General features: G+C 38.7%; 2 protein-coding genes across 10 annotated transcripts in view; one reads left to right on the top strand and one right to left on the bottom strand.

Annotated features, from left to right (window-relative positions):
- Gucy1b1 (guanylate cyclase 1 soluble subunit beta 1) overlaps nt 1-21,516 on the top strand; it is a 42,984-nt gene extending 21,468 nt beyond the window's left edge. Inside the window, exons 5-14 of the mRNA XM_021158183.1 lie at nt 6,753-6,950; nt 7,841-8,071; nt 9,300-9,416; nt 10,282-10,415; nt 13,616-13,813; nt 15,390-15,627; nt 18,104-18,244; nt 18,628-18,782; nt 19,086-19,212; nt 20,263-21,516. Of these exons, the coding sequence (XP_021013842.1) occupies nt 6,753-6,950; nt 7,841-8,071; nt 9,300-9,416; nt 10,282-10,415; nt 13,616-13,813; nt 15,390-15,627; nt 18,104-18,244; nt 18,628-18,782; nt 19,086-19,212; nt 20,263-20,289 (1,566 nt within the window). The 3' untranslated portion in view covers nt 20,290-21,516. The remainder of the gene's footprint in view (nt 1-6,752; nt 6,951-7,840; nt 8,072-9,299; nt 9,417-10,281; nt 10,416-13,615; nt 13,814-15,389; nt 15,628-18,103; nt 18,245-18,627; nt 18,783-19,085; nt 19,213-20,262) is intronic.
- A 10,833-nt stretch (nt 21,517-32,349) lies between these two features.
- Nucleotides 32,350-71,515, bottom strand: Asic5 (acid sensing ion channel subunit family member 5). Of its 9 annotated transcripts, XM_029475639.1 has the most exons (14): nt 71,428-71,515; nt 62,640-62,734; nt 61,097-61,546; nt 59,953-60,076; nt 56,246-56,446; nt 53,348-53,654; nt 48,451-48,688; nt 46,498-46,623; nt 44,515-44,664; nt 43,500-43,647; nt 41,689-41,745; nt 39,249-39,417; nt 34,098-34,189; nt 32,350-32,650 (listed from the first exon to the last, which is right to left on the bottom strand). In XM_029475639.1, exons 5-14 carry the CDS (start codon nt 56,283-56,285, stop codon nt 32,490-32,492), a joined length of 1,488 nt encoding a protein of 495 aa, XP_029331499.1. In that variant the 5' UTR covers nt 56,286-56,446; nt 59,953-60,076; nt 61,097-61,546; nt 62,640-62,734; nt 71,428-71,515; the 3' UTR covers nt 32,350-32,489. The 9 variants fall into 9 exon arrangements, with proteins under 9 accessions (XP_029331499.1, XP_029331498.1, XP_029331501.1 ...); XM_029475638.1 differs by having other exon boundaries at nt 59,707-61,546; XM_029475641.1 differs by having other exon boundaries at nt 56,246-56,355; nt 59,953-61,546.
- Nucleotides 71,516-72,089: the final 574 nt, after the last annotated feature.

The following is a 72,089-nucleotide window of genomic DNA, read 5'->3' as shown; positions in this document are numbered from 1 at the left end:
CAGTGCTTGCCTTCTCATTTGAGAGCTTTTTCGTCCATCACCAAACTCATGGCCTTATACAACTTCTCTTGTGTTTCTAGATTCAATGTTTAAAATTTTGCATTATGGTGACTTTAACAATGAGGTTTCCCAATGAACACAGTGATAAAGTATAGAAATACTTCTAGAGGAAGCTTTGTCCATTTGTCTGTAGGAATTGAATAGCCTGCACGTGGCTTTTCTTCAGTTGGTGCCGCTATCAGTTTGGGGGCTGTGAATAAAAGTCATCTTTTGAGTTTATTCTGAAGTGAATTAGTAATTGAAAACACAAACAATAAGATGAAGAATTAAGAAAACTTTTACTCTGATTGTTAGATTTTATATGGATTTAACTGAGACTGTGGTTGAAAAGACAAAGCTATATTTTAGCAAGATTTTTCCACTCTTTTGTACTTCTATGTTCTTAAATTAGGCATACACAAATTTCTCTCTGAATGTCTGTGAGCAGAATGAAGCAGTCCTGCTGCATATGTATGCTTGGCTGGCCCCCTGAGAACATCACTGGTAACGATTGCCAGCCAGTGTTGTTTGAACTTCAATCCGTTCTGCATTGTGAATACATTTTCCAGAGGTCATTGAGACAGTATCTTCTGTCCCTCCTGTGCCTGGCTGGCCTCCATCAGGAGATGCACGTCTCCTTCCTTTGAATAAGGGTTGGCTTTGGCAATCATTTGACCAGCAGATTAGGCAAAGGTGACATAATGACACATCCTAGGCCATAGAATCAATAGTCTTCATTTTGTTTCTTGGGTATCTGGGGGCAGTGGGTGGGGATCCATTATGGATCCAGAAACCTAACATGAGAAGTTCAGGCCACACAGACTGTGTAGAGATAGTCAGAACAAAATCCTGCCTGATTTCCTTGCATGTAATTGGCTTACAAAAACCTGGCTACATTGCTGGCCATTTCAAGGGTTCATCATAAAAGAACCAGTCACCCTGTCTATGTTCTGGTGACACCAGTAAGGCATTTCCACACTCAGACAGCAGGGGACTTGTCAAAGATAACAATAAATTATCATTAATTAGCATTTCAATCAATAGGTGTTGCTGTCTGTGGTTTGCTATACCACAAGGGCAACAGCAACAGGCTTTGATTATTTTTCCTTGTAGGTTTTTTTTTTTTCCTGTTAGTATGTATGTGCACTTATGTAATGAATCAAGAACTTTGAGTAAATCCTTGGTGAGATGATGCACAGCTTTGGTAGTGGGACTCAAATAAGGCCAAAACAAGATTATCGCTTCATTCATTCCCTGTGATGCTGCATTGCTAGTTTATCTGTACTTTATGGCCCAAGGTTGCCAGGTTCACTTAAAAAACACAGAGAAAAATGCTATTTTAGAGACTAGTTAAGATGTGTATTCAGGAGCTTATTTTAATATCCATAAGGATGGCATATAAAAATTTAAATATACTTTCATTCTTGGCTAGAAGGCTTGGTTTGTGGCACTTTCAGCCCACTCCCTCCATATATTCCGAATCCTCCCCCAACACAGCATACAGCCTGCAGGAGGACTGTCTCCAGCTCTGCTTAGCTCTGATTTGGACTTATAAAACACAGCCCACCGGCAGCATCCTGGCATTCACAGCAGATCCAATTTCAAATTCTCAAATGTTTGTACAAGGGGCTATTTTGGGAAATACTAGGATTTTCCTGAACAGCTATAAAGCCCTAATACTTCCCTAAATTATTTATATTTTGTAGAAAAAATGCACTTGACACTTTATTTTAACTTTTGAAACTCAAAAAGAAACATCTAAACTCAATTTCTACAACCTTCAACTAAAATATGACTTAATTTTATTTTAAACAGAAAAACAGAACAAAACTTCAGAAGGAAGAGAAATACATTAAAAGTGAAAGATTCTTCTTTGAATAATTGGTTGCACTAAATATAGATCCGTTGTTAAATTTGGTATTATCTGGAAGGATTCTGTTTTTAACATGCATTGTAAAGGACAGAAATATGTGAAATATATGTAAGTGCATTTTATTTATTTTTATTGTTATTGAAGATATGGCTTTTGAGAAGATGAGGTAAGAAGTACATACTGTTTTGGGGGAGGTTGTTTGCTTTTTGTTTTGTTTTGTTTTGTTTTTTGAGAAAGAGTTTTTAGTGTAGCCATGACTGTGCTGGAACACCAGGTAGGCTTTGAACTCCAGAGATTCTCCTGCATCTGCAAGTGCTGGGATTAAATGTGTGTACCACTTCCACAGGGCTAATACTACAATTTTAAAAGTGATTTCTATTTAAATAATTTTTTTAATTTATTTTTCATTATTTGTATTTGATATTTTCAGTTTAAATAATTTTAAAGGCTCTGATAAGTTTTCTTTGCAAATAAAATATTCCAGTTTACTTTTTGACTTTTTTTGTTGTTTTTGTTTTTGTTTTTTGAGACAAGGTTTCTCTGTATAGCCCTGGCTGTCCTGGAACTCACTCTGTATAGACTAGGCTGGCCTTAAACTCAGAAATCTGCCTGACTCTGCCTCCTAAATGCTGGGATTAAAAGAGTGTGCCGCCACTGCCCAGCTAAAAAGAGTTGCCTTTTAAAAGAAAAACAAAAAAACAAACAAACAAACCAAAAACCAAATCAATCATTTATTTATTTTTAAAATCTTTATGCGTAAGTGTGAATTCCTACATGTCTGTGCACTGTATTGATATCTAGTGTCCCGGAAGGCTTGGCTTCTATTTCCTAAAGGGGAGTTACAGGCAGTTGTAAGTTGTGAGTTACAGCAGCTGAGGGTCCTATGCAAGATAAGCAAGTGCTCTTAAGTGGCTCTGAGTCACCTCTGAAGCCAACTTCATGCTTTTCTTTTACAAACACTAAACCTTTTCATTTTTTTTGAAGGAGCAGCTCCTAAGAGGAAAGGCAGAAGCAAAGAACAAACCTGCTTCCATTTTAGGCTTAAAAGCCATCTTACATTAAAGACAAACTAGGCTCATTCCTATTTATGATTAAACTTTTGTTTCTCAAGGATTGGGCTATGCCCCACCTGTAACCTTAACTACAAATGGTCCTGTACCTCCTGTTCCAGGAATGGCAGTCATGTCTTTGTTTCAAAGAGTTCTTTATAACCATCTTGCGACCCTCATTGTTTCAAAAGGTTATATGACCACCTGAGACAACCTTGTTATGCCTACCTTGCAACCATACCTTTGTTCCAAGAGGCCATTAGGACTCCATTGTTTTTCCTGTTCTTATAACTTCAACTATTTTGCCCTCCCCCCTTCCCCAATTTGGAAACCATCTACTTCTGAACTATTACACCCAGTGCTGACCTCTTCCCATTAGGGAAAGTAACCCGTGTATGCAAATAAAAATATTTTAATTAATTGCTTGCTTCAATTAGTTTGACCATGATTATATGGGTCAGATCTTTCTCTGTGTGTCCCACCAGCTTTGAGTTAAATTCGCCATTTGTTTCAGCATCCTTCTTCTCCAACTTCCAATGACCTGTTTCTCATTAACTTCACCAAGGGGATTTTCAGGGGCTGCAATTCACGTTAAACATGGTGGATGCAGACCCTGCCTCTCAGAGATGTGAGAGGAGAAAGTGCTGGGGGAGAGGATGGAAGGACGGAGAAGGCTTTGCAAGAACATCTTTCATTTTCAGGGCTGAATCTCAGTGGATTGTCTCCACAGACAACTTCCTTTCAACCACAAGGATCAGGATTAAGGATTATGGAGACTGGAAACAAAAAACAAAAAACAGTTTGCTTTCCAGGCAGAGTCTTTATCTCTACATTTCTGTGGCCAATTTACAAGGTTTTGATTAGCTGTACTGCGAGCAAAGAGAGGAGGTCTTGGATTTCTGCATAGTTTGTCTCTGTAATTATATATGAACTTATTTTTGGCATGCCTGGTATATTTTTTTAAAATGTGCGTTATTTTCTAAGTAGTCCAAAAATCTTAAAATATACGCGCACCTTAAACATATTTCCCCAAAGAACAACAGCCTCCTACATCTGTAGAGCACACTCCTTCTCGAGCTGCAGCAAGGCCCACAGCCCAAGTGTAACAGGAATCATTTTCCTTCTTCTACAAAGCACAAACACCAGGAGACTGCTAAAGTGGCCTGGCAGCTGCAGAATTCCCGCATAGAAAATATGCCTTTATTCTCTTTGTGAGAGAGGGAACACGCAATGATATCAGCACCGTTAGAAATGGAATTAAAACTTCAGACTAGATTTTTGGTTATCGGAACAAAAACACCACCATTTTAGATGATGCTAAGGAGGAGAAGCCCAAGCGTATTCGCGGTTGCTCCATGGCTTCCTGGAAGTTGTTCACGCTGAAGCATCTGTGTTTACATTTTCCCACGGCTTTTTGGCTCTTATGCGCATGTGCGAACTCCTTGTAACTGGCCCTGCAGCTGCTCTCTTCCTGTACTTACCTCCATGGGTATATTTAGAAATAAAACAATTCTAGTTTTGTGATGAAAGGTTTATTGCCCAGACTGTATCAATATAGCTATGTTAGTGAACAGTCAAATGTGTTTAGTTAGTGCTATCAAATGTGAATAGCTTTTCTCTTGGCCATGTTAAGGGTCCCTGTTTGTGATTTCCAGAGGATATTGTAACTATAGTAGTTTAAATGTGAAGACTGCGCATTTATTAGCAATACAAGTGTGGTGAAAATAATTTAAATTTAATCACAATCCCATTTCTTAGAAGAGACAGGTCGTGGTAAGCGCTTGAAACTTGATAGAGTAGAACTGAGTGAGGAAAGCGGTAACTGAAGAAATCCCGAGAGTGAGTTTTGTGTGGGATACTATCTAAAGAAAATCAATATTACATTAAGTGGTAAATCTCTCATGCTCCAACAAAGCACTCAGCTTGTGCATTTAATTAGTAGCAAATTCAATACAACAGCAAATCCCTGGAGACTCAGTTACCACAAAAAGGCTTGAACACCATACCATGCCCAGCCTTTGTAGTGACCCTCTTGCCTGCAGGACTGCATCGTAGCAAGGCTGTACTTCCAATACTCAGACCTTAATCGTGCCCACACCCGTGCACAAATTCAGATGGCTGGCCTTGCGGGAAGGGTGCTACCTTTCACCTGTCCTGGGTGACCAAGTCCAGTGTCAGAACTGCCTTACCATCAAGGTGGCCACTGGTAGAAATGGTACCTTTGTCACTGCCAAGGTATTGTCTTGACTGCTTGTAGGAATGTACAGAGGGCACATAATGAACCAAAATGAAAATTGATAGCAAGCACATGTCTATTGACTAGGGAATATTTAAATATTTTGTTTAGAAAAATGAAAAAGTATTAAACCACCTATTTAAGATAGCTTTCTTTCATACAAGGAATATAACGCAGTACTTGGACTGTATATTTAAGTATTTTGTTTAGAAAAATGAAAAAGTATTAAACCACCTATTTAAGATAGCTTTCTTTCATACAAGGAATATAACGCAGTACTTGGACTGTAATATGGAAGAAATGGGTTTTTAATGCAGCCACAAACTCAGCTCTGACTTTGTGGAAAATGGAGATATGTAAAACTCTTAGCAATACATTTTCTTCTCAAGAGGTTTTTCTCTTTCAAGATTGTTACATCAAAAGTTCGGCAGGGGTCTTAAGGTCCTGCAGCGGAGCTTTCGGGTCTTCTCTTCACGGGGAAGAATTTCCACAAAAACAATTTGTTAAAGAAAGAATCCATTGTATGGTTCAACTCAATAGAAAGAAAGGAATATGAAGTTCTGGGACAGGTAGGTTTCAGGAATGGCATGGAGCAAGCTAGACTGCCTCTTAAGTTTCACGCTACAGCAGCGGCCCCTAGAGGAAGTCAGAAGAAGCCTTGTTTTAAAACAAAAAAACAAAACAAAACAAACGCTAGCTTGACTTGATTTTTATAGAGATATTAGAGGGAGGGAAGAAAACAGAAGTCATTATAGACTGAAACACCCAGACTGACACTGGATTTATCCAGCTCATTGAAACAGTGTAAGCCTTCACGACTCTCTGTGCCTGGATCTATTTCCTGAATCTCTTCATTTCTGCACGGGACACATTATCAACTAAATGCTGGATTGAATTAAAAGTGTAACTTTCTTATTTCTTAGGTCAATATGAATATAAATCACTTTTGAATTTTAGGAGCTAATAGGTGCTGAAGAACTTAGCATGTTCTAAGTGACAAGCTTACAAAAATTAGGAAGTTTAATTTTCTAAGCCTTTAGCCTGAGATGGTGATTTTGCTGCTCTGCCTGGGCTCTGCTATTGACTGGGGACCACGGATGGACCGGGAATTTATACACGTCTACTTTAGTCACTTATCAAAGTAATATGCTTATATTTCACCATCCTTGACATTTTGATATTTTCTTTTATTGACTTCAGATGGGTATTATAGTGCGAGCAGAAAAATATGTGGTTGATTTACACAATGTTCTCTCCTGAATACTACAGTGTGCATCAACAACAATCCTAGATGCCTGATTTTAACCTTAAGTATGCTCTTGAGACTTGCCGTTAACAATCACATAGATTCGTCTCAACTATTCTGCTCTCTTTTCATTCTCTCTGTGGTACTTACCTCAGAGCCATCTTAGGGGTGCCATGAAGGATCCCCCCTAGGTAGATGTTTACACTAGTGATCTGCCCAGCAAACCCAGATGTGAACCTTCTTTCTGCTGTTTGCATGGCTATGACCTCATAGACATTCCTAGTCACTATGCTTCCGTTTTCACTACAGAACCTCGATGCCCTGCATGACCACCTCGCCACCATTTACCCAGGGATGCGCGCACCTTCCTTCAGGTGCACAGATGCGGAGAAAGGCAAAGGGCTCATCCTGCACTACTACTCGGAAAGAGAGGGGCTTCAGGACATCGTGATCGGGATTATCAAGACTGTTGCTCAACAGATACACGGCACTGAGATAGACATGAAGGTAATGTTCACCCGCTAAGATGTTCCGAACATTGGAACATTTGAAATGATACCTCACTGATTGCTGCTTGTGGGCTACATTAGCGGTACTTGTGAGCCAAAATGGCATAAACCCCAGAAGTCTTCTCTATTTGGCCTTCAAATGCATTAACACTGGGCGATTTCCCCCTTGCAACAGATTCTCTTTCTATTTATATGTTACTTAAGGCAAGAAGAAATTCAATTCCTCTCCGTGAATACAGGCCAGCTGGAAATAGGGTGGGCCATGTGACATGCGAGTTATCAGATTGTGGAGAGTGAAATGTAAAGAACATTAAATTAGTCGATTTTACAGATCACTTATTCCATGTGAATTCTTTTCTCTTTCCTAAAATGTACCAGGAACATTTTATCATGACAACCAAAAGTCTTTGATTCTGTTCTTTCTTGATTTTGCTTTTTAATCAAGTTGTGCTGGTGAACTTAGCCAAGCCAGCTCTGGTCTTTTCCTGGTGCTATTGATAACACCCTTTGTTATTTCTGAGTGGCAGTTTTAAGGTATCAATACAAAGAGCATGTAATGAAAAAAAAAACTGCTATTTTTCTGTCTCTGACCTCTGTAGTTTCTCCTAGCCAGGTACTTTGTTTTTGCTTATCATGTTTAGCCTCAACCATAGATTCGTTGTACAAACATCCCTGTTCAGGAGGCCTACCCCAGGAGGCCAACACGGTATATTCTTCCTAGTCCACTCAAAAGGCCATGTGTGCTAATGAGAAATTTATACCAGATTATAAATAGTAATTATGTATTAATAATTATGGGAAATGTTCATAAGCAGTCCCTTACATTCAGATATAATAACAAAGCTAAAATACCAGCAGTTAACCACATTTCCTCCCATTGACATCTAGGTTATTCAGCAAAGAAATGAAGAATGTGATCATACCCAGTTTTTAATTGAAGAAAAAGAATCAAAAGAAGAGGATTTTTATGAAGATCTGGATAGGTTTGAAGAGAATGGTACCCAGGAATCACGTATCAGCCCTTACACCTTCTGCAAAGCATTTCCTTTTCACATCATATTCGACCGGAACCTAGTGGTCACTCAGTGTGGAAATGCCATCTACAGAGTGCTCCCCCAGGTAAAATGCACAGCTCTACCACCTTGTGATCTGACACACACACATACACACACACACACACACACACACACACACACACACACACATACACACACCCTGTTACAGATTCCATTTGTTATCAGGACCGATCCCACGCACTTATAACCTAAATGTGTTTGAAAATATTGAAAAATTCCTTAGGGCTTTTATCTGTATCTACTTTAATCACTTACAGGGAGAGGAGGGAGTTGTATGAGAATAGTAGACTTGCTTTGTGAGAAAATCGGGAAATTGCTAAGAGCAGTCAGCTTTCACTCCGGTTTTTGTTTATTAAATAAATATTCACTGCCTAGCTACCTTCCAAAAATAGCTTTCAAAACCAGCTGTTGACAAGGGGAAGAAGGAAGTTTACAAACAAGCAAGATGAAAAACATAGACATTACCATGGGAAGAGTGGCAGGGCTAAGAAGGACCCCAGGCTCTGCAGCCACAGTTGGTTTGCACTCCCAGGAGTCACGTGAAAACTCCCTGTGCACTCACGTTCTCTCCTGTCCCATGTTAGGATTGGTCCCTGGCATGTATGCATCTGGGGCTACCATTTGCTTTAACGCAGGACCAGAATGCCGGGGTCTTGTGGAAAGCTGTAGATGTGGAAGCAGCAGAGTGTTTTGTGCTCCTGTGGGCTCTCCCACTTGGTGTGTGACCTTGCCTGTTTCCCTTGGTCCTGACATGGCAGGAGGTCCCTTCAGTCAGTCACTTGCTTCATCATCAGTGGGCACTTTGTGTTAGCACTTCTATTAATATTGACTCTCCTTGAATGTGTTATAAGGAAGTATTTACCGCTGTTTTGACTTACTGGCATTAGATACCATGGGCTTCTTCAGTTTAGAAGATAAATCTCCCTTTTTCTCTTTATTATTTTATTTTCATGAGCTTTATATTTATGTCTACATAGTAGTCGCCTAAATCCTTTCTTGTTCCTGCAAGTATTTGGCATTTGCTTAAATACTCTGTTGCAAATAGCAAAATTTGAGGCCACAGTCAGGGAAAATCTCCCACACAATACTTATGATTATTTTTCACACACACACACACACACACACACACACACACACACACACANANATATATATATATATATATATATATATATATATATACCTGGTCTAGCTTAATTTCAAGACCAATAGCTAATCATAAAGTCAACCTCGAGTAGTTGCATGTTCTCTGCTCTTTTTCTGTATCTTAGCTCCAGCCTGGGAACTGCAGCCTTCTGTCTGTCTTCTCTCTGGTCCGCCCTCACATCGACATCAGTTTCCATGGGATTCTTTCACACATCAATACAGTCTTTGTACTGAGAAGCAAGGTAAGCAAGAACCCCTTGATTAAATGTAAGCAAGGCGTTTTGTCCATTAGCAACAACAGAGAGGGGACATCGATTCTGAGCATAGTCTCTGAGATAAAAGAAAGTAAAATACGACTTTCAAGAGAGCAGTGTTTGACTGGGGACACGGACCTCTGTCAGCTGATGAGAATGAGTGAACAAAAAGTTTGAGCAAGTGTCCGGCTGGGAACATGTCAGTCTCACTTAATAAAACTAATGTTGTAACGTCAAGTACCCTTGAAGTTCCAATGCTTCTTTCCCCTAACAAGAAGTCTTTGATAATGTCACCAGTGGTTTACTGTTCTGTAAACTGTTTATAATTCAGGCTAACATTTTTTTTCTCTCGGGAAATAAAAAGTATTGAAAACTCATAAACTCATGTTGTTGGTAATTTAGATGGTTTCCATATCCCCTTGATTGTGCTCTTGGGAAATTATAGCAAACAATTTCCCGAGCATCCACACATTACATATTCTTCAATAACTTTTCAAAGATACATCTACATGTGTTTTATATGCTTGAGACTGACTGCTGCTTTTTGAGGTCTTGTGAATACAGGGCTAGCTTTGCTTAGTTTTGTACCATTCAGTAATGCATGTTGTGGCCAGAGTGGAAAAACACAGAAGCTTCTATGAATGCAGGCACAGCAGCTTAGCTGCTGCCTTCCTGAGTGCACAGAAGGGTATCAGGCACTGCTTCTTACAATGCCCTGGACCTGGAGCACTGTCCCCTCTCCTGTTCTAAGGGATGCGCTTCCCTCTCTTAGGGCTGGTGAGAAATGAAGTTGTTCCGATCCCTCCAGCTGCTTTGTCAGGCAGAAGCTGACGTTTTGTCTTTCCTGTTTAAGGAAGGGTTGCTGGATGTGGAGAAACTTGAGTGTGAGGATGAACTGACTGGAGCAGAGATTAGCTGCTTACGGCTCAAAGGCCAAATGATCTACTTACCGGAAGCAGATAGCATCCTCTTCCTCTGTTCACCAAGGTAACAACTTTTAAGTTAAATGTAATGCGTATAAGTTAAAATCAAATCCAGTGAGGCTTCTGTAAACATCGTTGATCAATATGTGCTGGTTGTACATATAAACTGAGATTGGCATGATATTTCAACTCATGCATGGGGAGTGATTGGACCAAATACACCCTCTCTTAATCCAACAGTATTTTGGTCCACGATGCTTATTTTTGCTGAAGTATAAACTGCATTCTCAAAGCCTCATTATGCAATTCTTTATAACAGGAGTGTTTGTATTGGACATTTCTAAAAAACCCTGCTTTCTTTATGTGCTATCTTAATCTGTCTCTGAAGTTCTTCTGGCATTAGATCACAGGATGAGTAATGTGCTAATTCTATATTTTGTACTTTCAAAATGAGCATCTTGTAAGACAGCAATTCTGGAAATTATATAATATGTGGGCATAAATAAAGGACTTTTCTGGAGTTAGTAACAATTATAAAAGGACTAACAATTTTTTTTATCCAAGTCACTTTAAGTTAAAAACATTTAACTATTTTTAATTGGGTTGGACTCTTCAAACTGGTTTGTTCAATTGAAATCTATGTTAAATGTTATTAGTAAGAAACATCAGAAGAGGCAAAGCAGGGGTTGATGCTTTGCTAGTTTCAGCAGTTTAGTGAAAGGTACAGGGCATATAGAGTATGCATCTATGGAGCAATAGGAAAGGATAAATGAGGTGCTTATTATTAGATTATACTTTGTATATGATACTATAATGCAGTAGTTATAATTTACTTTCTGAGAATCATTTATCATGCTGACAACAGAGATGAAACTGTGATATGTAAAGTTTCTTTAAAGTTACTACCATCCAAGGACCCAGTGGCATGTCACCTGCCATCGGCGCTTCTCTGCATTTTTATGATTGGATATCAGTCGAGTGACAGCTTCACTTTAGGGAGTGTTTCTATCCAAGGACAGTTAGGTTTCTTTGGAGAGAGAATCGCAAGCCATAGAGTATATGTTTTAATTTTCATATTCAAAAGTTGGTCCAATAAGTGATATGTTTACCAAATACCATGGAATCTATTTAAATGGAAGAAATTTTGTTTATAGAATAATTCCAAGGTGATTAATGTAAGCTTAGAGAAAGTAATAAGGATTTATTTTTTTGAGAGAGGATGTCATGAAGCCCAGGCTGGCTTCAAACTAGATGTGTAGATTTGCATTATAACGGATGCTGTATTCCCTGACCACTATAACAAGTGTGTACCACCACACCCGGTTATATAGTCTTGAAGAGTGTATATGAGGCTTTCTTACATGCTAGACAAACATTAGCTATGGCATACCAACAACACTGTATTTCACAGCCCTTCTTGAGGTGCTACATTCTCCCAGTTCTTACATTCTTTCTGCCATCTTTCAGGATGTTTTTGAGCCTTCATGGGGATGGTATACATATTCCCTGTAGGTCTGAATATCAACTCTCACTCCTTAGCATCTTGAGCAGCTCTGTGTCTTTCAAGTGACCACCTTCACCGAGGTCTCTGGTGAAAGTTGTGAGTGACATTTGTCTATAGGTATAAACATAAATATTTTGTTTAGAATTCAGCTTGGTTCCATGGCAATTTAATTAAACAATAGCATTAAGTTCTCCTTTAGGGCCTAAGACATCCTTTGCCATGACCAGGTTTAAAGAGCTACTTGTGTAGAGTGAGCTTCAAATCCAAGCAGAGAGCAGTTGGTTACTCCCTTTACAGTTGTGCAACTCCTTCAGAAAGGGGCACATCTTGCCTTGTGGATTGATGCTGTAGATTCTAAAGTTCACAGCTGGGTATGACTTCCCCCCACCCCCAACTGCCCTTAGAACATCTTGTAGAACTAAGAAAGCTACACAGCAGGAAGAAAGCTTCTAGCTCATTCCAGCTTGATTTCTTTACACCATATAACCAAGGGGTGTGGTATCTTTAGCAGCATGGTTTTAGCACCTAGTTGTAGTATGCAATTAGGAAGAGTAACAAGAGTCTGTGTTGTCTTAAGAGCCTCTCTGGCCTCCCTGACCAAAAGGGTACATTTCACCTAGTACTTCAATATAGAGGTTATTTCATTCTATCTTTGCTCATGGTTTGTTGGGTCCCATTTGGATCATTTGGCAAGTGAGCTGCCATCTTTCCAGGTGGGTTTATTTTTCTAAGAGGTTTATAAAATATATATTCACATTAACAAAATGGTTGGCTATTTTTTTCAATAGCACCCTGGGTTATTCTGTGTTTGCATATGGGACTCTTTGCTTTGCTTTAATATTTCTTTTGAGAACACATCCATAGGCTCTTCTTAATCCAAAGTTCCTAACAAAAGGAACTTTATCCCATCTTTATCATTTTAGAAAAGGATGCTATGTTGAATAAGTAGAAATAATAATTTTACATGTTAAGAATTAATTCAAACCAGTAAAATTTTTTAAAATGTTTAGCTAATTAGTAAATTTTTAACTGAACTTTTTACTTACCAGAATTGTAATGAATCAATCAAGGTTATTATAATAAAGCTATAGAAAGGGTAAGGTTTAGGTTACAAAGATTCATAGATTTCAGGGAGTTCAGATAACACATTTTAAAAATGAAAAAAGTCAACCAAAGAAAGTAAGACTAGAGAGAGAAATGAAAGCCCAAAGAAAGAACAGCATAAAGGCTCTAGGCAAGGAGGGTGGCTAGACCTCGGCATGCTGAGGAGGGAGGCTAAACCTCGGGAAACCAATCATTGCCTTCAGTAGCACTGCAATGATAAGATTCTTAAAGTCATAAGCAAAACGAAGTGGTTTCTCAATAGAAACATCATCACTCCTGACACAAGCATGGAGATAAATTTTTCTTCTGGTTTTTATGATAAAGAAGAACATGGTAAGTTTGTTAAATGCACTAGCCTTGTATTAATATCTAAGGCAATTTCTTGGGGGCAGCTTTCTGCATATTCCTTCAGTGAAGGTAGATGCCTTTCAAAAGTACAACTCAACATGTATTTCAAGTTTGCTGATTGCTAGTGGGGTTTTAGATACACTGAAAGCAAAGCCATGTTAGGTCAACTTCTCCTTGGGTTTCCTCAACCTGATCTTCTGGATAGTGAAGTTGGAGAAAGAGAAAGCGAGAGGCCGCTTGCTGTGGCTGGGGCTGACCCCACCACATGGACAGGTGGTGCTGATTTTAACTCAAGCTCTGTGTGACAGTGTGATGAACCTGGACGACCTAACAAGAAGAGGCCTGTATCTGAGTGACATCCCTCTCCATGATGCTACCCGAGACCTGGTTCTTTTGGGAGAACAGTTCCGGGAGGAGTACAAACTGACACAAGAGCTGGAAATCCTCACCGACAGGCTGCAGCTCACACTGCGAGCCTTGGAGGATGAGAAGAAAAAGACAGACACGTAAGAATGGGAGGACATAAGCTGGGCGGTGGTGGCGCACGCCTTTGATCCCAGCACTTGGGAGGCAGAGGCAGAGGCAGAGGCAGAAGCAGGCGGATTTCTGAGTTCTCACTGGAAGAATCTGGAACCTCTCATGTGTATGAACACTATTTGGTCCAGTCTCCTCATAATTATTATTGCTTTAGGCTGTGATGAGATCAAACACCACAGTAGGGATATACGTCAAAGGAATCCGCTTGTGTTATGCTGGCTGAGATGCTAAAGGGAAGGATGAGATCTGTGTTGGTCCAAGGTGTTCCCAAGTGGGCTAACTCCTTCCCACTGGGTCTCACCCCTTAAAGGTTCCACAAATCTGCAGTGGAATCCTTATCTTTTACGTTCCATACTAAACATGCTGCTGATTCATGTTACTACTAAGCAGTTAGCTTGAGGCCCATTTCTCTCACTAGACTACCATCTAGCCTTTAGAGTTGACACTACTGTCACTAGAGCTTGACTTCTGAACTAGACAATAAGGATCCATCACAGGACCCTTTGTTTTGGTTTGCTCAAGGTAAGAATGGACTTTTAGAAACTATTTGCACTATTTATGGACATTGTGCTTCTTTCCCTTCCATGACTGATTTTTAGATTTACGGATGGGATTTGATTTTATTGTAGAGTCTTTGTTTTGAGACAATTTCATTATAAACTGACTAGTTTTATTTAAAACTAAGCTGTTGTACGGCTCACATTGAATATTAAGATCTAACTTCGATGTTTCGTGAAATGCTTTCTGTTTACAAGCTAAACTTAATCACTGACAAAATTCCACTGCACTCGAGAGGAAATAGACGGCTCAGGTCTGCTTTTTCATATTTGAACTTTGCCCTTTGGCTAAAAGGATGAAAAGGATAAGAAGGCCTCCTTTCTTCTTGTTTCTTTGGGCTGTGAGCCCAGAGGTTTTTGCTTTCCTTCTAAATCTACCCGCTCCCCTCCTACTGTGTGCTGGCCACAGTCTCCTCACTGTGATTTCCAATGCTGTGGCAGCAGCATTGCCTAGAGAAATAAAAGGTCTGCTCATCTGGACTGCTTTCATCACTTTTATCAGTTTCTTCCAGGAAGGAGTGAAGTAGAAATAAGACTAGAAAGCAAATACATTTTGTCAGCTGTGGGCTTTGCAATATTTGAGATAAATTTTATTCCTGTCATGTGAGCACGTTTCTCTTATTACACTATTGGTGTAACATTTTAGACGCTCATACTGACAACACTAAGCCTGTCCCTGTCATAAGAAGAGGGTAAGAAGCCAGGACTACAAATGAACATGGTGAAGTCCTTGTGTTTTTTCCCACCTGTTCATTTGTTTGGCTGATTTTGAGTTGGTTTGAAATGGTTCAGGATTGGGAAATATCTGTGACCACAGCAGGCAAATGTTTAGTATGGTTTTTTGTTTTGCATGTGGCTAACAACTGATGCTGGTTTTAAAGGATGTCTTACTAAAACCCAGCACAATGGCATTGATGCAGTAAAGAGGCCCAGCCAGAGAGATAAAGCCTCACCAGCTTCTTACAGTACTGTCCACTAATCCCCACAGATTGCTGTATTCTGTCCTTCCTCCATCTGTTGCCAATGAGCTGAGACACAAGCGCCCAGTGCCTGCCAAAAGATACGACAATGTGACCATCCTCTTCAGCGGCATTGTGGGCTTCAACGCTTTCTGTAGCAAGCATGCATCTGGAGAAGGGGCCATGAAGATTGTCAATCTCCTCAACGATCTCTACACCCGATTTGACACACTGACTGATTCACGAAAAAACCCATTTGTTTACAAGGCAAGTCTTCATGGGAGCCTGTTGTAGTGAGTGCAGTACAGGTGTGGGCTCCCGAGACTCCCCTGAAGAAGCCCATGGTCACTGTATTGGACTGTAGCTGACTTGCTAGTATGTTAAGAGTCACTGCAGACCACTGGCTTAAATAATTTCCTCATTGTAAAGAAGTGTATTGTGCCGGGCATGGTGGTGCACGCCTTTAATCCTAGCACTAGGGAGGCAGAGGCAGGCGGATTTCTGAGTTTTAGGCCAGTCTGGTCTACAAAGTGAGTTCCAGGACAGCCAGGGCTATACAGAGAAACCCTGTCTCAAACAAACAAACAAACAAAAAAAACCAGTGTATTGTTTGATAATTTCATACATGTAGTTAATGCACTTGATCATATTCATACCACACAAGTCTTCTCTTACCTCCCTGCCATCTCAATCTTCCTGAGAAGTGCCCCTCCCACTTTCATGTCTTTTGTTCCTGGTTTTTTGTTGTTGTTTTTTTTTTGTTTTGTTTTGTTTTGTTTTGTTTTGTTTTGTTTTATTTTGTGATCCATTCAGTTGAACCAGGGCTGCTGCACAGACATGGGTATGGAGCTGTCTACTGAGGTATAGACAACACACCAGTAGCCACACCACTGGAAACCATGACTCCCATTTCCTCAGAAACAATACCACATCTATAATTTAATGTTGACTTGCCCAAGCCTTGGGCAGGCCCTGGGAAGGCACCCGAAACTACAATATGATCCTGAGTATAATAGCCACATCATTCCCAGAAGGCAAAATGTCAGGGAATTCTCCTGCATCATCAGCGTTTCTGTTTTCTTCTGTGCCCTCTTTGCAGATGTGCACTGAGATTTGGAGGAGATGAGACAGATGTTTCATCTAGTGCTGGGCATGCCATAATCTTTCCCAACCCCTTGGTCAGGCATGAGTCTCTGCATTGCTCACTGCAGAAGGGCACTCTCCTGAGCAAGGCTGAGGGCAGCACTTGTCTATGGTATAAACTTCAACCTGGAGTAGTTACCACTTAGGAAACTTTCTTTTCATTGCAGCCATGATGAGGTTTCATGGAGCAATCTCTGGCTGACACAAAGTATCCCGCAGTTTCTTTGCACTTAGGTTAACGAGTCTGTGCAGATTGTTTATTACATTTAGTATAAACACAGCATTCATTTTTGTACTCAGCCAAAGACCTTTTTTCCTAAAATACATAAATGTTTTGCACTGTGAAGAATCCATGGAGCTTGAGAAGGGTCCTGGGCCTCAGGTTTACTTTTAGATACCATCAACTTGAAGATAAACATTTACAAGACATCTCTGCCCTTTGTTTTAAGTAGAAACAAATATAATATTGGAAAAATGAAGTCAGTGGAATATTGCTTTATATAGGCAAGAATGTTACTGAGTGTCTCTAGGCTCCTGGGGTACTCTAACTTCATAAGAACTATTTACCGTGTGGTTCTTTTCTGAGCCACAGTGCTACACTTGGTGAGCACTCAGAACAGGACATGGTTTAACCAACTTTGCTTATTTTGAAAAAAAGAAGGTGGGTGGTGTCTGAGGAACGATACCCAAGCCTCTTTCATGTTCACAGAGATGCATACCTATATAATATGAATACACGAAATAAACCATTACATTTAAAAGTTAAAAGTATAATTAAATGAACAATTAAAATCTGGGTAGAAGCCAGGAGTAGATCAATGAACTTCAGTCAACAGCCCCTATGTTATTGGACTGCTGCCGCTTCAGGGAGAAGAGAAGTAATAGAAGGTTTTCCTGAGGCCTATGCAAGCGGGAGAACCCTAGTCTGCAAAAGCCAGGATGGCCATGCACTTCTGTAGCCTTGGTGATGGGAGAGATGGAGGCAGATGGATCCTGAGGAGTTGCTGGCCAGCCAGTCCAGCTGAACTCAGTTCTAGATTCTAAAAGAGACTCTACCTCAAAAATAAGGTCTCTCATTGTCTCTCTCTGTGTGTCTCTCTCTGTCTCTGTCTCTCTATCTCTGTCTCTCTGTCTCTCTGACTCTCTCACACACATACACACAAAGAAAAATGGCAAAAATTAAGGGAGAGAGAGCGAGAGCAGGAGAGAGAGCGAGAGCGCGAGAGAGAGACAGAGACAGAGAGAGAGAGAGAGAGAGAGAGAGTCTCTATCAACCTGTAGCCTATATTACTTAGGAAAGCAATCTACTACCCACACGCATGGAATCACTTGAACATGCATGAGTAAGGGCATTTTTACATGTATCTTCATGCACACATAAATATTCTACTGAGTTATAAGAGGATTTCAGATGAAGTGATCAAGACCCAAGTTAACAGAAAAAATGTAAATTACAAATAATTAGAAGGTTCCAACCTGCTAGAGCTCACGCTGCTAGAGAGGACGATGATGATGGTGGTGGTGGTGATGTTGATGATGATGATGGTAAACCATCACTTTATGTCAACCACTGAACATGTAAATGTGTGTGTCACCTTAGGTGGAAACAGTTGGTGACAAGTATATGACAGTGAGTGGCTTGCCAGAACCTTGTATCCACCATGCACGGTCCATTTGCCACCTGGCTTTAGACATGATGGAAATTGCTGGTCAAGTTCAAGTAGATGGTGAATCTGTTCAGGTGAGTAAATAAATGGAAGATTGGAGTGCTAAGAGCTCAGTTGATAACTAGTTCATATCCCTTATGAGGGGAGGATTAACATGCACAAAGAGGGGCATTTTGAACACAAAGAGCTGATTGATTGCATTTCATTCTCCCATAGACATGGGAAAGGAACTAGCTCATCTCTTCTGTGGACAGCATGTCCTGTGGATGAGGAAAGCTCCCGATGTTTCTGTTTTTATTGTTCCATCATGGAAGTTACCCACGCCTTCTCATTGCCATTTTCAACTTCAGGAATATTGCTCTTTACAGAGAGATATTGAATGAAGGCGTTTGAGGGAGTCTCTAAAATACATATGTTAACCATCAAGGCTATCGAAGCAAAACTTTGCTTTCTGCAGATAACAATCGGGATCCATACCGGGGAGGTGGTGACAGGTGTGATTGGACAGCGGATGCCTCGGTATTGTCTCTTTGGGAATACTGTCAACCTCACAAGCAGGACAGAAACCACAGGAGAAAAGGGAAAGATAAATGTTTCCGAATATACATACAGGTGAGGAGGGAAATGTCTCACTATTTGCCTGGTACCTGGCGAGTGAACTGTGTGCTTTTGCTACCTTTAAATTATTGCTACCTCCATGTCTCCCCTCTGCTACCACAATTATTTTTCATTGGAGAAGACTGTACCACTCTTTCCACCAGAAACCATCCTACCTCACCCTGAAGGTTTCCAATAAAGCACCATTACTAAAATCCTAACTACTTCAAACTACAACTGCAGTATTGGAATCAGGCTGTCTTATTGTCTATAAAACCTTTATCAAGTTCCCCCTCTGTTTCATCTCATGACTTTCAGGTGTCTCATGTCTCCAGAAAACTCGGATCCACAGTTCCATTTGGAACATAGAGGCCCAGTGTCTATGAAGGGCAAGAAGGAACCAATGCAAGTCTGGTTCCTATCCAGGAAAAATACAGGCACAGAGGTATGGCTCATTAGAGCAGTGCTTTTTCATTTTTATTTTCTTTTTCCTGAGAGAGATGATAAAGTGGAGAGTTCAAGCAGAAACACTGGAAATGCACTTGGAATGGAAAGAGTTCTTGCTTGCAGAAAGGAACTCAGTAAAATGGGACGTCACTGTCACACTGATGAGCCAGATAGAACAAGATCTGCTTTAGAAAGTGCTGTAAGGTCTCCAGCCTGGGTCTTGTGATGAAGTAGAAAGCAAAGCCTCAGGCAGAGGACAGCTGGGGTGTTCTTCCTCATAGTCTAGCTCAAATGCAGTCCAAGTGCTGGGTCCCGATGCTGCACCCTATGAGATCTCAGCAAGTCTGTATGATGGCCATATTGCCTGGCAGTTTTATCAATCAGGAAGTCAATTATCCATCTAAGGACTGCAGAAATTCCAGTGGCATGTTTGAGAGACTCTTGATGACCTGGTCTCTTCTGAGTTCCTTCTGAAGAGACGCCTGATTTTGATTTTTCAGAATCTAAATAACTCTTTAGGGAAGATGTAGGTTCCTGAGTGCTGAGATTCCACTTTAGGGATAACCTATGGCAGGGCTGTACTGTGCAAGCCATGTCTGGCCTCTTCACAAGATGTCAAATTAGAAGCCCAAGTTCTGTTTGTTCCCTCTTTGATGCATGCACTCCTCAGAGGGTGTGAGATAGCTTGAACACATATCTTTTCCTGTGTGTATATATTCCCTAAAACTGTTTTCCTAGAATATAAGCAATATTAGAGGGAATCGAATGACCACTTTTAAATAGTTAAACTTTTCCAGTTGTTTTCACTCTGCTAAATAACTTGTTTGTGAAGCATGTTCATGGGTGCCCTTCAGAAGGGCCAAACTGTCTGGTGTCATTTTCTTAGTCATAAGACCCTAAGAATAATTTCCTCTCAACCTGGGGTGAAGATGTTTTATAGAAACTGTAGATATCAATGCATATTCTATTGTCAGAGACAGGGAAATTGTTTGCCAGACATTGTAGATTCATTAAGACTGATGGTTAATATTTTTTCCACCCATTTAAGGAAACAAACGAGGAGGATGAAAACTGAGTGTCAGGTTGTGGAACAAAGAGAACATCGGCTGGGTTCGGGTGACAGTCTACTGTGTGTCAAGCCAGGAGCACGTATTCCCTGTGGATAGCAATTTCTACTTCGTGTTTTAGTGGCCCAAGGCTTTCTCCTAGTTACACAGATCTCACACTATGGCTTATTTGATGATAGCTCTGCTTTCGATTACTTTTAAGGTCTCAGTATATTTTCCAAAGTTTGGGTTTTTGATGTGGATGATTTGAGCTGTTTCTTAAATTCTGCTATAAGCATTGCCTAGACTGACGTTCTAAAAGTGGTAAGCACCCGCTATGTTAAGTTTGTTAAATCTGATAGAACGATACTTAATAGTATCTGGCCACGTGTGTATATATCATGGCTCAGTAGATTTGTTTTATGCTCCATGTATATGTGTGTGTATATGTATATTTTAATGACTATATCATAAAACAAAGTCTATATCATGTTGGTGCATGACATTCTAGAAATCATTTTGTAAACGAGTGAATCTAAGGTTTAGGGGAAAAAGGCAATTTATTTCTAGACTTCTGAAGTAAGAATTAGTATGCTATATTAGGAAAAAGAGTGACTATTTTGAAGTATGTCAATTCCCTTCTGGGACTCTATTATTGCAAAAATTGGTTGCTCATTCAAATTTTATGCCAATTACATTTTATCTAACATCTACGTTGCCCTAATTTGTACTGAAGTCCTTGTATATTGGGTTTGGTTGGCTACTGGTAGATGTGATGGGGGCTGCATTGTCTCACACTGAAGGGTTACATTTGCTTTAGCAAGTGTTTGGGGTTAAACTATGTCCAGGAACAAGGCTGGGAATACATAGCTAGGACACTGCTATTGGAGCCCCCCTTGGCCTCACTCCAGGCTTGAGCTTCTTTATTAGCTTAGAAGGATGTCAACTTATCCAGGATATCATATTCAGAATATTCATAAAAATCATTTTAATTCTAGCATAGAATGGACTGAATTCCTGTTGGTATATTTGGCCTATCATCCTTTAAATGTCTCTGATAATTTATTGATATCTATCTTTATAAAATATAAAAAAAGGACTTTGTGTAAAGATGTTTGTCTTTAAATTTAGTATTTCATATCAGCACATCAATGTATGTATAAATGTTACATGTTAATTGTGTAAAAGATTCTACAATAAATTATTTTTACCACTTGTCTACAGTGCGCATTAATTTAATAAAATGGTATTGACACTACTTGCGATTTTTCTTAATCTTTTATTTAAAGGCATTTTATAACCTTGCTCATGAGCTATCAACTGATTCTGGTTTTTCTACATTTATAATTTGTTTTCAGAGCTGGGTGAGGAAACTAAGGCAAGGCATATGCTTGTCAAAGGCTGCAACAGTGAGCTATATCCACTCCCCACCTGCACTATCAATTTTTAATAGCTCCTCTTATTAATATTCTGGTTTTGTTTTTGTTCCTTTGAGACAAGGTATCACTCTTAAGCTAGCCTGTCCTTGATCTTAGGCAACACTCCTCCTGCGCTACTATTGAGATGATAGGCAAGTGCCACTTCAATACTAAGAAAGAAACAGCAAAAGATGAAACAGATGAGAACCATGTATGTGAAGATGAAATGACCTCAACCAGAAGAGCTCACTCTCTGTGTATACTATACACTATATACTATACACTGCACACTATGTACTATAGACTACATACTATAAACTATGTACAATTCACTATGTACTATACACTATGAACTATACACTATATACTAATTATATAATCACTGCACATAGATAAACATGTTTAATATTTTTAACTGTGAAGAATGTTTAATATAAAGAAATGATAATAAGAGAGTCATGAGGTTGGTTAAAGAAAATTACAACTACATTGACATCATCCTAGGCACCCTATATATGTAGCAAGGTTTCTTTCTGGCTTACACTGTTGTAGGAGTTTGGGACACGCTTTTGGGTCTGACGACTCCTGTCTTCTAGACACTTGTGGATAAGTGCCATGCTCTTCATCTTGGTGCTGCTGCAGATAGCAGGTTGCAGTGGAAGGAACTTAGGTCACAGAAGTAGCACCCTGGACTGAGAGATCCAGCGTCGCCTCCATCCTACTGGCTTCTTCACTGTCAGAAGTTGAGTGCCATCATGCCTTCTGTGATGTGTTGTCTTGTCACAGGTGCAAACGCAGTAACTACCATGGGCTGAAACTCCTGTAGTCACCGTCTGAAGACAAAGCTCCTCTCCCCTCCTCTTCCTGGGCAGCTGTTACTGTAAGAGCCCTCTAACATGGAGTGTGCTAATAAGCAAAACTTCTCTGCGTTTAAAGCATTTACTTGCAAAATTGTACAACTTGACTGTTCCGAAATGTCAAAAAGGTATAAATCACCCAATCTGAAACCTTGCCAAATCTTCCTTTAAATGACCTGCTTCCCATATTCTCCCTCTCTGTTCCACATTCAAATTTCTTTCCTATGCAAACTCACTTCATTTCTAGTCTTTGTCTATACCCCTTAGAGAACAGTGTCACCTTAGCCAAAGTCATCGGCTAGCTGCCTCCTGTCCAAGGTTGTGCCTCCTCTGTCCAGAAGCACACTATCTATTTGCAGATCTCTTTGGTGCACTGTAAGTCTCATACAGCCAATACACTTCCTCTTTTCCTACATGTTGCCTGCACTCACCATGAAATAAACAGTTGATAAACCATGCTGAGAGAAGGAACAGAGGAAGCAGTCTGTGGACTGGGTAGACTACATTTTCAGGAAGCATGGGAAATGTATGGGATTGGGGGAATGAATGGGCAAGAGAAATGCTGTTATTAAGGTATTATTAAACTGGTTCTTGAGGAAAGTCCTGCTGCCATTGGTGTGGGCTGAATTAACAGCAGAGAACTACAGTGGGTGGTTTTTGGCAATGACTATGCTTTCTTATGGGCCTGCACTCAAATGATGGAAGGGCAGAAAGCCAGTTGAGAACTTCAGGTTCGTTACTCAAAGTGTGTAGTAAGATGTGGGTCAAGGGGTATGAGGAGAAAGGTAAACAGAAGGCTACCTGTCCAGTTATCTGTTAGATGGCACAACCACTTAATAGGATAGAGGGTACAGAAAGGAGAGTGAATTTGGGGGAAAGGTCATGAGAATATTAGACATGAGTTGTAGAATGTCTATGGCTGCATCTGTGAGAGTAATGACCATTCTCTCCATGGGACATGGTGAGTGTAGAAATATTGTTGGAGCATATAGCTTTAGTTTCTACACAATCTATCAGCAGCCCCTGACTGTTACATCCACCAAATCTCGTTATGCCCTCGTTCTTCCATTGCTAAAATTTAGAATAAAATAGCTGTTGCTGAAATTATTGGTTGATGTTTTAAGTCAAGACATTGAATTAGAGCCTGGGTTCAACATGTTGAGGATAGAAACATAACCAAAGGCATGATCGTTTTCAAATCACTGGAAATACATTGTGAATGCTAAATCACGGACAGGACATGGACATGTCATCAGAAAACAGTAGGGTCAGCAAGCAAAACCTAGAATGGGTTTGAATATTCAAACAAACACAATGAAATTTTTCTCCAAATTAAACTCAAGTCAGTTTGGATTAATAAAATCATTTTCATAAAAACATGTAAATATACATGAGTATTATATTTCCCAGCTAATTATTTCATTTTGTTTGAACCTACCATTGGCTCCCCAAAGGATCTGCTCTTTTCTTTGTCTTTGGAGGAGAATGGTTTTTTGCAGTCTTTACCTAAGTGGGTTTCTTTATATGCCAGTCTGTAATAATGGCTTGCGAACCACTAGAGGGCAGCAGAAAACACCATCTGCTATTAAGACCAAGGACCGTCAGGGACTGACAACAGTTATTCTCAGAGGACATTGCACCTCCTGGTTAGGAACTAACAGTCACTTTCTTTGTGCAGCCTGGAATTCATTCTTACTTTCCCACAAATTCAAATGAATACTACAAAACTACTGCTCATTATGAGATATCAAATCTCTTATACACCTTGTTTATAAATTCTGACCAGGTAGTCCCTGCTTATTTGTAAGGAGGTGAATAGCTTTAGTAGAATAAGCAATCTGTGATGGAAGCTATAACACAGTGGGGGAGTATGCAAAGTTCACCTACCTCCTTATTGAAAGCTATCATGTAAAAGCAAGAAAATACTGCTTAAAGAGTTATTTTTCCATTAATTAAGCCATTTATTTATGTTTCATCCCAAATCGCTGCCCCCTTACATAACCACTCCCTCCATCCCCCTTCCTTTCTCCTCTGAGAGGGTAGAGACCCCACTGGGTATCCCCCACCCTGGCACATCAAGTTCCTTCAGGACTAGGCACATCATCTCCCAATGGGGCCAGACAAGGCAATCCAGTTAGGTGAACAGGATCCACAGGCAGGCAACAGCTTTAGGAACAGCCTCACTCCAGTTGTTGGGAGACCCACATGAAGACTGAACTACACATCTGCTACATATGTATAGAGGGCTTAAGTCCCCCCGACATGGTCACTGTTTCTGTCTCTGAAAGACCTCAATGGTCCAGGTTAGTTGACCCTATCAATCACTCCTGTGGAGTTTCTATCCCTTCCAGATACATAAGTGATCCCCAAAACTCTATCAAAGAATGGCTGTAGCTGAAAAACAACTTCAGCAAAGTGTCTGGATACAAAATTAACTAGAAAAAAAAAAACAGGAGTTCTCCTTTATACAAGCAATAAAAATGCTGGGAAAGAAATCAGGGAAGCAACATATTACATAATAGTCATAAATAATATAAAATATCTTGGTGTAACTCTAACGAAGCAAGTGAAAGACCTGTATAACAAGAACTTCAAGTGCCTGAAGAAAGAAACTTAGAACGTTAAAGAGTAATTTTAAAGTTTTAATTTACATTAAATTTGAATTTCTCTCATATTAAAAAGAAATAATACAGTGATGGGGACCAATATTGAACAAAACATTGATAGAGAAGAAAGATCCTGAGCCCAGTTACACTGTGGTCCTTTCCCCAGCGTCTTCACAACTCAGTTATTTGGACTCAGGTTTCTACTCAGGAAAATGGGAGCTGAGTGAGATACTACCAACAGTTAAACCATGATCTACAGCAATAACAGTACTTTGATAAAAGGCCTGTGTGCTCAGGTAGTGAAGTTGGTCTTGACCTTGTAGGAAAAACATCTAAAAATTTGACTGTAGTAACTTTAATAGTCCGAGTGGGAAGATCTGAAAAATAACTCATAAGAAATAGCGAAATCTAAGGGCAAACTTGGTGTCTAATCTGCTAGCTTGTGAGTCTCTGCTTTCCACCTCTCTGTGGAAGCACTGAGATTACAGATGTGCATTACCACATCTGTCTTTTATATGGATTCTGGGGTTCCAAACTTCTGTTCCCTCTCTGGTAGAGGAAACAAGTACCCACTGAACCATCTTTGCAGAGCCTCCTTGCCCATTACTGCAGCAGTAAGGATCACAAGTGCCCATCAGGCAGTTTTGGATCATTGAAGGGAAGAGATAGGAAAGTAAGATTTTAATTTATAAAGCACATCCCTCAAAACTTGCTAAGACTTTCCCTCTGTGATTGTCCACCTGACACGAACAAACTTTAGCAGAATCACCCATCCCCATAAAGAAAACACAGCTTTAAAACTTTGCAGTACTGCAGGGCCTGAGCTGGCTTTGTGATGACGCACTGTGCCGGGTGTGAGTACAAATCACAGAACTGAGAGTTCTTTAATTTTCACCTCAGCATGTGCCAAGCTGGCTACTAAGTCCTCTCCTCCCTTGGCAGTGCTGCAGTGCCAGAGCACACACCAGAAGCCATGATGAATGTGTCCTAGATTCTAGGACAAGGTGAGAACAAGGTCAGAAGAAAAATCAAGTCTGAGCGGGTGTATACAGTTTGAGTTCAGCATATGACAAGAGACCTAACTGACCCTTTTTCTATTTGCCTATTATTTAAAAATTCCAAACATGTATATAATGTATATTGATCACACCCCCCATTCCCTCCCTCTAGCTCCCTTAATGTATCCCCCTTCTTCCCCCAAAGTTCATGTATTATCTCACTTCCTTTTAAGTGTGTTATGAGTGTTTGCCTGCAAGAATCCCCTGCTTCTCAGGAGCCCATAGAGATCAGAAAAAAGTTTCTGATCTCCTAGAGTTGCAGACAGACAGACAGCTGTGGACCTCCATGTGTTGAGAAGCAAACATAGGTTCGCTGCAAGACAAATAGTTGCTTATAACTACTTGGCTATTTCTCCAGTTCATCATCACCATCATCTGGGTCATCACCATCATCATCATCATCATCATCAGTTTGACAATCTACTGAGGAGCTAGTATCTTTGAGTGTTTCAAAGAGGTTTCTGAGTTGTACAATGATATTTTAAGAAAACATGCATTCATTGGTTTTGTTACATTTTAAATATAGAGAAAATTTAAATAAATGAATATCATGCCTTATTACAGATGAAATTATCTATAATAATTTCATCTCCACCTAATAATATTGGTTTCATTAGAAAATTGAAAGTGTATTCCCTCCAAATAAAGTCTACTAAAAATAGAATGATGTGAATTTTTGAAATTCAAAAATCCCCAGCAGTCATTCAAGAAAAGAAAAAAAGAAAATAGGATAAGTAATTGAATAATGTATTGTTATTAAACACAGCACAATTAAAACATTATCGCTCCAATGTCCAGCATTTTAAAATTGTTAGCTTCAGAAGTTGTGTTCCAGAGGCAGCCACAGTTATACCTCATGTTGGCAGTCAAACTTGGTAGTGTAAGAATCACCAAGTGGTACTGGCTTTGAAAGAATGAAGTAGTTATGGAGGGCAGGAGAGGCTTGTCACTGAGAAGCCAGGAGAGGCCATTGGCCATGGGGTACAGCCTCATAGCCACTGAAGGTCTAGTATTGAAGGGGCCATGCAGAGACATTGAGGCTTGGGATAATTAAGAATATGTCTGACAGTGCAGCCAAGTTGCAGAAGAAGACCTCAGCATTTTGGAGATGCGAGTACGCTGGAATGACCACTAAGGACAGCAGCAGCCTTAATGTCGATCCTACCTGAGCTTAGAGGAGAAGCTCTGTGTGCTACAGAGGGCAGACATGGGGAAGTGACCCAAGCCTTTTGGAAGAGCCCAGAAGATGGTGCATGAATCTCAGATAATCAGACATTGAGATATTTATACTTCATAGGAACACTCTGTTTAGTTGTTCACACATACATCCTCATTATTTTATTCATGATGGGATGGAATACATGGACTGTAGCGGGGATGCCAAGGTCAAAACAAAAGTGAGTGGTAAAACCAATGTCTGTCTGAACCTGAAACCCAGTGTGCGAAAGCCCCACAAATCATAATGTAAATCAACAGCATCTTCTAGATGTGGCTAAATCAGATGTTAAAAAGGTTGTGCATCTCTACTCAGGCAAGTGGAGGTTTTTTTTTTTTTAACAAATATGGCAGGTGGATTTTCCCTAAGTTTCCACTGCTGCTGCCTCTGCCATTACAACCCTCTTCCTCCTCCCTACACACTCCTTCACGCCATTCCTTTCTCTTCTGCTGCCTTCTCCTCCTCTTTAGCTCCGCCCCCTCTACCCCCTCTCCTCCTCTTCTCTTTCCTTCCATTTTTGGTTAAGGTTTTTAGTTTAGCTCTCATATTGAGATATAGCCCACCATAGTGTTGAAGTCATGGCAGCCGGACTTTATAACCCTGGGTTAATTTGCACCTACCTTCAGGAAGCAGAAAGATGAGAATGTTGCTGTTCAGCTTTTTGGTTTTATTCTTATAAGTATCTTTCACTTATCCATGGACAATCTCATACATGCATACATTGTATCTTAATCATATCTACCTCTATTTCACCCTCCCTTCCCTTTCCACCCCAAGCATGTCCCCTCTAACTTTCATGTTCTCTGTTAAATCTATTTTGTTGTGACCCACTGAGTTCAGTGAGAGCTGCCTGCTGGGATGTTGACTGATCTTGTTGACTTGACCTTGTCTAGGTATTGGGTAAGTCATCATAATGATGGTGAGCTCATGAGTGCAATGATCATCTCATGTGCTAAAGACAGCATTTCCCTCTATTCCTTCCTACCCTCTGGCTCTTCCTGCCTGGCCCCTTTCTCCCAACCTCCTCTGAGCCTTGGAGAGTGAGCGAGATGAAATAGAGGTCACATTCAGTACTACGCTATCAACAGTCCATTATAACAGCACCTTGATAAGAGCTATGAGTCTCTGTGCAGCTTCCCAGAGCAAAACAGGTTCCTTTGCCCAAGACTGGAAGTACCTCTAATCTATGGGTATAAACATAGAATTAAAAATGATAAGCCGGGCGTGGTGGCACACTCTTTTAATCCCAGCACTCGGGAGGCAGAGGCAGGCAGATTTCTGCGTTCAAGGCCACCCTGGTCTACAAAGTGAGTTCCAGGACAGCCAGGGCTATACAGAGAAATCCTGTCTCTATAAACAAAACAAAACAAAACAAAACAAAACAAAACAAAACAAAACAAAACAAAACAAAACAAAACAAAAGAATACTCGACTCAATGAATGCAAATATGAAGGAAATAATCCAAATAATGTTAGTTAAATTAAAACTGAATAGTGAATATATTGCTGTTCATTTAATTTCATTCTTTTTTTAAGATTTTATTTATTTGTTGTGTATATAGTGTTCTGCCTGCATGTATGCCTGCAAGCCAGAAGGAGGCACCGGATCCCATTATAGATGATTGTGAGCTATCTTGTGATTACTGAGAATTGAACACAGGACTGTTTGGAAGAGCAGCCAGTGCTCGTAACCTCTGAGCCATCATCTCTCCATTTCATTTCATTCTTAGTTTGAAGTTGCCATTTTTTGGAAACCTTTAATATTCAAAAGAGAAAGTGGAGATTACCTGCATAAAGTTTTCTATGTTAAGTTTTACATAAAGTATATCCAAGTATCCGGCTAGATTTTCAGATCCATTGTCTTAGTGCAAGTAAATGTTTCCCATTGCTTGCGCATTTTACATCTAGATGCAGACAATTTAAATCGTGATCGAAGAAACTGGGGCACATTGATCAGAAAATGCATATGTTCAAAAGTCAGAGAAATTTAGACATTTTCATGAGAAGGAGATTATTCAGAAAATAGGAGAAATGAATGACACATTGAAGTGCATACTGCCCTGGCAAACTAGCCTGCATAACTATGTTTAAGAAATAGCTAAACATGGTGCTTAGGACATGGTGTGACTGGCTTGTAAGAGATCATAAGGCAGTGATGTGTATTGAATTAAGAGTAAAATAAAAAAAAACATAAGTAGAATTCTTAAAAGAATTGCTTTCCTGGCCCTGGTATTCCTCTGTACTGGGGCATATAAAGTTTGCAAGAACAAGGGGCCTCTCTTCCCAATGATGGAGTGAGTGGGTAGGGTAGAAGAGTAGGGGGAGGATATAGGGGACTTTTGGTATAGCATTTGAAATGTAAATGAAGAAAATATCTAATAAAAAAATTTAAATAAAGAATTGCTTTCCAGCACTGTACCCCATGACATAATTAGCTAAGGAGCAGTGTAGAGTCCTTAGAGATTGTTATCATTCCAGGGATGAAGTCACAGGATAGGAAGATGATGGTGGTGGAGGAGAAGATGTGAGAAATGATCGAGATTCTTTAACAGTGACAGTAAAGTCCTGTGCTCAAGCAGCTAGTGTGTCCCACAAGGCTTGGTTATAACTGCCCCAGGTATTTCTTGCTCCTTAACCTGCAGTGTTAACTTAGCTATTAGCTCTGATAACCAATTATACCAGCTCCTCACCTTCCAACTTCTGTTTGGATTTTCAGAAGTGGCCTTTGCTTCTCAGTAACACTAAGCTCACTGGTTTATTTATAACTACTACCCCATTGAATTTTAGCAATAACTATGGCAGGTCATATGCCAACTTCTGAACAGAGACTATTCAGCATTTGTATCTAATTCCTGCCTCCCCAACTTTGCTTTTGTGTCACTGTTACAAAACTCCTCTGGGGGTGGGAGGTGAAGAATGTTCTGTACTCTAGCTGAGATTCTGCAGGATCTAAAAAGAGAGTCCCTTGCAAAGTTACTGCGACTGTCACAATGACCTTGTCAGCTTTCTCTCTCTCCCATGCTTTTCCAACCCTTGCATAGACCAGTTTTAGCATTTTTCTCCAGTGTTCCTATTATTCATCTTGTTTTCTTGTCATACAAGTTCTTGCATATGTGAACTAAGATGTTTTGACCTTTATTTATTTGCACATATGACTCCTGCTGAGAAGGTAACCTACAGACTTCGGATGTTATATGGTCTATCACTTCTTGATAAGAAGGTGCTTGGTGCTTGATTTTGTTATCCTATCTGCTTCTATTTGGGTCAAAACTACATGATTTGGGGGTGGCTCCTCGCTGTAATCATTCACCAGGGTTGCTCACACCACAGATTTCACAACGTTCTATGAGGTTATTCAACTTTTCTCCAGGTAACATTTAAAACTTTCCTTTTTAGGACAAATATTTCATCCTTTCACCACTAATTACCAAATAGATATCACTCCTACATTGAGATGCCAGGGGAACTGTCTGGATGCTGGGAACCAGTGTGAAGAGTTGGTCACCAATGTCCTTTCGGAATAGTATCTTCCATGTCAGGGTGTGTTAGTTCTCATAACTTTGCTCTCTTGATTATCTAGCAAGGAAGTGTGAAGGTGCCACATGGTCAGGAAGGAAAGGCAACCAAACAAAACAATTGAAAGAATGAGGAACTAGATCCATTTCGTTCCTGAATTGATTTCAAGCCCTCAGACATAGTAAGCACAGGCTAACTGAACCAACACCACTATTGTTCAGTGTATTAAAGAAAGCTTTGTAGCAATTCACCATCGAAGGAAGATTCTGAGTTTGAAAGTAGGTGATTGCTTAAAGCATAATCAGTGGAATGGTTGAGTTTCTGTCGAGATTAAATAAACACATAGAAGTATCTGGAGGAAAATGCTGAAGTGCTGTGCAGTCCCTCTATACCACAGATCCAGTCCATTTTCAATTAGGCTTAATTTATGAATCTGCCTGTACAGAAAATACAGACTCCTGCCCCCTCAAGCCAGGTACAATAAAACCATCCAGAAGAAAGAAGAAAAGTACTATGACTTAATGAAAGTAAAAATTCTGAGACAGTTCATAAAGCATGAATTATGTCTCCTAAATGGACAATTGTCTTGAGTACCTCTTGTTCTACCTTGGTTTTCTTCCTATGATAACAATACCATCATGAAAATAAACTAAAGAAAGGTTTATTTGACTTAAAATTCCAGATCACAGTCCACTTCTGAGTGGAAGTCAAGGCAGTACAATTTGAGGAATCGCATCTGCAGTTAAGAACAGACAGGGGATAGGCAGGAATCTGGGTCCTGGCTTGCCTGCTTGCTGATTTAAGTAGTTTCCTTCACTCTCATGCAATTCAGGGCTCTCCCTATGGAAGAGTGTTGCCTATACTGAGTTAAGTCCATTGAAAATCAAGATAATCCCCACAGATATGCCCATGAGCCAACCTGAGCTATGTAATTCTTCAACTGAGGCTCTATTCCAGTGACTCTCAACCTTCTTAATGCTGTGATTCTTTAATATATTTTCTCATGATGTTGTGAACCCCCAACCATAAAATTATTCACACTGCTACTTCATAACTGTGCTTTTGCTACTGTTATGATCATAATGTAAATATTTGTGTTGCCCAGTGATCTTAAGTGACACCTGTGAAAGGGTCATTTGACCAAACAGAAGGGGTTGTGGCCCACAGTTAAGAATGGCTACTCTATTTCCAGGTGTCTCTAGAATGTGGCAGGTAGACATTAAAAAATTAATCACAGCCATATACAGTTAATTGGGTGTGATTAATGTACTTATATATAAAGATTTCCATTAATTATTATAAGAAGATTAAAATATGCCTACCATGTAATTGTTACTACTTTAATTGTTGAAGCTACAATAGAAAAAATAGACAGTACAGAACATTTTAAATAGACAGAAAAGTAAAGTGTGTGTACAGAAATGGGAATCTTCAATGATTTTTATTAGACTTTCCAAACTGTGACATAAAGTCTCATAACAGTGAATAAGCCATTATAATTAAATGTAGTATGAAAAGAAAACCAACACTTTTATTTTAATAGAATATTCATATTCTTCTAAACTGCCTGAGGTGGGGAAGTCCGCTGGATCGTTTCAAGTATTTTCAGCAAAAAGAAAATGAGTACCCAGTAGAAATTGGTGAAAACATATTCAATAATTTCTATAATTGTAATCAAACTAGCTCCACAGAATAGTCCCAGCTGACCGCCAACATCTGCTGTAATAAAAATTCATAAAGAAATTACATTTTATACAACAAAAAGTAAATATTATTATCATATATAATATTTGAATCCAATAATTTTATTACAACTGATATGTGATGATACATAAATTATATTATTATCAAATTTAGTATAAACAAAATAATACACACTAGTAACATGAAATAATAACATTCACACAAATCATTTCCAAAAGGAGATGGTATAAAACTATTTCCAATAATTGATTTAAAATTTGGAAGACTAGAATTCTTTGGAATTCTAGAATTAACTACAATGTAATGTGCACTCATGAAATGCTAAGCAGAACTGGAAATTGGTACCAAATGGCCTTACAGTGATTATGCTGTTTTCCAACAAGATAATTTTCATCATAAATATTAAAATGGTTCATTTAACCAAAATATATATTTATAACATTGCATTTTAAAACATGTTTTTAACTTACATCGAAACTCAAAACATTTCCATCTGAACAATTTGTAAGTGTGTGCTTCTAAGACACTAAGGACCCTCAGTTTTTGGCCTTCATCATGACCATCTCTAAAACCTTTCCATGTTCTCCAGAAAAACTCTGTTGAAAATAACCTCCTCATTCCCTCCATCCTCAAGAAGCCAGCCATCTCCCTTTTGCTTTCCCCCATAGATGTCCCTGTTCTAGTACTACCTTCTAAAGGAGATTACTCTATTAATCATCTGCTTGGACTCATCTTTAGAAAAGTGGTGTTTGCTAAATGCACCATGGAAGTCTGTTTTCTGCCAGAGATTTGAAGAATTTGGAAAATACCTCGCTACCCAGCTCTCAACTGCTTGATCTGACTAGGCTTATGCCTGCATCTAATGCTCTCCTCTGATTCCTGTGTGCCTTCCTCGAGTGTGTAACTGCATCTAGAAAATCAGTAGTTTGTTAAAGATTCCGTGCCACAATAGCAGAAGCTAAGAGCAGCTGTAAAGGAAATCAATAATATTGCTTGCTTAGGACCATTTTAATTTTCCCTGGGATGAAACCCTCTGTGGAAGTTTGAAGTAAAGTACTGTAGAGTAGTTACATAGGACATGTATGTGTGTGTGTATGTGTGTATAACTGTGGACACACACACACACAACATACATATAAATGTATATACATACTTATATAAATTTGGATATATACATATGTATACGTGTGGAGATACAAACACATATATACATATATGAGTGTGTGTGTGTGTGTGTGTGTATCATGATAGGCAGATTGAAGGGAAAGCAACTGTGAGTGAAACATCTTTTTTGGTAAATTCCTGTGGGGTGAGGTCACAGTGACCAGTGTCTCCTAGGGAGTACAAACACTGGTAGGAGACAAGGACAAATGGCTCTTCTTCCTTCACTGACAACCTGAGCTCTGTACAGAAAAGTAGTCTGACAGACAATGAGAGTTGAGGGAGGGGTTAACACACTTACCAAGTAACTCGGGCACACTCACGGCCTTTTGTTGCTGCGTAATCTTGTAGTTTAAGTCGCTATAGTTTATTTCAATGTTCACGAGATTCTCCCTAGGGATAAAAACAGAATGAACAAGGCCTGCAAGTGTCACCACAGTTTTTCATCTCCGTTTTAGATTCAGGAACCATTTAACATTGCAGTGGACCCAACATGAACTAGCTCAGTATTAATTCCATTAGCATTATCTTGCCATGGTGATATTTATAAAAACACACACATGCACCCCACACATACACACACATGCACACAACACACATGCACGCACATGTACACACGCACGAACACGTGCACACATACACACACACATACACAAAACCAAAACCACCTCTTTCCTCAACACCTCAAAAAGTTTCTATGCCTCATTTTTGAGAAACTGAAGAAAGACAGAAAATGTGATTATCTAACTGTGGCCCAATACATCTACAAACTTTTGGATTATAATCCTAATTCTAGTCTTGACTTTTCCAAGTTACTTAGATGATCATGAAGAAGTAGTGTTGTTTTCCTTGTCCAAGGTCAGTATAATAGAGCTGAGCTTACAGGGTTTAGTGAGAAATTAAATATGAACCAGAGTAAATATAAACCAGCTGTCCTACTGATAAATGCTGTCTTGTTTATTGTTGACATACTTGAACAAAGACTCTATTTTCTTAATGTACTCTATAGATCTTCACATGTGTTCAGAGTGGCTCAATGCCATCTTACAACCACAATTCTTTGTATAGTTGGAGGCCACAACTCTCTCTTTTCTCTACCTAGACCTCTATTTTAAATTCCAATCATGTATTTGATTGATTTTTGATAATTCCACCTGCTTGTCTAATAACTTAATGCATTCCAACTCATTCTAAATCAAACTCTTGATATTTTCCATTTGGCATCACTAACCAGTCTAAGAGGAAATCCTGTGTGTGGACCCATCAGTGTCTATATAGAGTCCCATTGCTTCATACCCATTGTCTCACACTCATTGCCTCACACTCACTGCTTCACAACCACTGCCTCACACCCATAGCCTCACACTCACTGCCTCACACCCATTGCCTCACACTCAGTGCCTCACACCCACTGCCTCACAAACATTGCCTCACACTCAGTGCCTCACACCCATTGCTTTAACTATCTCTCACCCATTGCCTCACACCCATTGCCTCACACACACCCACTGCCTCACACACTACTCTCCTCAAGATCACCCAATACATCATAATCTCACTAGGAGTTCTGTAGTAGTTGTCTGGCAAGACAAAATGCTTTAATTTGAGGTACCCCACCTCAATAAATACCATCTGTTCTCCACACCATAATCAATAATTTTTCAACCTGCTAAATCAGGACACACGGGCTTATTCCTCTGACAATCCTGTGGCACTGTTAGTGAAACATCTGCATGGACTTTTGTAGAATTCTGTTCACTTCTGCTCTAGGTCATTTCCACTCACAGTCCACAAACCTAAAGACAAGCCTTTTTTACTCTGGCTACTCTAAATGATTTTCATCCATCTTTTCTGTTACAGCCCATAACACTATTTAATACAACTTACATATTTGTCATCCACATCCTCCAGAGCAGAAATATGTGTAATAAGGCATGACTTTCATGTTTTATCCATCAAAACATTCCCATGCCTATCAGAGCCAGTGAATCCAACAACCCAATACATGTTTATTGTATATTTTTAAAATCACAACAACTTAAAGATGAAACCAACAAACCTGTGGCTAAATATTAACCTGCCTGTGCTGTAAACTGAAGTTGAAACCAATTACCACATGATCTTTAGATAGCAATAGAATTTTAATGGCGAATGAACCCTACTAACAATGTTTCCTGAAATAGCATAGCATTCCTCTAACATAGCTAAGAAACATGGATGTAAACCACTTTCCTTATTGGTTAAAGTCTGGGGAATCAATACTCTAATGTACTTAATTAAAAATGCTCCATTAATGTGTGTAGTCGATTTCCATTAATCCTAATGCCCCGTAACAGGAAAATGTTCAATCGTCACACAGATCCTCCTTGGCGGCTGTAATATTTATGAGGGATGAAAGAGTTACCAGAGTGAAAGACGTAACAGTGTTGTCATAGGAAGTCAGAAATTTTAGTGACACTCGCATCTTTGTGTTCTCTACTGTATTCTGAATTTGCATGCACACTGCTAATATTGTTTGACTTTCTGAGCTAAACATTAATGATCATTTACAGAGACTATCCATCTGTGTTTTCTGGAGATGATAAATTCCTCTTCTACACAAGTATTGTGATATTTATGCAACTTTTCTCTGTTGGTTGACTCATCCACCTGTGTGGGCCTCTGCAATGGAGACTTAGAGTAATAATTAAAAAAAATCATTCTATTAGTACAAGAGCACTTGCTTGTCTTAGGAAAAAAAACATTGTTATAAAATAAAATCAGTTTTAATAACAACAAAGAGGTAAAAGAAAAGTGATTATGTGTCTATATTACTAGCCTCTAAGGGCTTGAGTAGAATTAGTATAGCATTAGAGGGAATGACCTAGGTATGCACAAAGCAAGCCATTTTGTACAACTATTATTTCAAAAATTCTCCAGTAGAACAATTTAAAACACCCACTGTTATGACCAATACGATCTGCTCAAACTCTGTCACAAATGAACGTGAACTCCCTGCTACACTGTGGCCGTCCTCAGGTAAGTTAAACCTCCCTTCATCTACACACCAGTGCTCAGCAATAGCTGTGTGGAAGGCTTGCACAGCCACAGCCTGCAGTCCATTTCTGTTCCAGGAAGAAAGATGTGTAGTGTGCTTCGTGATTTCCTGAGAGGTTGTTTCGCTTTACATCTTATTGCTAATTCCATAGATACTACCTGGAATATGTTTCCTGACACTGTGGTAGAATCCTTTTAACATCTCGCTAGCTGCGTCTGGCAATCCCTGTGTCTGGACACATTCGGTCTGCTACTTGCTTTTTCATCCTGGTCATAGCTAGTCCCAATCACAAATGGTCACTGCCATGTTGATTAAGAGAGGTTTATTAGTAACAATCAGTGGGTTAGAAAAGGAAATAGTTAATGGTGTATATTTATGTGGGTTGTATTTCTAATTCATCAGTATGTCTCCAGTAACATACCTATATACCTTACAAATAAAATAATTCTGAATTCAGAAGGCATTTAAAAATGGTCTTCTATATCGTGCTTAAAGATATTGACATAACAATTCGCTCAGAACAGTTTTCCACATTTAAAACGAACACAGATGTATTTAAAAAAGATATAATTGTGATTTTTTTGTTTTTCTTTTTTATCTAGTATATGTTGTGATTTATACCTCAGAAGGCATGTTCTTTTGAAATGCCTTTTAAATTTTTCTGATTAGTAGAGATATCATCTATAATTTTTACAGGATTTTTAAAACTTTATTAAAACAAACCCTAAGGTAAACTCAATCAGAACATGCTTTCAGTAAGGTACTTGGCCATGCAAGTATCATGCAGTGAACGTTAACTTAGTCATTGTATTTTTTATTTTAGAAGTTATAAGTACTAATGCCAACATACTACTCCTGCTGGCCCTAAGTCTACAAACAAAACTGAAACACACACACACACACACACACACACACACACACACACAAACACACACACACACCACCTTAGCTTTCTGAGCTATAGTGCCTTTTGGTAAAACACTAGATAACTGTCTCTAAAGCCTGGCTAGGGGGTTCCCTGGAGTGGAGACCAAAGCTTACTACAGGCTTGGTAGCCTGACCACTTGAAAAGCAGATGTACCACATCTTCTGATTTGAAAACTCTCTTTCCAACTTCTTTTAAAAATATTGCTCAGTACCTCAGAACAGATCTGTGCATTTGTAGCACTGACCTTGGTTCCTGGTGCTTTCTACCTGCTTGGGTTTTCTAGAGATCACAACCTGTGTACGATGTAACAGTTACATTCAAAGATGAGCATCCTGTATGCATGGAGAGAGAGCTTGCTTAACAATACACTATGGTGGGAAATGGTTCAGCCAAACAAAGGGCTTCTTTTTCTTGTCATCAATAATTCTGAAGGCTTGATCCCACTCCATGGAGTCAATAATCTACATAAGTAAATTATTCCAAGTAGAAAAATATGGGCAAAAATTAGATCCTGGCAATTGTCTTTTTTCCTTTGTGTGTGACTATGAATATAAACTCAGGAAGACACAGCAAGGAATGAGAAAGTCAGCATTTGTCAGTAGGATAAGTCTCAGCAGTTTCTCTTGGTAACAATGAGGAATGAACCTGTTATAGGTGTTTTGGAGAACACACCATTTAAAGTCCTTGTCAAGGGCCACAAGCCAATATGTGTAGCATTGTTACCATACAATAGTTCCAGGTCCCTTCTTTTCACCATTCATTTCTGGTTGAGTAGTATTTCAGATAAGCATAGGCTTTTCAATGTTCTCTGTCTATGCCAGTCTGGAAAGTTTGTTACTAAAATGTGGCAAAAAATATTTTTAAAATGAGATGTGTTTGGCTTCCTTCCTCTAAAAGACATTAAAATTTCATTACAGCTTTGCTTTTATAATTTTCCAGGAGCAACATGGTGTGGAAAAGAGGAAACTAATTTGACACTAAGTGTTGGAGTTAGAATCCCATGCCATTGAAACTTAGTGAGCAGAGACCAAGTTCCTTCCACATCATTGGCTACCTTGGTAGTCAGTTATTTAAAACTCAATGAACTTCAATTTACTGTGGGAAAATAAAAATAATTTCTTCTTCACTTCCTTTATATAGTTATTAGGAGACTCAAAGCACAGAAGGAACAGGCAAAGGCTTGTTATACTTTAAGCATTAGCTAATATTAGTTAGCATTCACATTTCTCCAGCCAAGTTAGCAAAGGAAAAAAAAAACATGAATAATGTCTTCAGTCAGCATCCTAAGATTCGGTTTAAAAGCTAAAGTAGGGGGCAAGAAGATGTGATTCTACCTGGTTTTAAATTCCTATTGTTTTCTTTGTTAGCCCAATGACATCTGCATGGCCTTCTTCAATCGACTACCATGTCATTTCCTGAGACTCCAAGTGTTCAGTAAAGAAGAATTAGCATTAATCATGAATAATTTATAAGACTAACTTGATTACCGGATATATTCTTGGCTTTGATTCAATTTCTTGGCAAGAAATCTTGTTGCTCTTTGACTTGGGAAAGTAGAATAAGAAACAGTAGCTGGGTATTCTGTTTCCTCACATGACACAGGGCAGCTGGAGTTGTGTGTTCCCATTGTGCATAGTCCCTGACGCTCGATGTGATCTGAAATAGAAACCAGAACAATGGGCTCATAGAAGACTCCACAATGGAGGATAAAATTCATGATTTCTCCTTCTGTATTTAAAATGTAGTTAACTATGCTTAATATTTTGTAAGCCATGCTTATATTTTACTGTTAATAAAACCAACGAGGCAGAATATAAAAGTATGACTTTGATCCCCAGAGTCACTGGGGCCACATCTTCATTAAGAATGTGAAAGTCTAGGAAGCTCCTGGACTGTTTCCATGTCAGATCAACTGTTTGGACAGACCAGGATGGAGAGTAGTGTGTGCCATGCCATTTTGAGAGGAAGTCACAGATATAATTCTAGGCTACACTTATCTTTAGACTTATCTTAAATCAGAGTGAAATACTCTGTTGGCTTAAGGCTTCTTGTTTCTATGGTCCCTTAGCTTTTCAGATGGCCCCGAGATTCTCTGTCTACCAAGTTGTCACCTTTTAACTGTCACACTACGCATTCCTCTACCTACATACACACAATCCAACACACATAACTTCAACTGCTATTTTCACACAGACACTCGCACACATGTACTCTGACATACTCCCACACTCATACCCACTAACCACCTACACATGCAGGGATGTGCACACTCACACACTCACACTCACACTCACACACTCTGACACCCTCATGTGCTCCTAACACTGTTCTCACAATCACAGGACAGCTTTGTGACCCTATTTTATTACAGCAGCCCCCAAACTGCTACATGTGTAACTTTTCCTGGGCTCTCTCTGCAGCTTTCACCAGAAATAGGAAAGCATCAGTTTGGCAACATAAATCTGATTCATTTTGTTTCTGGTATGACATTTGCATATTTGGTTGGGCAACTCAAGACAATATAAATTCTACTTTATCAATAGACCTTGAAATATTTTATAACAATTGAAAATAAAATGTTAATTCTATTGCTGCTGTCTTAAAGATATTTCTAGAATGGGTTGGAAAAGAAGGCTTTCATAGAAGACTAGAATGGTTAGTTATGTCAACTTAGAAAAACCTAGAATCGTCTGGGAAGAGAATTTCAATTAGAGATTATCTAGATTGGGTTGGCTGAGGCCATGCCTACAGTATATATTTATTTTGCTATTAATTAAGGTGAGAACAGTTACTAACTGCGCGTGGGAAGATTTAAGACACAGTTTCGCAACCCATGGGTTGTGATCCACTCTCTAAGTTAAGTAATTCTTTTACAGGAGCCACCTAAGACCATTGGAAAACACAGATATTCACATTATAATTCATAACAGGACAATTACAGTTATGAAGTAGCAACATAAATAATGTTATGGTTTGGGGCTGCCACAACATGAAGGTATTAACAGTCACAGCACTAGAAATGCTGACAACCACTGATTTAAGGGATCTTGAAGATCTTGAAATGCATGAGCTGGGGAAGTAAGGTGGGAACAGGTGTGCATTCACCAGCTCACTCCTCCCTGCTCTTGACTGTGTCTGTAACATGTGATGTGATCCGCAGTCCCTGCCTCTCACCACCTTGTTCTCCCACAGTGAGAAACTGTAGATAGGCTAGAATTGGGAGCCTTTCTCCTTTCTCTTATGGTTGTTTCCATAAGTTCTTATGTCCCAACAACAGAAACAAACATATATAAGATATTACATTTTAGGAGAGCGACCAATGATGTCAAAAACCTTAATATGAAGTTAATTATATGGCTCAAATTATATAAACATAGAATATAACATTGGGATCTATGAAAATATGTAGGCAAAATAAATCCATTTAAATTGTTGTCAATGAATAAGACAGTTGTGTTTATGAGTCTATTTACACAAAATGTTATGTGTGACAAGTGTGTGTAAATAAAAGAATGGTTCTTAGAAAATAGAAGTGATTTTCAAACTAACAAGCTTTTACTGAGTATTATGTGTTTCATTTTCTAATTTGGAATATTTCATCTAGTGGTAAAAATGTTTTAGTAATGCCATAAAAATCCAGGATATTTTGATAATATAGAGAGCAGAGGTTATAAACAACATAACAATTTGGAAATAAACCTGCCAGCTCTTGCTGGTACTTTGTTATCATGACCTCTAACCTAGAGATAACTTGTGGTCAGAGGGAATTTTCTTTTACTATCTATGTTTATGTAGCAAATAGTAAGGAAATTCTAAAAAATCTTTATGTAGCTTTTTTTTTCATTTCTGGTATGTCTATAATGTTTCATGTCTTATAACTAAATAATCTTATATAAGCTTTCAAAGTAAAAGAGTCAAGCCACTTACCAAGGATGGGAGACACACAGTTGTAGTATTTTAGTAGGTCACACTCTACACCATTTCCTTAAAAACAGCAAGTGTAACATATAAAGAGTTTTCTGGAAGTAAATTTCTCCCATTAAAGATGATAAAGTTTTGCATTGTACACCTATCTGGAGAGGTACTTCAGGGATTGATTCTGGATATGGTTACCTGATTTCACTGGAGTCTTTACTTAAAAGGGTGCAGTTCATTGAATTGAGGACCTTATACATGCTAAGCACACTTCCAACACTGAGACACCTCACCACTGAAACAGCCACCCCCTCTACTGACACAGTCACCCCCTCCACTGACACAGTCACCCCCTCCACTGACACAGTCACCTCCTCCACTGACACAGCCACCCCCTCTACTGACACAGTCAACCCTCCACTAATACAGTCACCCCTCCACTGACACAGTCACCCCCACCACTGAGACACATATGGGCCCCATACTTTTGATAAAATTAGCAACCTAAATCAAAAGAACATTTCTTCCCTACATCTTCCTGCCTATTTATCCCTCGTGGATGCTTATTCCTTGGAATATGAACTCACAGACATACCAAAATCCAAGGAAATTGATTGTTAAGAAGAACACTGTTTGGATTCTTTTTGCTCGTCTCTTCAAATCAAGTCTTTGTGTTTATTTTTGTCTAATTTTATCCTGTTCCATAATCTTACGATGTAGGAATTATCATTTTCCAGATGAATAAATAAATTTCAGAGTGGTTTGTCCTAGACTATGTAGTTAGAGAGGCTTTGGAGTACTCTATCTTATATCCTGCTCTGTATATATATTAACATTATTTTTTTGCTATTAGTACTAATACATAAGTATATATGCAAAATGTTCTTATCCACAATGATACACACAATGTTGAGGTTGTATAAGTGCCAATATTCATCATGCACCTCACATAGATCTTGAGACAAAGAAGAAAAATCAATTTACAGTATATATAGGTTTACTCCCTGGTCAGATTAAAACAAAAAAAAAACAAACATGGCCTTTAAATCTAGCAGGGTATTTGTTTATTGGTATAGCACATGTGGTTTCTGAGATTAGCCACAATGCTTACTCAATAATCCTCAAACTCTAAAGGAGACCGTCCTCTGAGAATTGTGGACAATTGTAAGAATACTTTTGAGAGTATAGAGGAGAGTTATTCGTGTCTCAAGTAGAAGAAATTTAAAAGAGTAGGAGGAGGAAGAGGAGAGGGGAGGAGGAGGAGGAGGAGGAGGAGGAGGAAAAGAGGGAAAGAGGAGGGGAGGAAAGAGAAATAATGTGCTAGTGCACACTTCCATTTTTCTTACTTTTTAGTGAAATAATATTTTTGTGAGGCTTATTGAGAAACATATAGAGATAGAAACTGATAGATAAATAGAAAGAGAGAGCGAGAGAGCTAGAATGAGAGATTATGAATGATTTGGCTAGGTCACAGCAGCGAGGGAAGTCATCAAACTCTTCTTCGGTCTTTCCATTTTCAATGGTGTAATCGCCTACATCTCTTTATGAATACCCCAAGGAAAGGCAGCAGAATAAATATCAATTAAATTGTTCATCACTTCTTGGTTTTTTTTCTTACAAGGACCCTGCCCCTGAGGACACAGTTCTCCTATTCCACAGAAAACAGAAAAGATAATTTTCTCTTCCAAAAATCTCTGTGATGTTTCCCTGCTTTCAAATGTACCCGCTGAGGTTATCTGGGAATGGAAAGCAACTCAAGGACACACTAACTTCCTCCTTTTCAAATTAAGCAGTGTGGGAAGAACTTATCAGTCTCCATCTACCTGGAAGCAGGAAGGGCAGACATCCACATAGCCTTTGTATATGCCAGGCTTTGCACTCCTTCAGACAACCATAAGTGCTGTAGGTAATGAAGTTTCTCAGTTTGATGTTGGGATTGCATTCTCCCCATGGGTACTCCTGGTGGACAGTCTGAAGGCAGAACAGATGTTTGTTAGGGGGACTGAACTCTGTTGATCCATGTATGCTGTAGACTTTTGCTTACCTCACAGTTCTTCCTTTATTTTTTTGATACACTAAATTTACCCATTTGTCCACACTTCTATCATGAAAGTCCCTGAAGACCACTATCAATAGCAGCCTTTAAACATGTAAGCTAAATGTTAATGAAAACATATAGGCCAACCATTTGAAAACTTAATTCATATAAGAACAAAAAACATTTATGCAAATATTATGTCCTGGTTGTACTCAGGGTACTCACGACTCATTCATCAATATGACAGAAGTCTGTCCTTTACGGAGCAACCACCATCTAATGTGCAGTAAGTAGGGGCCATTTTATGTTACTTCACTTAAACTTTCTAACTCTGGAAAGGACAAGCTGTCCATATGCCAAGAGAACAAGGAAGTGGATGCAAATTCAGAAAGCTAATTAGTGAATTTCCTGAGTAAAACAGCCACGTGGAAGCCTGCCATAAGGGCTAGCTGGTCTCAGTGGCTGCTTCTCTTCCACTTTAATTTTTTAGGTGACTTCTTAAAGGAAGCATTCAATTCTAAAGCTTACTTTTGGTCCTGTTTTAAAACAGATCTGAAGTTACCTTGGATTTAATAGGCTTCTGTGGGATTTTTCTCTAAATAGGCTAACTTAGGTTGGACATAGAAATATACTGCCTAGGAGCCTACAGTTAAAGGAAAGGGGATCTGTAATGTAATGCTGGCCTGTTCAACCATGGTTAAAAGCACTGGAGAAAAAGATGTCCCGTAAGAAAGGTCGTGTGTTTAATGGATTTCATCACCAGCTAATTCTTTCTGCCTCCACATCTCTCAAGTTCTTACCTTCAGTTGGCGGATGGTCACCCGTGCATGCATTCCCACAGGAGAAGACAAACCTAAGCCATCAAACTGTGGCTCCTTCTTTGGTGAGTGAATAACAAAGATGACCCCAGCATCAGCAAAACCAGGGACTGGGTTGTCAGTGAATTCCTCCTGAAATGAACACAGATGTGGTTTTATCGATTCATATTGAATTCGATTTCCTAAAGTTAGTTATACCATATTAGGCTTCAAATCTATTATGTGTGAGAGATGTGGAAATTTGTTGTCTAAAACACCCCTTTTTCAGGCTGGATCATATAGGTTCCTGCTTCTGAGTGAGTGTACCAATGCTCCTGTGTCAGTTGCTCCTGAGTGAATCCACATTGTTTTCCCTGATGACCTCCTTTCCTCTGTTCTTCTCATCTCCCAAGTGACTTTCAGAAATTCCTACTTGCCTGTTCTGTTTTGCTACAAATGCATTAGAGAACCATTGGACTCTCTCTTCTCTCTAATTAAAGCCCAGACCTTATTTAAAATTCAAATGTATTCTTTAATGATTGTTGAAATTAACACTATTTCTTTAACAATACTTTTTTAAAAATTATTTATTTGATGTATATGAGCACACAGTTGCTGTCTTCAGACACACCAGAAGATGGCATCAGATCCCATTACAGAAGGCTGTGAGCCACTAGGTGGTTGCTGAGAATTGAACTCAGGACCTCTAGAAGAGGAGTCAGTGCTCTTAACCACTGAAGCATCTCTCCAACCCAACAACAACTTTTGTTTTTTAAATATATAAATGCATATTAGGTAAAGATCCAAGTAAATTTCTAGTGATGCAGTAGTTTCGGGCTATAAAAAGGTGGGTGTGTGCATATAAGAATTCTGCAGTGAATCAATCCACTGTTGTGCAACCATCCTTAAGGAGCATACTTTAGGTTCCTGTAATTCAGAGACCCATTTCTACTGGATATTTTAAAACACTCTAAGAAACATTGACAAGGTTGGTTTAGAGAAATAGCTCGGTGCAATTTACTTACAGAACATTATATTGCATTTGTAGATTTCAATTGTATTATATACACTTATTTTGGATTATCTCCTAATAAAAATTCATAATTAATGTTTAAACTAACACTAGGGCTATTATCTAAATACTTTAAATATTGGTCAAATATTTGCTGAGTGCAGGGTTGCAGTTTGACCTTAATATAATTATTTTGAGTGGGACACAGGAGGAAGTTGTAAATATATTAACAGAAAGCCACGCCTTTATTAATGTTTATGGGAATAGAGTAATTTGCTATGATTCAAAAATGAGGTGACCATTGCTCTCTGATGTTCATTGTCTTTGAATACTTAGTATATCAGAATGGCAGAAATCATGTATAAAGCATAGGGCAGGGCTGGGAGCTAGTCATCTAGTGCCTTTGTAGTAAGTGCAATGCAATTCTTAGATGTTGTAATACCCGAGTCCCAAGTCAAAACTAACTTTCTAGGCCAATCACCAAGCAAAAAGAAACCATTGATCGATGAGGCTTTAAGTAAAGTACACTCTTGTACTATTCTTACTGAGTATGTTTTCGTCTTTTCAGAGAATTCTATGACTAATAAAGTACACACAGAGTTATTCTAAAAACATACTTCAATGTTTCAATGTCCAGATGAAAATCCTACTACAATTATGTTTTTAAACTGTCATAAGCTATGTACACAGCATGATAGAACTTGCCATTTCTTTATTCTGTTACACGAACAGTCCCTGGAATCATGATAATAGAAGTGAGTAGAACACTGAAAATGTCTAGCTTATGCCTGGATGATCTCCTTTCTGAAACTCTAAGACAACAGTAATTCACAATCCATGGGGCATTTGGAAAATGTGTCCAGGGGTGAGATAAACTCTGCTGGTACAAGTTATTTGACAGAACAGTAAAAGTGGAAACCTGTGCCCTCTCTCGTTGCTTTTCCACGCAGACAGAGATGAAGCAAAGTGGATACCTGGTGGACATCGAGGAGCAGCTTCAAGCCTCTTCCGGACAAACTCACTTTATTCTTGCTTTGGATATTCTCACCGTAGTTAAAAGTGAAGCAATTCCCATATTCAGTAAAGACGTGCTTGAAATCCTTCAATATGAAAATGAGCCAAATAGAGAATAATCAGTAGGAAATTCCTCAGGGTTCCCAAATTCCAATTACTCTATCATTTTTTTATATTTGCAAATGTTTATATGAGGAGGCCTATATTAGCAAGATTTGATAGTTTGGCAAGTTTTGCATGTATTTGATGAACAGTTTTCACTTGTATAATGAACTTTTAGGTAAATTTTCATGTTATTTTAATTGATACAATTTTACATATGATTAAGCTTTTTTCAATTTAAAATGACTTGTTTCAGTTTTTTGGTAATGATTCACAAAAATCATGTTAGCCTTTGATGAGTGGCTTCCGCACCCTTCTTTTGAGCACTCAGGGCTCCCTCCTCATGTTCCCTGGAAGCAGTCATATTTTGCTTCCAACTGATCTCTTTTGATAATCCACTCCATTCTCAGAGATATACTTGTTATATAAGCTTGATGATCTGCAAGCCCCAACCTCTTTCCTCTGCAACTGGTTTAAGAACAAAAAGAGACTTCCATTAAATTATCATCTTGATTCTTGAGTGTCTGGATTCTAACGTGTCACTGTGAGAAAAGTATTGGCGGCTGAAGTTTTGGCTCTCTGTGTGAAGAGAGCATATCAAAAGTAGACCGGCAAAGTTAGGAGATGGAAAGTTGGCTCATGGGTATAGCATTTTCTAAAGCCAGTTCCGTTTTTGATTACCCACTTAACTAAACCAATTAATATATTTTACTTCACAGATTACTAAAATTCCATTTCTGTATTAGTGAACACAAAGTGAGGAGGAGACCTGTTTACGTTAAAGGTCAGGTCATCTCCACTGCTTATTTTCATCCCCATCAAGTCTCTCTTGGGGATTTCTCTTATATATCTGTTATATCATTAAAGAATGAAATTGATATTAATTTTGAATCTATCTCATAACGTAGAGACATGGAGATGTAGAAAATAAGAGCTCAGAATCCAGGCATGTTGTACTTTATCCTAGGCTAATTGTGTAAAACAGAATTTTAGATGTTACATGTTCACACAAAGCTCATTCAACATCTCCTGCATGTGACACAAGATAATATAATTCTTAGTTGAAAGCTGGAAGGCTTGCTTTCTGTGTATTCTCAGAAAGTGCTTCTAACTTAGATATAGTGTGATACCTGCTTAAGATGGACAGAAGTGTTTTCCTCAAATACGTTGTTGAAGGATGAGGAAAATTTTGAAGTATTCTATTGTGTTAAGCTGTTTTATTCTTTTAAATACTATGGTTCAATTAAATCTTCAAAACCATTGTCATTTAACATTTTTATATAACCTGCCCTCTCCTCTTCCCATTCTCACTCTGTGTGTGTGTGTGTGTGTGTGTGTGTGTGTGTGTGTGTGTGTAACTGTGTATGATGTACATATATGTGCAATGGCAAAGAACAACTCTGATTGCCCTAATGTCCTTATGTCCTTGAGTTTAGCTAGTATCCAGCCCAGACAAGATTCTAGTCTTTGCTTTCCACAGTGCTGAAGCTATAGGCACACACAGACTACCAGATATTTTTTGTAAGGGTCCTGGATCTGAATTCACACCACTATGCCTGTACAGCAAGTAACATTCTTACCCTTCAACCATCCCTCCAGCCCCTTATATATAACTTCTTGAAAGAAGAAATGTATCTCACATGGATGCCACATCTCCTAATATTATAAAGCAAGAGGTAGCAGAGCTAATGAAAATTTAAGTACATAAACTTAGGTTGCTTTCTCAATGGATTGGTTTTATTTGAGCATAAAACAGAACGAAGTGATAGTCTAGTATTTTGATTATATTTGGAGAAATGTTCAAACATTACCTTTGGACTGCATGTTTTGCCAAAGAACTCACAGTGCACCAAAGTGTCGTTATTGAGATAAAAACCACTGTTCTTGACAAACTCTGTAATGCTGAAGTTTTGGTGATTCGTAACAAAATCTAAGGTCTCTGGAGAGACAGTGTGGTTGGCACTTGTTTCCTGAAGGCGGAGGACTTTGGAGACTATGTCCCACAAGAAGAAAATGATGCCAAATCTAGATACTGCTTCTGTTTGGAATCTATTAATAGGGATGAAGGCATTGGTTACATTGATAATACTTAAATTTTCTAGAAGACAGAAACAAGGCAAAACTACATCAGTAAAAGGTTAGATTTGTTAAGCAATTTCCACTGTGCATTGTGTTCAGATTTTTATTTGCATGCCTTATTCCTTGCATTTCTCAAAATGACAGCAATTATTTCATATTTTGATCTATCAACACCAAAGTGAGCAGCTTCCCTCTCTTCTCTTTGACTGGCAGTGGAATGTGTGGTCCAATGTTGGTAGGGTTCCATGCCATGCAGCACATAGTTTACATATCATTCTAGAATCTTCTTATATTCTAGACTTTGCCATTTATTTCTTTGTAAAACTATTATGAATTTGGCTTAACTGATCATAAAGGCAGAAATTAGATATTCATTAGAGTGATGTTATGAATATACTATGTAGTATCTATGCCAGTTGAGCATAGTTGTGTCACATGGTTTAGCATAATGCTCTCCAAACCTATCCGTGGTACAGACAAAAGATTTTCAGTTTTAACGCTTAATATATAAGGATGCATATTGTGCACATGTTCTATTGCTTCGTTATCCATTCATCAGCTGATGGCCTTTCATATCATTCCTGTCTGCTGATCACTAAATGGTGCTGTAGTCATTGTTGGCATCTACATACCTGGATGTGAATATTAACATTCTTTTCTTTAAATAACTAGCCAGCAGTCAGCTTTCTGGATGTTGAGTTCTAGACTTAGTTTATTGAGTAAGCGTAGTCCTACTTTCACATAGTTGTAAGAATTTAACTCCCAGCAGTGTGTAAAGTTTACCCCTTTCCCACAACCTCACAGGTGCTTGTTAGCCGTTATATTTTTAGAAATAGGTATTCTTGCATGGGGGGATTGATGGCTCCTGGTGGTCCTGACCTAGATTTTATTTTCATTCATTTTTCCTTTTCGGGGGGGGGGGNGTTGTTTATTTACTTAGTAGTTTCTGTTGAGCTACTTATGAAATGATTATCACAAAGTTCTACTGAATATAATTAAAACATTTTATATATTTCTCAAGTTTTTATATCTACAGATATTATCCTAGTGATGATAATAATTACCATTACATGTCTGTTTTCACTTATTTAAATGTAAACTTTTATGTATCGCCCCCACCACATCTGCTCCACTTCCAACCCTTCCTGTGTCTACCTCCCAAATTTACAATCTATTCTTTAATTTTTATTGCTGTGTGTGTGTGTAAAACTATAAAATGTTTTTTGTTTTAAATGTTTTCTTTGTAGTATAAGCCATAGTGGATGAGTATGAAACAGATGCAAAACAAAGAAACAAACAAACAAAAAAAAACCCTAAGCCAATATTAGGTGACAACTCTAAACATGCCAAAAAGTGCAGTGGTTTTCATGGTCAACATCTAGTATTCTCTTGTGTCTGATTCCAGCATCTCTGGTCCTCCCATGCCAGCCTCCATCCTGACTCTGCAAGCAGTCTGCTTGTCACTCTGAGACCCTCCTGGCATTCATTATGTCCTGATGCCTCATAGCCTCTCTGATCTTGCTCTAAATAATTTCTGGAAACTATTTTTCGGGAGTTAGTAACTGATTTGGATATAAAGCACAATTTTTACCCTGAATCCATGGCCACTCTCCAACTTTTGATACCCTATAAAGACTAAGATGAAAAGCCTCTCACAAGATTCATTTCTATAGTCATTTGAAGTTAAATGAACTAGTCTTTCAAAATTAGCCTTCCTGTGGATGGCATAAGTGTAATGAATAAAGTTATTAAATTTTATATGTTTTAATAATTACTATTATTTATGCCATTCAAAATTTTTTCTTGAACTACATGTGTTACACTAACAAAGTTTGAGTCTACAGTGATATTTTACCATATTAAATAATGTAATTAAAGCCTAGTTGCACACATACACACACCTGCACACACACGTATATATGCACACATGAACACACATACACACACTCATAAATAAACATGCATATACATTTACACAGATTTGGGGAACATAAGTAAGCACAATGGCTGTAAAGACAGAGACACAGAAGAACGGGAGCCATGGGTTTTGAAATAACAGTTAACCACATGAACTCTTCACCCATAAGGCATGAGCTCTACTTTTAGTAGAAGGAAAAAAATATGGATAGTTTTGGCAATATGTAATGGAAATTTGTGATGACTTCTATAATGATGATATTTAGCAGGAATTTGATACAGAGCTATTAATAATTTACTAAAGTGGTTCCAAACAAAAAGCCCATGAATAATAGCTCATTTTCCAGAATCTATTGTACAACTTAATTTTTATGACTTCGTGCCAAATATACCTTTATGAGATTAGCTCTTCTTGTCTGTACAATGCTTTGTGTAAAGAAACTTTTCAAATTTTAAATTAATGAATATTTTTAATAATTTATAAATGAAGCAGAATGACAACCCCAGCAAGCGTCTACTAGGTTTAATATATGAATATATGAATATATGAATATATGAATAGGTTTAATATATGAAGGCTATACTGAATGCGATATTGTATATACTAGACACTAATGCCCTAAGAGGCTGATTTTGATGAAGTCATTGACAAGCTTGCATTACTGTTTAAATAGAAATGTAATATTTCTATTAAACACTGCAATGGATAATAATGTAGTCCTTTTCTAAAAATAAAATGATAATAATAGTATTATTACTACTTTTTTTCATAAATTTTTATTTTTTTCCCTTTTGTGTTCAGCATTTTTACACACTCATAATTTTCTGTTTTATAACTAGGTTATTAGTGAAAAGAATTGTGTCATCTAGGTCAGGATAGGGAAAGCCTGCAATTCGCATTCTAATCTCCACACATACCTGGCCACCAGAGACTTATTAAAAATTTTTGAACCTCTTGTAGATATGGTCATGAGTCTCTGAACAGCATTTTCTCAAATCAGCTGTCAGTTTCCTACTGATAAGTAGCTCAACACAAGGAGATGCTGAAAGCAGAACCTCCAGCACCTCTCTTCCACCTGAACCAGGGAATCGAAGAGATTCAGGGTATCCTGAATGCCCTACGTTACACTCATCTAAAACTTAGCCTCTGCCACATGGACCTCGCTGTAGATAACACGTTGTCACCCACCCACCCTGAATGTCCCAGGACATGGAAAGCTCTGGCTTGGAGGTACAGCAGAGGAAACTTTGGTTTTCTTGCCCCACACCACTAGGGAGCAACTTTTGTCACTCTGAAACAAAGAAGTATGGGAAAGGAGAAAACTTGTCTAAGTTGTACAAAGCTTCACATTTGGTGCTGACATTCATTTCTGAATGAAAGTATCCCTGATGGATCATGTCTTCTTCGGCTGTATTTCCTTCAGAAAAAAAATAGTTTCTGAAAATATTTTTGCCCACCAGTTACAGTTGAGTCCCCAGGAAGAACTGTGACTGCGGATCCACTTGCACGATCCTTCAACTACATCAGCTCCTTTTAATCAAGGGTGCCTGCAAGCTAGCCTTGCCTTGGCCAGCACGCATGCCGTTTGAATAGTGTGAGGCAATGAATACAGAAAAGGCTGGCTTATCTTGGTCTTCTGACACCTTAATGCATACATTAAAGCTTTGAAGGACTAGAGTCACACAAACCTCTCAGAGCACATACAACATATCCTAGTTCTAGAATTACCACAGAAACTAAGAAAACTGCATTACTTGAACTAATATCACAGAAAATATGTAAAATGGATGAATATATTATGTATAAATAGATAGATAGAGGTATGCCTTTTCTCTCTCCACACACATATATATGCATATATGTGTGTATATATATGTGCATGTATGTGTGTGTGTATATATATATATATATATATGTATATATGTGTGCGTGTGTGTATTCTCAAATGATAGTGGGATCTGCCCATAATTATGTCATTAATAAACTATGAGTCTTAAAGAGTACATCCATTCTGCAAAATTCCTACGTATGTCTCATGATAGACAGTCCCAAGACTTTGCTGTGAAGACTCCACGGAAGGAAGATGACCTTCTCACTGCTGGCCTGGTACAGTGACTAAAACTTCTACAGTGGAGTGCAGTCCAGAGCTTGAGAGTTGCAGTGAGAACTCAGCTGAGTGTAATGTTCTTCAGAGATCAGGGCCCTAAGGCACCTGACCACAATACAGAGCTTTTGGTCTCTAGCTCTCCTGCCTCTACCAAGGCAGACTTCACATCTTAAAAACAACTAAACCTCGAATCTTCATGTGTTTTACATTAGATCCCTTGTTAGTTCTTTCTCAGTGCCACTCTACATAGAGAGCCTGGGTATGTAGCTATACTGGGCTTAATAATTATTCACTGACTTAGGGATACTCCCTATCATTTGCATACTTCAGTTCAGGAAACTAGATTATTTAACATCTACTTAACCCTGGAGCTTACTCCTAACCTAGCATATTGTTGTACAAAGTAGCAAGGGAAAGGAAAATGAATGAATTAATGAAAAAAAAATTAACACGCCTCTCTACTTTTTTTATCTTTGTACATTATATTCAATTTAAAGATTCCAGTGCTCTAAATACTGCATCAGAAAATCTTATGATAATCATCCAAGTAAATTTGGACTTAAATTAATTTTTAAAAAATCATGAAAACAATACTGATTCATACCTGTTCAAGTTACAGAGTGTCACAGCTGGGAACTCGATTTTTTCCACATACTGAACTTCTATAGATGTTGTCGTTGGCCATGTGAAGTAATTGACCAAACGACTGTAGATTTGCCAGACCAAGAGCGAGACAGAGCCCAGCACCACAGACAGCCAGATCACCTTTCGAACTTTGTTCTGGTTCTGGGCAATATTATGTATCCCATGAAAGGAAGTGGACATGGCAAAGTCTTGATCGAACTTCTTCCGGTCAGTTGGAGATGGCAGTGGTTTCTTTGAGAGGCAACGTTTTATCTTTCCTAAGAGTCCTAGTGCCCACAAAATAGAAACGTACAAATAAACAAACAAAAACAAGTAAATGGGTTATCAAAAGCTATTCATAAAACCTACAAGTCAGAAGTGACTGAACGGGTTATCTTTCTAATATGAAGTTTGTAAAGGCCCCCAGAATCATTTTCCAGTAGATGGTTTATTCAGATATCAGGAAAAGCACCAACTAGGTAAATCTACTGCTAATAAGCTAGGGCCATCTGATACCAGCCCTGGTTAAGAAAGAGATACCGATAGCAGAAACATGTCGGTATGTCATTAAGTCCAGCTTCTAATGAGTTGTTCGTGACAGCTCATAACTTCTAAAAATAGTCCTAGCTTTTAATTAGTCTTTCACCCCAGGAAACCACAGAGTTCCTTGAGTTGGATTAGGCTTATTCTCCCAAGAGTCCTATGTGAAGTCACACACCACAAGTTCCATAGCTAATCTTTGTCACCGTGCTGTTATTTTTGGTGTTGTGATGTCTGTGCATTGTATGTTTTGAGCAAAACTGTTTTACTCCTATGTTGGCTCATCAGAATGTCAGGTTTGTAGTTCGGTGACTTGATCAGCTTCCTACCTTCTTAGAAAATGAACTGGTACTTTTGAAATTCCTAGCAATAAATTAAATAATGATTATTGATATTGGTTTGTAAAGACCAGTGAAAGTTTCACTAAAATATATTTGATGATATAGAAAATAGTCATCCAGAATTTCCCTTAGGTTACTATTCTTTTGATTTGGTGATAGCAGATGCAAAGCCTCTCTGTCAAGTTAATGGGATGAGGTCCATCTGCAATTGGAGACTTCAACTTCTGCTCTAAGTCTCCTCTCCCATAACCTAGGCAACTTCAGCCATGTCTGCATTCTCCTTCTGCTTCTTCTATTAACTGGCAGCAATAACATCTGCCTTATGGCTTTTCATGTTAAATAGTGTAATGCTTAGAGAACATTCAGTGTGTAACATGGATCAGTAGAAGTACTCAACATTATTCAATATTTTTACTTTTCTTGTAGTGATGCAGGAAATGGTTACATAGTCAGGGGTTTAAGGAATGATTTAAAGTTCCTGCTTCCAAAATGAGTGCTTGGACAAGCAAGATGACTAGATGGCTGTCTCTTATTGGGTAAAGGAGTAAGCTATGCAAGCTTCATGAGCTAAGTCACATCTTTGAAATCCATGGAAAGGATGAAGGAAAGGATGAAGGAGAGAATCCCTTACCTAGATTTGTCCTCTGAGCTCCATACCTGTGCAGTGGCACCTAGGCAGCCAGCTCACATCTTACACACACACACACACACACACACACACACACACACAGATAATACTAATAAAAATAACAACGCAAATCTCAGAAACAAAAGAAAGAGATGAGATCTTTAAAAGCCAATAAATTCTCACAATGAAGTTATTTGAATTTTAAATCCTTGTTTTAATTCAGTAAATATCATTTTGTCAATTATGCAGTATTAACATTCTTCCAAAAAAAGTTCCAATCTTTTCTCATCATTAAGTTTAGTTTAATACCTTACTAGTTTCTAATCAATATGGTTTTTTTTTTTTCAGTTTGGAAAAGCTAATGATATAAAATGCATTTTCTAAAGTTTCCCATTTCGTGCAATGTACATGAACATCCACAAATACTGTTACGCTCTTAAAGCTAATTCAAACTATATTATCATGTTTATATCATCCTGACTTTCTGGAATTGTGCTATAGTCTATAATAGCATTATTTAATGTTTCTTTTAGTATCAGGTTAATCAGCACATATTTAAAAAAAACTGTCAAGGCTTCAGATAAAATCAGAAGGCTGAAAAAAACAATATTACTTAACAAAATAAGCTTAACTGTGACCTATTCTTATTCCTTAACCATTGCTTGGAAGCATTTATGAAGGCTTTACCCTGATTAAAGAAACAGCCCAGTCCCTAGCAACTCTCACCTTTCCTACTGAGGGGACATGGGCTATTAGTGAGAGGAGTAATCTAGGAATAAGTCCCTGGCCAGACACAGTGCAGCTGGCTGCAAACACTACCCAAATAATACATTTCGGATGTCAACTCTTTAAATTAAGATAGAAACATTGACAGTTGTGTTAACCCTACTGAAGCATTTCCTACTATTTGTTAGAAACATAGTGTTTTTTTTTTCTTTTTGAGTATTTCAAATTGAGAACCTACAGAGTGATATGCCTGTCAGGAAGCCCAAAATGGGCAGTGCAGACCACCAGTCCACACAACTGAGGCTTTGAACTTCCCTCTTAGAAGTACATTTCATCAGGTGAATAAACAAAAAGTTTCATTAAAAGGTTGGTCATTATAGAAACGTTAGGAAAGCAAGCACTGTATAGAAACAAAGAAACAACAAAAGTTGATTGTAACATATAGTAATATTTTTTGTAGTATTTTGAGTCCTCATAAGTTATTCTTTTGCTACTAAAACTGTATTATTCATTTTAAAATTCCTATTTGTTACTGTGAACATAATACTGAGAATCCAGTTTTCCAAGGATGAAACCTACCCCTGCTCTCTGCTTATTTCCGGTATTTAGGAATGGCGGATATTGCTGTTTAAGGATCTCTTACCTTTCTCCGTGTGCACGTGTGATTTCTCAGTATGTTCCATGTTTTGCTCTCAGTGATCCCAAGTCCTCTGGTGCATCCAATTTTTTTCAATAACAATATTCATTTTGTGCCTTTTATATAAAATACAGCACTTAAGGTTGTAAAGTGTAGGGGCAATTTAAATATTTGTGTTGCTATGTTAAGCCTCATGAAGCACTTAATCTGTAAATCAAAAAACACGGACAGAACCAGCTATGGACATTTACAGACTGGCAAGAGGCCATGATAGATTAAAACCCAGAGAGCACCGTTGAAACCCACTTTCTGAAAAAGAAAGAAGGAAAGAAACAAAGAAACAAAGAAAGAAGAAAAGCTGTGACCTCACAGTGGCCTATGATCATACCAGTGGATACCCAGGTGACAGTCTCTTCACGTTTTACTTAACATTCAGCTTCATACAAATCAAATTGTGATTGTGATTGTGTGTGTGTGTGTGTGTGTGTGTGTGTGTGTGTGTGTTTGTGGACGTGAAGTATCATTGTTTTGAAGTTTCTTTCATAAAAGAGATACAACTGTAACAAAGTGACCAGGGGAAATAGAAGAATAATAAAATTACAAAAGAAAAAAGATACTAACTAAAAAAGAAATACTAATAAAATAATATAAATTTTCCAAATCACAAAGGCCACCTTTTTTATAGTAACACCTTTGAGAACTTACCATTAATATTATTAATAAACCTAGATATGCATCCACGTGTATAAATGCTGCCATCTGTTGACCATACACAGTAATTACATGTTTCTCCACTAGATCCTGATGCCTTTGTCATGGTAATATTTCACAAGCAATTTTTCCCTTCAACATTGGACATCTATTGGGAAACTCCAATACCATAACTTGAAGCTGAGCTAACGTGGTTTGGTTTTGTCAAGAAGTCACTCTTGCTTCTGCTCCTCCCTCTTAGTGACTGAATTAAATTTGAATTTCAACTTGTGTAGTTATAATTCCCTCTCCATTTTTCCTCACTTTCTTGTTTGAAATCAAGACCAAGGATTCTCCTCACAGATATAACTTGTTCTTTTGTAAACCTGGCCTTTTCACTTTCTAAGATACCCAATTAAAATTAAACATAGATGCTCACACTTTCTTTCTCTGATGGTGATGCTATGTGGAATAAGCCTATGTGACAGAAGATAGATTTGTAAGCCCCTCTTCCCTGCCCCACCCCACTTCCCAGTAAAGGTAAAGAAAGCTACAGAATAGCCTAATAAAGCCAATCCCAGGAGAACTAAGAGAATTCTGAGTCATCATTATCTCCCTTTATGCACTTGTAGCACCAACAGCAAAGGATGACTTATTAATGCAGACAAATAATAAACGATTAAATAAAACATGCTGGACAGAAAAGTAGACAGCAAACCCAACTGCCCTTTCACTTAGATTCTGGGCATGAGTGATCCTTAGAATCAATGAACACTGTCTAGAGGACTGTATTTACTCTGGCCCAGCCCCAGTTACAGAGATACAGTTTGTGTTAGCTATTTAGTTATTGAAGGATACTTTTGCTAATTCTACTTTTGACATATTCATATGTTTTCATTACTCTTTCCTGTTGTGAGTGTGGCAATGGAACCCAGGCTTCTGCTAAAACTAAGCAAATGTTTCACTGCCCAGTCAGGTACTCTGTCATTTGGCTCCTACTTTGCAATTTTAATTTGAAGTAAAATTTTATGTTTTATTTTCTCTTTGGGAGAATGCATGTCCCTTCTTGTCCTTCTTTGCTCCTTCCCCTTCCTCCTCCTGCTTACTCTTTCTCCTTGTCTTCCTCTTCTTTCTTTTTCCCTGCCTTCATCTTTTCTGTTATATTCAGAGCATGTATATGTTTTTTTTATTATACTTAAGATAGATGTTTGGTTTGTTCTTAATAACTTTGGAAAATAAGTTATCAGCTTACCATGTATGTAAGAGAATAAAAATTTAACAGTGTATCTATCAATTTGGGTCTGAAATACTATTAAATTAAAACTGTTAGAAATAAGTGTTTTTTAATTGGATATTTTATTTATTTATTTATTTATTTGTTTGTTTGTTTGTTTATATTTCAAATGTTTATCCCATTGACTGTTTATCCTCAAATCCCCTATCCCATTCCCCTTCCCCTGCTTCTATAAGGGTGCTTCCCCCACCCACCCATTCACTTCTGCCTCCCCACCCTGGCATCCCCCTACACTAGGGCATCGAGCCTTCACAGGATCAAGGGCCTCCCCTTATTTTGATGCCAGACAAGGCCATCCTCTGTTACATATGCAGCTGGAGTCATGGGTCCCTCCATGTGCACTCTTTGTAGAATCAAGTTCTTATAGCTGGCAAGTACAGGTGATGTTTTTGTTACAGCATTCTTTATATAAAGACCATTTTAAATTAAAATGAATAATTTTCTTTTAAAAGCTTAAATTGCATGTTAGTCACAGAGGTTTTTTTGTGGCTTGTTTTATACTTTGTTAGTTGCTATTCTTGAAATGTCAGTCTGATGGGTCATTTTTCTTTTATTGATTTTATTTTTATAGATGCACATACTAATTTTTGGTACCCCAGTTCCTCAGTTCCAATTTTTCCTATCTTCTCCTCACCATTTTTCCCACTCAAGTTTATGTATACTTTTCTAAACCCAAGTCCACTTAGTGCTGACAGTTTATGCATGGGTGTAGGGATGTCCATCAGAGCGTGGGTAGCCCACCAGAGCCCACCATCGCTGAATAGAGCTGACTCCCCCTCATCCAGGAGCCACCAGTCGCTAAACGTTTCTTAGCTGGGGAGGATGTGGACTTCATGAGCCCCTCCCACATCTATATTGGGATTGGGCCTGGCTTGATCTTTCTCAGGTCTTGTTCATACACACTTAGCTGCCAGAAATATCATGTGCATATTATGTTTACTTTTATAAAGCACAAATAAGAAGAAATTAGTCAATATGTCATATCATATATAATTAAAACCAATTCACATAAAGTAGAGAGTGACCTTAGTATTCAATATCAATCAGCCCTTGTGTCCTGGCACAAGCCTAGCTCGTTTAACAGAGGAGGCAGCTCAGAAACAGGGCCAGACAGTGAAAGGTCTATGAGGCTGGACATTAAGCCTGCTTAGTTTGCTATCTACTATACTCATTAGAAAAATAGATAGCAAGTAGGAGACAATCTGAAAACACTTGATGCATGACTAAGTGATTTGTTCCAGTCTTGTACTCTCTTCATTTTTATACCAGAAGACAACTCGTGATATTTTCAACATTTTATTTTGAAAATGAAACTCATAGTAAATTGCCTTATTACAGGAGTGGGATATAGGGACACTTGGGTTAGAACATGGCAGGTTTGGAGGCTCTTCCTATGGCACAAGAGCAGGGAACATTTACCATAGAAAACTACGTAGTGAACAAAAAAGTGGAAAATTTGAACAAGTTTTCAATAAATACTCACACCATCCTTATGAATGAAATGGCCTCAAAAATTAACAACAGCAGTGTTGCAGGCTTCATTCAAGAAACAGGGAGACAAATCCAAGAAAGTAAACTGGTCCTTGTCAGCAAATAACAAAGCTCAAAGCCAGCCTGTGCCTGAGGCTGGCGCTAAGGCTGAGCAGTCTCAGAAAAAATGTGCACATATCCCGACCCATGTCCCTGTGCTGCAGCCCTACAGTATACAGTCTATGTGGTGTCCTCATACCTTCTCATCAAATGTCCCAGTGTAAGGTTCCCATAGGTTCCTGGCTACTATGAAGACTCTCACAAAAATTGATTTTCTTAGTTTGGAATCTCCAACCTTCAGATGTTTTCTTTCAACTCATTACCTGTACAGATGAAAGAGAAACTAGAACCGAAGATCAATTACCTTGTGATGATTTATAATGAATGCTGTAACAGAGTCTTCCAGGAATAAGGAATAAAACTATGTAAGCACATATAAAATTGTGCATCACCTTCAGAACTCAAGTGAAAGCAAACTAAGCACAAAACACTGCTTCTTAGAACACAGCTACAGAAGTGTGGCATGCTGAGAGATTTATTCTGGAAGGACTTAAAACTCTTAGAGCCCGCCCTATTTCCTATCCTTCTAAGCCACACTTGAATCCCCCGTTTCTTAGCTTGCTGCAAATTTCCCTTATCGGGTCAAAAAATTTCAGAACTATCAAAGGAAGACTCACTTGCAGTAACTACTATGAGTTTCGTAAATACAGCTCACATCATACCATCAAAGCACTTGAAAAGAAGTTGCCTTGTACCTTGGTGTATACAGTGCAATATGAAACAATCATCTCTGCATCTTAGCCACTATCTCTTCTGTATCTCAAAGGTATTTAGCCAATGTCATGGTCTACTCCTTAAATACTTTGAGTTCTTCTAAAATATCACTTACCAAACCCTTGAAATTCCCTTTTCTGTGTTGCCTCTAGAGAAAGGGGATTGCAATGTGTTTTATTTGATTTGGCCAGTGGCCATGTTTGGTGATGGAACCATTAGCCTGTGCTTACTTTGACGTGTTAATAAATGTATATGCCTTTGGTCCTAGGAAATTATACAGTGAATACACAGATAAGTGTTTTACTTCAATGCATCATCTCCTTCATTAAGTTCACCTTCATTCTTAAATATATTGGATTTCTTAAGAACCAGAACTCCATGGAATGAAGAGAAAATGTGGAGCTCATTCAGGATGCACAGCCCTGGTGCAGCCCTATTATTTGAGAAGCCATGTTCACATGTTCTGTAGTCTCTCCCTAATCCAGGATCTAATCAAGGACCATAGATTGCAGGTTTCATGTGTGTTTAAGTAATGTTGAGTCCAAAGAGACCTGAAGTCATTCTTTTACCTTTTATTTCATTGGTATTTATTTTCAAAAACTCCTGCTTGATGCTTTGCACAGTACATCTCCATGCAGAATTTTCCTTTCTCCTTCATTGTAGCTTCAGGCCAAATATTCATGATCCACAGACATCATAGAGAGAGACCCAAGGTCTCAGTTTCTCCTGTATTCAGTGACTGTAGTTCTTCCATTGGATGGCATATTCCAGGGGAGGATATCTCTTCCTTTCCAAAACTGGCAAGCAAACTGAAGCAGCAGCTGATTTCGGAAAAAGAGTGTTCCCTTCCAAGTCATGTTATGCCATGGCTTTAATGAAAGCCAAAGAATCTTATTGGTAAGAACTATTCCTACGGTGTTTATAAAAGAGCCATATTTAATTTCTATTGCTCTTTTTGTATGTGTCGACTGGGATCCTTTTGTAATGATATGATTGAAGATATTTGATTTCTCTTCCTCCTGATTAAAAGAAAATTGTGTATGTAAATTCAAAGATGGCTCTATAATTTTATACCTTAGACAGTATTTGATAGGTATTGAATACAATTTTTTATTTTCAATTTTTCTGGAAAATAATTAAAATGAGTTTACTGTATGATTTTCCATAGAAAATTTCTACAGAAAACATGTTATGGAAGAAAAATTCTGATCATTTGATAATTCACATTTGTAATGCTTAAGACATTGATGAGCCATCTCAGATACTACGATCCGTAGGTGTAGAAAAGGAGCTATCTTAGAACCATTCCCACTCTCATTTATTTGAGCTTTATGAAGAGATGCATGAGGCAATGCATAGGTGACAAACTTTTGGATGTTCCTTTTAAATAACTCAATGATTTTATTCATGCATCATGTATACATTTTATAATTTTATATCAAATATATTGAAAATAAAATTTCCATGCTTCCTGGGTCATAAAAAGGCAAATATCATAATTTCTATTGCTTATTATGTGTCTGTTCTATGACTGTAGCTAACAGGATGCGGAATTTGTTTTCTGAACAGAATTGCTGATTTTTATTCTCATATATTGAACAAAATGCTGTTACTTAGATCTCTAAATGTGAAAAGTAGCTTTTATTTGCATTATACACAGGAGCAAAGAAGGCAGAAAAGATATTGTATTTGTGACATCATCATTAACAAACATGACTGAAATGCATATCTTAATTATTTGTGCATTTGAAAACTGCACACCAGGGACACTATGCTCAGTTTTCTGAAAGCAAAAGGCACTTGGGAGAATGCTAATGGGCTTCTAATTCTTCTCTTTCATTAGTCCCTGGTGGCCTGCTATTGGCTCAGCCCGTGGGAGGGTTCTGTTTGTCACACAGCTACATCTTGGCCGGAAGGACACAGCTCGTCCTTAAAAACTAGTAGGTATTTCATACATAGTTATCAAAAATGTTCCTGCCATTGGTCAACAGAGGGGGAAGGATTCCACTAATGCTTAACTTGCAGGCTCACAAGATTGCAAAATGATGTGTCCATACAGCAGACGACACTATGGGTCAAGGTTACCTGAAAAAAGTTTCTCCAAATACTCACCCAGAAATTTTATGTTCCTTTCTGCTTTCTCAATTCTGAACTTTTAGTTCTGTACAATGGAACATCTGGCTAACAGTTTCCTATATTCCAACACCCTAGAACAAAAATATGTATTTGCTATTATAGTAGTACATTTGAACATTATTCTAATGAAGATCATAAATTGTGTACTTAATGTTTCTTTTGTAACACAAAGCAAAACAAAAGTAAAGATGACAAGGCAAAATCTAAAAAAATCTAAAAAACAAAACAAAACAATACAAAACAAAACAACAACAACAACAAAAAAAAACAACTTCATTTGGGTAGGGTTTTTGAGTAAGGTTTTTGCCAGATAATTCTTCAATGGTGTTGTAATAGATCTTAATGAAGTTATGACAGTCCTAAGTCTAAACACTGGTGTCCTTGTGGGAGACAGAATGAGAGGCAATGTGAAAGGACAGAGAGAAGGGAAGGCACTAGAGATAGAAACAGGCACAGAGATTAGAGCTGTCAGGCTAAGGAATGCCAGACCTGACTGAAGCTGGTGGATGCATGCCAGAAAGGATTGTATGTAGGCCCATTGCAGGTAAGAAAACAGAGACTGGAAAGATGACTCCGTGGCTGGGGATATTTGCTGCCTTTTCAGAGTCTGTTTCCCAGCACCCATGCAGTGCCCGAGGTTAAAGGGCTTAGATGAGTTTGCTCCTCCCTCTTTGCTGAGGGCAACAAGCTTATCTGTTTCCACTTCCTGACTAAAAACTGGCTTCTGCAGCTCTAAGACTTCCAACAACTCAGGGCTTCAGAGCTTCTAGAAACATCCTCTTAGGAACTTCCTGCCACATGCCTGGCTTAGTGGCTTTCTTAAACTGGGCAGAGAGGAATAGACAACTCCTTTAGTTGTGTTTTCTTCATGACTCTAAAGCCAGAATCACATGACTGATGCCACACCTGATTTTGCTGTGCCCAGAAATGGAGATTGACCCCTTTTTAAAATTACATTTGCTTAATCTTTTCTTTGTTGTTGCTTTTCAGGAGCATAAAAGTCCCTCAGGCACTTCCTTCTCACAAGTTAGAATCTTTGGTGAGTGGAGTCTTGCCCTGAGGCCATCTATCCCTTTAGTCTGTTTCATATTAGGCGGCTTCTTATCTCTTTCAGCACAAGCCTTGCCTCCAATATTACATTTCCTTTGGATATTTTTCTCCCCAAATTATGAGTTTCCCCTGGATTCTTTTCATTGTAGATTTGCAAATCTGTGAGAAGGAATAACAGTGGGACAGAGTCAATACTAAGCTATCTTAAAATATCCTTGCCAGTGAAATTAATCCAAAGGTTTTTAGTTTGGTTTCAGGTATATTTTTAGGAAAGGGGCAGAAAGCAGCTACATTCTTTGCCATAATATCAGAAGAGTAGTTTTTGCTGCTGCTGCTGGTGGTGGTGGTGGTGGTGGTGTGTGTGTGTGTGTGTGTGTGTGTGTGTGTGTGTGTGTGTGTGTGTGTTTTAGCTCAGCTGCTAATATTTTTTCCCCTCTGAACCCTTTTGATCTGGGTTCTCAACATGAATGTTTACTAACCTACTGCTAGGAAGGCCTACTAAGTCCGCTTAGAATACTCAACCACTTCCCTAGTCAAAAGTCCAACGTCTTCTACATTCCTCCAAAAACCAGCATGGTAAAGGTTGCTGCATTAACAGCCCAATCTCTGGTACCAACTCTTAGTCACTTTTCAGTTGCTGTGACGATACAGCATAGCCAAAGCAACTTATTAAAAGAAACTTTTATTTTGGGAGTTATCACAGGTAACATGGCGACAGCAGCTAGGGATGGTAGTGGAGCAGTAGTAGCTGAGAGCTTAACTCCTTATCCACAAGTAGAAGGCAGAGAACACTAACTAGGAATGGAATGGGCTTTAAAATCTTCAAAGCCCATCCCTGTTACACACCTCCTTCAATAAGGCCACACCTCCTTATCCTTCCCAAGTCTTCCACCACTAATGACCAAGAATTCAAATGCACGAGTCAATGGATGCCATTCTCTTTCAAACTACTGTAAGAAACTTGTCAGGATGGATATAAACTGCTCTCTGGAGCAATGCTGCTAAATGAAGCAATGTAATGGCCCTGGAGTGGAAAATGTAATCAGTCAAAGTCTTCGCAAGCTACAGAAATAATATTGCACATATTCGCAGTTACAGAAATGATCTGATCAAGTGGCTTTGAGGGGAAAGTAGGAGAGAGTGTTAGAGCAGAATAGTACGTCTGTCTGTTTGCCTTTCCTTTGGCTTTGCTTTTGCTATCATGATGTAGCCTTGCCTTGCCTGGACTTGTGGAACTCCTGACCTGGCTTACCCAGGACTGGAATCACAAGTACATACCACCATCCCTGGGATAGGGCACAGTTTTTAAGGTGTCTAGTAGTTCAAGATGCACTGTTCTAAGGGGAGAGTTTGAAAAGTTAGTACCTATGCACAATAATGAGCAGGATACTGAAATATAAGTATTTTGGGGTAGCTGTAATAAAACACACTGACCAAAAGCAATTTGGGAAGGAAGCGATTATTTCCTTTTCTTCAGCAGGCAACAGTTGCTTGTAACTCCCAGTTTAAATTCCTGAGTTTTAAATCTTTACTGAAAACAATTTAGTTTTAATTATCTTACAAGAATGTGTTTATATATTTGAAAGTTTCATCATTCCAAGAATGCTGTAACCATTCTGCTGTTTCACAACAGTGCAGGAGGGCAATGGGCTCATTAAAGACAATGAATGCACGCAGGTAGTTCAGTCAACATATGCTTATTCCTTCTTTGTCTATAAAGGGAAGTGTGTACCTTTAAGTTCTTAACCCATAGGGCTGTATAAAATGAACATACAAACATTACATGACTATAGAGATGGAGAGGCTTAAATTTAAATGACTCTCATTGAAATGTTGCAATCATTCTGTCAAGGAGCTAATACATACCTAGAACACAATATGGGCAGTCCTGACCTAGAAAGACTGAGCACCACCCAGTCAGTGCTCACCAGAACCTAAAGGTCAGATTTGCAGGTTTACATTTTTCTGAATTGACCCAGTTAGATAAAGAGGAAAAACAAACATGATGAAGAGTAACTTGAATGAGAGATATCCCTCACAGGTCCCTGTATTTGAGCAACTGGTTCCCAGTTGTTAACACTGTTTGGAGAGTTCATAGAACTTTTAGGATATGGAACCTTGATGAAGGAAGTAAGTCACTGTAGGCTTTGAACAATTATCATCTCCCATTCCCAGCTGAGTATGCCCATTCATCTCATCCTCTTTCTGCCTATGTATGAGATGTGACTGCTCAGCTTCCTGCTTCTGCTGTCATGTCTTCCCCACCACGATGGCATCTAGGTCCCTGGAACTGTAAGCCAAATTAAACTTTCTTCCTTAAGTTGCCTTTGGTCATAATACTGTAGAAGGCTACTGAGTTATAGTTTTGTCATCTCATGAAAGTATTCTAAACATTCTTAAAAGTACTAAGCTAAACACAGAAGTGGATGCTCACAGTCAGCTATTGAATGGATCACAGGGGCCCCAATGGAGGAGCTAGAGAAAGCACCCAAGGAACTAAAGGGAACTGCAACCCTATAGGTGGAACAACAATATGAACTAACCAGTACCCCAGAGCTCTTGTCTCTAGCTGCATATGTATCAAAAGATGGCCTAATAGGCCATCACTTGAAAGAGAGGCCCATTGGACTTGCAAACTTTATATGCCCCAGTACAGGGGAATGCCAGGGCCAAAAAGGGGGAGTGGGGGGGTAGGGGACGGGGGGGGGGTAGGGGGGACTTTTGGTATAGCATTGGAAATGTAAATGAGCTAAATACCTAACAAAAAAATGGAAAAAAACAACAAAAACAAAAAACAAACAAACAAAAAAAGTACTAAGCTAGCTTTTGTAAAACTTGTCTCTGGACCAGCCCTAAATTTCTATAAATTGTGACCCCAAGATAAAGGTTAACTGCTTGACCATTTAACAGCTCTCTCTCCATTTCTGTAAACAATGCTTACTCTCTACAGATGTCCAGAGTTGCCTTTCTGTATACAACGCATTGTATATTTTGCCCTTAAAAACTCGAACTAACTGGAAAAGGATTGCTTGCCACTAATCTGGGCTGGTCCCACCAGCAGCTAATGAATACTCCATTTAATGTATGCAAGCCTCTTGGGACACTTTCTTTTCAACACAGAACAGTACTCTATTACAGCAACATCAACAAAATACCTCATACAACTATACAATGATAACTACTGAATTGTTTTAGTGTTGTAATTTTTCTCAAGAACCAAGAGGAAAGATAGGTTAGAAACATTCACTAGAGTCCCTGGTGTTAGAATAAGGAACTTGAGTTTATTGGGTGTTGTCTCTTTGACTGTCCTAAGGAACAAACTCAATTTCCTAAGATGCTGTGGTGTGGCTCAAAATTCCAAGGGCAGCTTAAACATTTCCTTAACTATTAATGCTTGACTGAAATGCTTCTGCTATCATGTTGTACTTTTCCAGTGGCATCTGTTCACAGTGAAGCGATCTCCTAACACCTCACCGCAGTCTACTCATGAATCTCATCCTGCAGATGTTTGCTTTGCCACTGCATCCACAGCTTTTGCCTATCTCAGAGTGAGATCTTGTGTTTGCACTGTTTTCATCAAACACTCGGAATTGCTACTATTTACCCTGTTTGGTTGTTCTTTGTATTAATTATTGACTACTTGTTAAAAGTACACACAAACTGTCATGGAGATGGATCAGTGGGTAAAGACACCTGTATAGCGAATAACTATCTGAATTTTATTCCTAGAACCAACATGGTAGAAGGTCTTTTGACCTACCCAGGCCTGCAAAAATAAATTAATAAGTAAGTGAAGAAGTTTTCAAAAGCACAGAGGAAGAGAATAATACCGTCCATGGAACAGTGTCTTTTAGAAAGACAAGCCCTTCTGAAAACCACATGGTTGGACTTTCAGATGAGAAGCTACATCAGGTCAAAAGATGTTAGGAAAACAAACAGGTCATTGACTTTTTCTAACAAATATACAAAAAATATCAAATTACCTATAAAACAGTAAACCATTGTAGAAATGCTGGATCTCAGAGCACTGGATCCCAGAAATAACAACTATCAAATTAAATAATACCCTTTCCAAATTTAATGAAATGATTGTTTTAAAGATAATTTTAGATAAAATTTCACTAAATTTTCTGTACATTTGATTTGGAAATTTGTGTGCATCTCAATCTCTGCAAATCAGCTTCCTAAGAGTTATAAGCAGCCAGATGTTGGTGGTGCACACCTTTAATCCCTGCAGTCAGGAGGCTAAGGTAAATGGATCTCTATGAGTTCAAGGCTAGCCTGGTTTACAGAATGGGTTCCAAGACAGGCAGGGATGTATAGACAAACTCTTGTTTTGGAAAACCAAAACTATAATAATAATAATAATGATGGTGATGATGATGATGATGGTGGTGGTGGTGGTAGTCATGGTGGTGGTGGATATAATCATATTCACTGACTCTATAAAACCTCTCTAAAAGCATAGGGCTTCCTAGAGCATCCCTCACGTGCTGGCTGGAGAAGAAAGTACAGGGATGGTTGCTGCATCAATTCTCTCACAGGTGAAGATAGAGACAGCCAGGGTTGTACTAAGATATCTGGCAAGTAGAGTTAGCTAACCATTTTTTCTTGTAGTCTTTGTTGTTGTTTTGCTTTGTTTGAATCCCTTGCTGTTTATTAAAATACTCAGGGGGGAAAAAGCAATTTAAGGGGACATGAGTTTATTCTAGTCTATCATGGAGAGGAAGGCAAGACAGCAGAAGCTCAAAGCAGTAGGTCACATTGTGCCTTCTGTCAGAGCAGAGCAGTAAGGATCTGCCTTCTGGTGCACAGCACATGTTCTTGTTCTCCACCTTTATTCTGTCCAGGATCTCCTGCCTTGGGAAAAGGGATCATAAACACTGGGCAAGTCTTTTCACCTCAATTAAGCCAATTAAGATAATATTCCATAGAGATGCCCAGAGGCTGTCTCCTAGGTGATACTAACTTCTGCCAAATTGACAGTTAACATTAATCATTGTTTATCTTATTAGGTATCTCAGAGAGAGTGACATCTTATTTTATTTTAGGGGCTGTAGAAGAGAAAATTTTATGTAATCAGAATTACTTTTAAAACAGATTCATACTATAATCCACTTTAATATCAGAAGTAAAATAAAAACTGAAAATACCTACATGTTCCACCTTTATTATTCTTCTGTATTTTATATTTTTCTGAAACCAGTGTAAAAGGAATAAAAAAATGAAATTTAAAAAATGGTTTATTTATTCCAGTGGAGCAGCAAGGATTCACATTATTTCATATCAGAATTTTTGCTGTTTTGTACCTTTTAACATTAACATAGTTCAATAGTAGCAACTGGAACTAATTAGGAGTCTTACTCATACCCTCTAGCTCTGAAGATGCTGGGCATGAGAGCTCTAGCTTTATCCCTTAGTAACAGCTAGGCATGGACTTTGGTACACACTTCTTTCATCATGCAGAATTTCTGTAACTGAGATAAAGGAGACAGAAACACAGGGAAACGTGTGCATCTGACCCCTTATTCCAAGGAGAAAGAGGAGGTCATTCGTGTGTTCTTGTGAAAAACACTCTTTTTTCTCTCTCTTTTTAATATTAGATATTTTCTTTATTTACATTTCAAATGTTATCCTCTTTCCTATCTTTTCTTTTTATCTGTTTTCCTCTGAAAATCCCCTATTTCCACACCCCTCCCCTTGTTCCCCAACCAACGCACTCCTGCTTCCTGGCCCTAGCATTCCCCTAAACTGGGACATAGAACCTTCACAGGACCAAGGCCCCCTCTTCCCATTGATGACCGACTAGGCCATCCTCTGCTACATATGCAGGTAGAGCCATGAGTCCCACCATGTGTTTTCTTTGATTGGTGGTTTAGCCCCAGGGAGCTCTGGGAGTACTGGTTAGTTCATATTGTTGTTCCTCCTATGCGGCTGCAGCTTCTTCAGCACCTTAGGTACTTTCTCCAGCTCCTTCATTGGGGACCTTGTGCTCTGTCCAATGGATAACTGTGAGCATCCACTTCTGTATTTGCCAGGCACTGGCAGAGTCTCTTAGGAGACATCTATATCAGGGTCCTGTCAGCAAAATCTTGTTGGCATCTGCAATAGAGTCTGGGTTTGCTGTTTGTTTGTGGGATGGATCCCCAGGTGAGGCAGTCTCTGGATGGTGTTTCCTTCAGTCTCTGCTCCAAGCTTTGTCTCTGTAACTCCTTCCATGGGTATTTTGTTCCCCCTTCTAAGAAGAGTCAAAGTAGCCACACTTTGGCCTTCCTTCTTCTCGAGTTTCATGTGTTTTGCAAATTGTGCCTTGGGTATTCTGAGATAAAAACAATCTTACAAAACAGATTACACAGAATGACTCAGCGAGTTGAGTTGCCATGTGACCCTGTGTTCATGTGTGAGCAAAGCTTAGAAGCACAGGTGCTGGGGCATGTGCTAGCAGTGTCTACAGCTCCTCTGGCCCCAGTAGAATATTAATAAGAGCTGTGAATTAGAATACCCTGGAAAATCAGTTTTATCACATGACTTTTGTTTTTTGGAAATAAGCACCCTCAGTCTGGTCTCACATTTACACTGTTCGGTGCCCTGTGAGTCCTTGCTTTTCAGCTGGTGTCTCCTTTGCACATGCGCCTCTTCCAATCGTCTTTGCTTTCCCCTGTTCTATTTTCTCATGGCCTTTTAAAAGAAGAGAATTGGCAAAGATAGAACAGAGTCTGACCATTGAGTATTATGTGGCAGTCTGCATAAGAGGAAGAACACAGATGTCACAGGAGCAAATGCTTGATTTGCATTCAGGCTTTTTGAATAAATAGCTAATGCAGCCCAGGAAAAAATCAGTTCTCAGAGGGCAGAGTACAGTAGCAAGCTAGTGGAGGAGCTATAATTCCCTATTGATAAACTCAGGAGACTGAGTCAGGGAGGGGTTCCTGGGTCTAGAACTTTCAGGATAGTCTAGAGAGACAACCCACTTCCAAATCAAACACAAGACATAGCTGCTAGATAATTAATAAGCTAATTAACTTAGTGAGAAATAAAATGAACCCTGTAGAGTGCCTAGCAGAGGAAATGCATTTCACATTCAGTTTTGTTTTGTTTTTACACTTCAGGAAGTGTTTTGTAATTATTTATACAGGTAACTCTACAAACAGAAAACAGTGATAAATTAATCATGAGAATTAACAATAGTTATGGTTTGGATATGAAACGTTTTCCACAGGTTCCTGTGCTAAATCTTTAGTTTCCAGCGCACAGTACTATTTTAGGAAGGGGTGGAAACCAGGGGCAATGGACTCACTGAAGAGGAAGGTCACTGAAAGCTTGACTTTGGAACTTTTATCTATTTCTGATTCCTCGTTCTGTTCTTCTTCTGCTTTCTGTCTACCAGGACATGAAAGTATCTTCCATCACACACACACACACACACACACACACACACACACACAAACACACACTAGTGTGCACACACACGTGCATACACACTCCTGTTACCATGGTGTTCTGCTTCGGCCCAGATTCAGTGAAGCAACGGACTGTGGATAGGAACTGCTGCAACTGTGCTAAAATGAAGTATTCCTCTTTTGTTCTCTTGGGTATTTTGGTCAAAGTGACAATCAAGAAAGAAAGAATAGTGAGAATAACAGCATCAACCAACCAGGCAGGAATAACTGGGTCCCAGCCACAGCTTTCACAGAAAAGACAGTTGCAGACTTACTGTCATCCCTGTGGACAAAGATCAGATGTAAATAGAGCGTGGGAACTTTAAACTTGCTCACTGACTTCCTCAGCTCCCCATGTCTCTTTCTTCCGGGCTTCCAGCTTTTGGTAAGTTTTTCCTGTGCTTCACCCGCTTTCATCTGTGATTGCAAAGAGCAAAGGACAAAAGGAAGGTTCTGTGTTGTTGACAAATGCACGCTGTGTCCTTACATTCCGGATCTACACTGAGTTCAGAAGGTATAAAAAGAGGTGACACACAGTGCCTGTCTACTAGAAATGCAGCCTCCTGAACAAGTCTGGTACAGGACTAGATGATGACAAGCAAAGTTGTTGAGGGCTAAGAATCTGATAGGAACCAAGTAGGTGAAATTACAGAGGAGGAAGAAACCATTTCTTCTTGGAAGCATCTTAGAAAACATCCTCTGGAAAATGGTCAGGGCAATGTTTAAAAGGCAGAGCCCATGAGTAAAGACGTCAGGTAGGGGGCAGGGGAGGAGGCCCATTGGCATGGAGACAGCAAGCATAATGTCTCTATGCTCACCCTTCTTGAAACCTAAAACTCAAAATCTTAAGTGTGTGAAGTCTTTTTTTTTTAATAATATTTTTATTAGGTATTTTCTTCATTTACATTTCCAATGCTATCCCAAAAGTCCCCCATAC

The sequence above is a fragment of the Mus caroli genome, chromosome 3 (assembly GCF_900094665.2).
Source record: "Mus caroli chromosome 3, CAROLI_EIJ_v1.1, whole genome shotgun sequence".
Lineage (NCBI taxonomy): Eukaryota > Metazoa > Chordata > Mammalia > Rodentia > Muridae > Mus > Mus caroli.
Note: the sequence above shows the minus strand (reverse complement) of the source record. Positions and strands in the feature narration are given on the sequence as shown.

Coding starts and splice junctions, on each gene's coding strand:
- Asic5 (XM_029475638.1), bottom strand. CDS start 56,285: ATGGAACATACTGAGAAATCACACGTGCACACGGAGAAAG. Junction 46,624..48,450: donor GCAAAACATGCAGTCCAAAG/GTAATGTTTGAA, acceptor TTCATATTGAAG/GATTTCAAGCACGTCTTTAC. Junction 34,190..39,248: donor CAAAGCCAAGAATATATCCG/GTAATCAAGTTA, acceptor TTTTATCCCTAG/GGAGAATCTCGTGAACATTG.